This window comes from Vigna angularis, chromosome 7 (genome assembly GCF_016808095.1).
Source record: "Vigna angularis cultivar LongXiaoDou No.4 chromosome 7, ASM1680809v1, whole genome shotgun sequence".
Taxonomy (NCBI): domain Eukaryota; kingdom Viridiplantae; phylum Streptophyta; class Magnoliopsida; order Fabales; family Fabaceae; genus Vigna; species Vigna angularis.
In genome coordinates, this window is record NC_068976.1 from 25,245,324 (window position 1) to 25,297,579 (window position 52,256).

Genomic DNA, 52,256 nt, shown 5'->3' on the forward strand with positions numbered 1-52,256 from the left:
TTCTCCATAATATAACTTGCAAATTGAATCTAACCATGTACTTAGAGAAAGTCAGATTTTACATCTAACCATGTAAAACTCTAACCTAAAACTCAGAAAGTTGAGAAGGTCAGAGCACTGTTAAAAAACCATAGCATTGCACCTCCAAATTTCCCACACTACACTGAAAGTTGTCTCATATTGGGCCTGTTTTAGAAGGCTGCCCACTTCCTTTAGCTTTTTATTTATCTCTGGTTTACTTTCTCCGCACAACACTTTTTTCTTTTTGTTTTTGCTTCTTCTCTGGAATATTCAAGACTGACGAGAGGGGTTTTTCCCTGCACCAATATACTGTTCATATTTCTTCTTGCACGAGTAAGTTTATGAATCTTTCCTTCTTTGCTTCTTCTTCTTCAATTATTTGCATCTTCTTCATCATGGATCACATTGCTTTTACCTTGATTGTGCATCTTTTTAGTAACTGCATATACCATTCTAACATGGTATCAGAGCTTTTCCTTTGAAGGGCTCTGCTGCCTGTTTCTCTACTCTCTTCTTTTTTTTCTCCTTCTTTTGCTTTTGTTCTCTCTGCCATGGCAGACGATAACAGTTACCTCTAAATTCATCCTAGTGAAAATCCTGCAACTGCCTTTGTCTCGCTCGTTTTTGACTATCCCAACTATCATTCTTGGAGTCGCTCAATGCTGACGGCTCTCAGCGCCAAAAGCAAGATTGAGTTCGTTCTGGGTGATCTTCGTTCACCTGAAGCAGACAAGCCTGAACACGCTGTCTGGATTAGAGGGAATAACATGGTTGTGTTGTGGCTTGTCCATTCTGATTCCACGAACATTCCGCAGAGTATCATATGGATGAACAAGGCTTCAGAAATCTACACACTACCCTTCTGAATTCCAGTGAAGTACAGAAGCTCTATCAATTTCATCTCTTGCTCTCTTGTCTCTGTACTCCGTTCTCTGCTCTCTCCCTCTCATCTTTGTCCTCCATCTCTCACTCTCTCCTCCCTCCCTCTTTCGCTGCACTTCTCTATGTGTCTCCCTCACAATCTGTGTTGTCTCTTCTCTCACGGACAAGGACAGCGGTGTTCAGTGTTTGGTGTTCGTCTCAGTCATCTCACGTAGAGACCTCAGCACAATTTAAACTCCCTTACCATCTGTGTGGTCTCTTCTCTCACAGACAAGGGCAGCGGTGTTCGTCTCAGTCATCCCACGTAGACACCTCTGCGCAATTTAAACGCCGATAGAGACCCCTGTCCAATTTAAACGCCGGTAGAGACCCCTGTCCAATTTGAACACTAGAGACTCTGCTGTGTTTTTGTTTTTAATTTATAATTTGTTATTTATCTTTGTTTTTTAGTTAATATTTATTTTGTTATATCCGAAAAAAATTATTATTTTTATATTTATTACTTTTATGTTATTTATTTATTTATTTTTATTTTAAATTGTTATTGTTTTTTATATTTTATGTTTATTTAAATATTATTTCTGACGTAATTATTTTTTTACTTTTAACATTTTTATTTGTTTTGTTAATTTATTTTTAATTTGTAAGATTTTATTATATTTGTATTTATTTAAATATTAGTTATCATCGAAATAAATCTTGTTATTTTTAACTTTTCATTTGATTTGTAATTTATTTATAATTTGTAATACTTTTTAAATTTTTTAATTATTGATATATTAATTATTATTTAATTATTTGTTATATTTTTTGACTTATGTATTTATTTTTAATTTGTTGTGTTTTTTATATTTGTATATTAAACCACATTTTGGATAGCATCATTACTTTATCATCTGTGCACAAAATTTGTTCAACTTCATTTAATAGAAAGGTATTGTGGAAATTTGGATGTCCAGCCAGAACTCTTGGAGGTGCAGGGGATCACTCCTAGTTTGCATATGAACATGAACGACGACGGCAGATACAATTTCGCAATGCAATTCAAAACCACTCCCAAAGAAAATATTATTTTTGTAAGTTGTTTTCTGTTAGCAATTGTTATAATTGTTATAATATATTTTTGTATTGCAATATGTAAGAGAAGTCAGCAATCCATTGCTGTGGTTGCAGTGCAAGAAGAATGATTGTAATATTTTATGCAATGTAGTATTTATATATAATAAATAAATAAAATGGGGGTTACTAATAATATTTAAATTATAATTATGTATTTAAAATATGAAAAATGGATGTGAAGATCTCGTCCTCGTTTTTGTGGTGTGGATGACCGATCAAATCATGTGGAAGAAAAGTGAGTTGATGAAAAAAAAGAGTGTATGCTCCTTGTGAGGGTGTGTATAGTGTGAAAGATGATGGAAATGTGAGAAAACTAGGTAGTGAGTGACTGAGGGAATGTTATGAGGTTGCCTCCCCTTCTTGCTTTATGTGCGGAGTGGAGAAAGAAAATGGAGTTATTTTTCCTGCATCTCACCGATATCTGCACTTTCTATTGGACTCTTTTGCCTTTCATTTATTGAACTCCAACAAATGTCTGCACCAGTGATCATGATTAAATTCTGTTGGTTTAATTCCAACAACCAGCAATAATGGTTGTTTCTTCGACACTCATTGTTTATTCTTGCGGTGTGTTTTTGTGCGTGAGCTTCTAAAGTTGTGGTTGTAGTGCTTCCATTTTGTGGTTCCGTGGTGACCCGGCGTTCTGGTGGTGATCCCAACGTGTTGGCAGTGGTCTCGAACATTGGTGATAGGTGTTGTGGTTCGTGAGAGGAAAAAGATGGTGAAGCCGACATTCGAGATAAGCACCTGAGGTTGAGGAACAACGTTCCAAATGCAGTTAAGTTAAGGACTCGTCCGTCTTCTAACGCCAGTTAAAAATCAAACTTCGAATTACGGCAGAACTTTAATCAATGTTCGAATGTCGGCGAGCTCTTAATTGCATTTCAAAGACAGATTAAGAGTTCATCGTATTTAGAAAGCTGGTTAAAGTTCTACCATAATTCGAGATGCGGTCACCCTTTTTATTTCTTTTTTAGATTTTACTTTTATATTTTTTTATTTTGTTTGTTTAATTATTATGAGTTTTTTTTAATTTATAATATTTATATTATATAGTTATTTTTAGTATTTATTTAATAGTTGATTTATTATATGTTAATATTTATTATTTGTTAATATATTTCTATTTTTATTTGTTATTTAGTTTTGAATATTTTTTTTGTTATTTATGCGTGTTTAGTTGTATTTAATTTTTAATAATTTTTTGGTTTTTTTATTTAGTATTCAGTTTGCAATATTTTTTGTAATTTTGTTTTATTAGTTAATGTTTTTTTGTTGTAATCTTTTTAACTTTTTATTTCATATATAATATGTTTATATTTTGTAATTATTATTTAAATTTTAAAATGTTATGTTATTTGTTATTTATAATTTAACTTGTAATATGAAATAATTTTTTTATCATTTAATGTTTTTTAGACTAAGTTAATTTTTTTATTTATGATATAATCTATTTAAGTTTTGTTGTTTTTTATTTAATTTTGAATTTATGTCTCAATGTTTTTAATTTTTTATTTAATTTATAATATTTGTATGTTTTTTATTTATTATATAATGTTTAATATGATATGTTGCTTTTATTTATTAGTTAATTTTGAATATGTTTTAATGCTTTTAATTTTCTATTTAATTTATAATGTATTTATGTTTTTTAATATGTGATGTTGCTTTTTTTAATGTATTATTTAATTTACAATTTAGGTTGTTGTTGTTATTCGATGGAGGAATATGCAGTCGTAAGAATGTTTATTGTAGGTTGTAATTAATATTATAAAATGGATAAATATTTATTTGTCGATTCTTAAATAAATTTGGGTTTTGTGTTTAAATTTTCTTTTTTTCTAAATGAAGTGGTTGAAGGCGACTATAGAGATAAGTTTTTCACTAATGAAATTTTCTCTTCACGCGACGATTTAATTGAATGAGTTCGAAAGATTGGATTTGACCTTGGATTTATTATCGTGATTATAAGATCTAACGTGAAGCTGGAAGAAAGACGTTTGTTTTATTAGGTTGTGAAAGAAGTAAGAAGTATAAGAAGTACAAACTAGATGTTCAACCTAATGTATCCGACACAAAAAAATGTGAGTGTCCATTTAGGTTGGGGGATAAACCGAAAGGACAGAATTAAGTTTAGGTTGAGGGATAATTAGTGTGGATATTCGTTTTACCTTCAACGGATGTTGGCATCCGCTGACGGATGCTCACATCCGTTTAAGGGTAATATTTTTTAAACTTTTGTTTTTATTAGTTTATCGTTATTACTTTTATATTATTTTTGAAGATATTTTAATAACGTAATTTACATGTTTTGATGTATTATTTTTGAATATATTTTTGATGTATTTTAATAATGTATTTTTGAAGATTTTTATTGTTATTAGTTTATATTTATATTTTTTTATTTAGCACATTATATATAATTAGTTTATAAATTTAATGTTTTTGTATAAAATATTAGTTTATTTTTATTTATGATGATATTTTAATAGTGTAGATATATTTTTTATATATGATTTTTGTATTTTTTAATTGTTTAACAATTTTATAATTATATAAAAAGTTACTTATTAGTTTAATTATATGAAATATATAATTTAATTATATTAACATTTTTATATTTGTTTGATTAGTTATTAATTATGTTAATGAGACTCATTATAATTTTATAGGTGATTATTGTTTAAAATGGATGAATATCTTCATATGGATTCTTAAATTAATTCTAGTTTCATATCCGATTTCTCTTCATTTGTCATCGAAGTTGTAAAGGGAGATTTGACAAATAAATTTACCACAAATGAAATATTTCGTTCAAGGAAGCACTTAATTGAATGGGTAAGAGGGATGACTTATGATTTAGGATTTGTTTTGGTAATAGTAAGATTTGACATAGCTACTAATGTACGGGTGATACGTTGTCGTTGAAGCTATCAAATTAATACTACTTTTCAAGGCAACTTCAGTATTGCCAAGTAGATAAAGCTGAAGTAACTCTGAGTCGTCTCCCTACGAACACGGAATTGCTTTCGAATATCTGACTCTTATGAATGTTATGCAATGCTTATGAATAAAAGTAATGGTTGAAGAATGTTTAAAGAATAAATAAGAAACTTAAAAAAGGCTAATTCCACTGCTTTTCCAAGATAGATTCATCATCGGTTATTCACGGATGATTGTTCAATTGATTATTGTTTAAGTTTCAAATTAATTAAAGTACATTCTTAATTAATTTGAGGGCGATCATGCATTTAACCAAAGTAAATTTTCAATCAAATGGAAAACCTTTCTAGATTATTCACAATAAATTCAACCAAAGTACATTCTCAATTAAATTCTATTGTGTTTAATCATGTCTATTCTTAAATCCCCTAACCAAGTTAAAAGTTAATCAATCAAAGTAAATTCTCAATTAATTATAGTTGAAATTATTACTACCAACCAAAGTACATTCTCAATTGATAGTAAAAACCATTTAATCATATGAAACTTCCTAAATTAAATCAAAGTAGATTCTTAATTAAACCTAGAAACCCTAAAACTCATATAATCAATATGCATGTAGATTCAAACACATTATGATGCAAAAATCTTTACTTTTAACAAGATAGAGAGATGAAAGACATAGAGAGAACAACTTAAATCAATAATCAAAATAAACAATTGCATTAACTGAACGTAACCTCGGAATCCATCATGGAATTACAACAAAATAGCCCTAGATGATTAGCTCTCCATGAATCGAGTTGAATACAAGATGAAAGAAAAGTGAGAGGAGTATGAGAGAATGAATGAATTGAAGTCAAGTCCCCTAAGTCTCTTTATATAGGCTTGATTGGGCTTGGACTCTAAATATTCAGTTGATAGAATCTTTTATCTTATACACTAGTGCACTCAAGGGATATGACCTCGGTTATTTTCGGTTATAGACACCGGTTCCGTAACCGAGGCATATACAAACGAGGTAAAAAGTCCACCTCTTTTTGCCTCGGTTGCGAGCCGAGTCGAAAAACGATAGGATTTTGCCTCGGTTTCTGCTGAACCGAGTCAATATCTCGGATTCTACTGCCTCGCTTGGGACCTGAACCGAGGCAGTATAGTGGTTTTCGATTTTCTAGAAAATGTTCCAGCTTGTTGAAAGCAGAAAGCACAGAAAATGTTCCTCACGGTCTACTGCCATCCAAAATTGCATAAGACCCAACTAAGCTCAATCTGCCCCCAACCCAAGAGTCTACTGCCATCCAGTCTGAACTTGTTCGTCGTCTGGCTACTGGCTACCTCGAAGGTGGACTTCCTCACGGTCAAACCCAACACAGATGCAACGAAGCTCTAAGCTCTCAAAGAAACCCAAACGTAGCGAACAGACCCAAATCTCACCTTCTCAGACCGAAACATTCTCCGCCACAGAGACACCAGCGAACAGAGTCGCTCCCGTCCCCGTCCCCGCGCTGTTCGTCTCCCTTACAGAGCCGCAGAGTCGTTGTTCGCTTCCTCCTCCACCACCTCAATCGTTGCTGCCTCTGCCGCTTCTCCTCCTTCTCCGCCGTCATCAAACCCTAATTCGCATCACCACCATCAACATCAGAACAACCCCAATCGCACTCACCTTTTTCACCAAAAAACTCCATTGACACACCATCACGACACTCCGTTCATCACCACCTAGCACCGCCGCCACCATTGATGCACCACCACCGGTTGCTCTTCACTCAAGAGGTGACGCACTCGCAGGAGATTTTGGAGCAGTAGTCTTCAGAGCGAGAGCGAGAGAGCGACGAAGCGAGAGTGAGCCAGCGAGAAAGCGACGGAGCGAGAGCGAGGGGAGGGAGGGAGAGCGAGGAGAGGGAGCGAGAGCGAGGGGAGGGAGGTGAGAGCGAGAGCGAGGAGAGGGAGCGAGAGCGAGGGGAGGCGAGAGCGAGGGAGCTAGGTTTTCCTTCAACATTTGGGGAAAAATTTTGGGGAAGTAAGAGAGACTTATATGCCTTGGTCCTTCTTGTGCCTGAGGCAGTAAAGGCTTATATGCCTCGGTCCTTCCTACCAACCGATGCAATATACCCCTTCCACCTCGGGTTTCTCTTAACCGCATCAGAAACCGGCTAATTAGGCACCGGTTGCCTTCACAACCGAAGTGGTAGCTCTTTTTGGCACCAGTCTAGTCTGAACCGAGGCCTATAAGGTCTCGTTAATAACGAAACTGCCACCGTGTTTGGATAGACAGCGGTTTGGTGTAAAGAGAGGTCTATTGTGCGAGTTTAAAAGCACATTTTGTACTAGTGATATCTTCCAAATAACTAAAAGATTTAAATAATTATAAAATTATTTGGAAGATATTTTCTGTTGATATTCCTAAATTAAATTAATTCAACAACTGAATTTTATTTTTTATCTTTTCTGACTTTCCAAAATTGCACAAATACCCTGAAATTTCCTCTATCTGCACTTTAGCCCCTTCTGAATTTCTAAAATTGCAAGAAAGCCCCTCAGTTGACCACCCTTGACCAGATTCAAATAGCATTGACCACTTTTGACCAGAGAAAGAACGCACCAATGAGTGCTCGCCACGTGTCCGGTCCCTTTCCACCCAAAATTAGGGTTCTGCAGATTGGTTTTCTGTTTGCAGGTTTGGGGTTGGAGATGACGGCCTATGCTCCGACGAGATTGGCACGCGAGGAAGATGTTGGTGGTCGTGGAAGATTCTTGCGACGAGGGTGGTTTGTATCTACGACATGGTGGCGCGATGATAGCTACCATGGGAGATGTGTGTTGACGGTCTGATGAGTGGAGGCTTCTCTCGATGGCTGGGGCGATGAAGAAGAGGGAGTCGCAGTCAGGAAAGGGATCGCAGTACTGGAAGAGCGAGATAGTGTGACTGTGTTTCGCGAGTGGAGAAGATGAACGGTGGTGATGGTTGATGGTGGTTGTCCGGCGAGAAAGGAGGACGATTTGGTGGTGGCGGCATGGAGGAAGTAGCACGGCTAGGTCTCGCGATTGACGAAGGAGGACTCGCGTCGATGGTGGGGTTTCGCGACGGTGGCTCGAAGGTTGACGGCGACCTGGGTTTGGTGGCAGCGCGGCGGAAAGGATGGTTGCGCGATGAAGAGGTGGTGTGACGGCGGCTGTACCTGTCCTAGGGTTTGGATTTGGGAATTAGGGTTTTGGGAAGATGATGACATGGCAGAGGGAGGTGATGTGGCAGTATGTGGTTGGATAAATCTTTGTGGGGAGGATTTGGACACGTGGCATGATCTGGTGGAGTTTGGCTTAGGAGGGGTATGGGTAGGGAAATTTAGTAGGTGTATAGAGTTACTGTTTGGCTTAGTATTGAGTCTGGTTAAGAGAAGAGGGGTGTATGTAGGGATTTTAGGAGGTGCAAAGGTAAAGTCTGTCTGCTTGGCCCATTTGTATATTATTTTCCAAACAAAATCTGATTTTGGGCCTTGAATTGCCATTTGGACCAATAAAACTTATATTCTCAGCTGCACAAATAAACGTAAGAATTTCCAAGAATAATTTATGCAACTAAAAATCACTTTTTAGGTCCCTTTTTATTCCCAAACCCAATATATCCAATCTTAACAAATCCTCTTTAAGTCACTCATTCAAGCACACGAATTCATCAAAAATTTGAATTTTAAAGCATAAATGTGGGCATAAATATGCACTCATCAACGGGGAAGAAAAACGTTCGTCATACTTGGATGTGAAAGAAGGGGAAATATCGGAAATACAAAGCCAAAGCGGTGACTAGTGTATATGACACTCGTAAATGTGAGTGTTTATTTAGATTAAAGTGTAAACCATGTTCAGATGGGGACGAATGAGTGTTGAAGGTGATATGTGGACATCACAACCATGAGTTGGCTGAAACTTTAGTTGGTCACCCTTATGCTGACAAGTTAAATATGATTGAGCAGTCATTACTAGTTGATATAACAAAGAGTAAAGTTACACCTGCAAATATTTTAACCCTAAAAGAAAATAATGATCGAAATGTCAACACAATTAAACAAATCTACAACCCAAGGCAAGCGTATAAACGATCATTGAGAGGGTCTAAAACTAAATTACAACAACTTATGATGTTGTTGGACCAGGATAAGTACATTCATTGGAGCAGGTGTGCTGATGATTCAGAGGTTGTTACTGACTTGTTTTGGACACATCCTGATGCAGTGAAATTGTTAAACTCATTTAATGTTCTATTTTTAATGGATTCCACATATAAAACAAACAAATATAGACTTTGTTACTTGAGATTGTGGGCATGACTTTTATAGGGTTAACCTTCTCAACCGCATTTGCTTTCTTGTCTACTGAAACACAAAGTAATTTCACATGGGCTTTAGAAAAGCTAAAAGGTTTATTTTTAACATCTGAGGGTGATGAATAAAGCTGTCAAAACGGGTCACCCGGCCCGACCCGACCCAACCCACCACGGGTTGGTCACTTAGTGAGTCAATCGAACCCGATTCATTTATTAGCGAGCCAGAAAAATTTGAACCCGACCCGACCCACCACGGGTTGGTGGGTAAACAGATTGACTTACTGGCTCACTTAATTACAACTTTTTTTAAATAAAAAAAAATTACAAATTTTCTATAATTTAAATCTAAACAAATTTCACTCCCAACATGGGTGTTTAATTAATTTTGAAAATTAGGAATTTAAATAACTTTTTCAAGCAAAAACAAAATAATAAATATTTTTTTATAAAATTAAAATTAAATTTTAATAAAATAAAATTAGGTAGGTGGGTTGGTGGGCCAACCTGGCCCACCACAGGTTCAACCCTCATGAGCCGGGTTTAAATGAGCCGGGTTGAAATCTCACCCGCACAAAAAAAATATAATTTTTTCAAACCTAACCCGGCTCAAACCTATGGTGGACCGGGTTGGCCCGCGAGTTGTGACCCATTTTGACAACTCTAGTGAGGAACATCCACATGCTCCTCTCCTCATCATCATCGTCAGTGGCCTCAAGTGCCTCCACCTGACCATGAGTCTCATAGGCCTCATATGTCTGCTCCTCAAAGGCTCGCTCCTCTGCTATAAGGTCATCCTCAATAAGAGCTACACGCCTTCTGCGAGCAGAAGCGGTAGGTCTTCTCCGAGCTTCGCCCTACGTCAAAATCTCTCCTCGAGAACTCTCACCTCGAGAACTAAAAGTTGCACCGCGTGTTCTTGTCATTTTTGACAAAAATTTAATTGTTTCTTTTTAGAAATGAAATAAATTATTATTTTAAATATCATTAATAAACTATAAAAAAATACAATTCAAAATAATTAAACTAATAATAATTAATTTATTAACTACAAAAAGAATTAAATAAAATGAACAATTACACTAATTAATTAAAAATAAATAAATACATTTTCATTTAATTATTAATTACAAATACAAATTCACTATAAATAAATTAAATACAAATACAAATTTACTAACATTAACTAGAATTAAATTAATAATATTTATTTCAACAAATAAAAATAATTTAAATATATAAAAAAATTACGTAACTAATTAAAACTTAATCCATTCATTCAAAAACTAGAAAAAATTATAAAATATTAAATTAATAATCTAAAACGTCAAAAAATTCTAAAAATATATGAAATAACTCTATATATTATAATTATATTACTGTTTAAAAAAATATATCAAATATATCAAATATATATATTCAAATTATAAATTCTAAAAAAATTAAAATACTAAAGGAAAAATAAATTCAAAACTCCAAAGACCAAAACAGATGTAGATATCCGTTTGGCCTTTAACAGATATTCCACATCCGTCGAAGGAAGTCGGATATTTGTTAAAGGCCAAACGAATATCTCACATCCGTTTTGGTCTTCGCAGACTCTGTTTAAGCGACAAACAATCCAACCACCAACAACAACAATGCATAAGCAACGATAAAACAACACAGATTCAAAACACACAAACAATAATACACTCTAAATTAAACTACCTAACATACAAACAAAGCTACAAAAGAATGGTGAAGAAAACCAACCTGGAGACGAAAACAAGCCGCAAATTAAAATAGGAAGAAGTAAAATAAAAAGAAGTAGGGTTTCTAATAAATTAAAATATCCTAAATGTTAAAAGTAAAAATGTTTTAATCTAAGACTAGAATTGGAATTAAAAGAATTTGGGGAGGTGTAGGAAGTAGGATGTGGTGATGGAGGGAACAAACACTCTTCATTTCTTCATGCCACGGTTCCTTATTTTATCTTTAGGCTTTCACTACCTCCACCTCACACGTTTTCTATTTGTATTCCCACCTCTTTTATTTATTTTATTTGGGCTTTATCTTTCTGCACCCCACTTTTCTCTTATACACTCCACTTTATTTTAATTGTATTTTGGGTTTTCTCTTTTACTTTTGTAACATTTGTTTTAATTTTCATAACCTTAACCCTCTTATTGTTAGGCACCCGTGTTTTGCATATCTACACCAATATATATATTTTAAAATAAATTAATAATAATAATAATAAATAAAAATAATAAAAAACGTACAAAATAAAATCTGGAATTTTTTTTTTTCTCATGCTTTTTCCGGGCATCTGTATGGTTGTCGCATTGTATTATATGAAATCTTTCAAGAAAGAAAGAAGTGAATTTACATGCCTCTGCATTGTCTTATGTCCAATACTTGTTTTTGAAAAATATTTTTTTTTCACATTTCTTTTTGAGTGTAGATATGAAAAAATAATGGTATAATTACTTGTATGATAATTAGTGTCCTATATGATATCATAGTTTATAATATAAAATACCAAAATATATAATTTTCAAAATTAAAAATATCAACAATCAAAATAGTTTCCAAGAATTACGTAATTTTCTATTTTTCATTATGAATAAAAAAAAGTAAGCTAATTTTTCGCGGGTCTAAAATTAAAAAAAATATTTTGTAGAATGTTTTTTTCTAACATTTTCTGGAAAATAAACATTTTGAAAAATCACATACTTCCATATTTAATTAAAAAATGTTGTAAAAGCTAATATTTTTTTACATGTAATCAATTTTCGTACTTAAAACCACAATTTTTATTTGTATGGTTTTTCTATAATTTTTCAAAATTAACTATTGTACCGACTTCCAAATTTTTATTGTCTTTTTGGTTGTCTTGTCACAAGTTTAATTGTAAAAGAAAATATAAAGACAATTGAAATATTTTTAAATTTGATTTTTTATTAATTTTAATATTTTCAAAAAATAATTTTTTATTTCGTTAACTATGTTTCATTTATGTTTGCAAAATTATTTAATGCTTGAAAAGATAAAAAAATCAATGTCTAAAATTAAATTATTATTAATTTAATTAATAGTATATAAAAATGATCTAATTAAAATTTAGAAGACAAAAAGTAAAAAACATTTAAAAATATTTTTAAGTTTTATTACTTTTTTATAATTTTTTAAAAATAGTTTAGTCACATTAACCCAAATAGAGTTTCAATTTTAACTCGTAGAGTTGTGTCAACTAAGTTGAATAATTTCATATCAAGTCAAATCATGTTATATTAAATCCAGTCTAGGTGGAACTGTTTGAACTTGTTCAGAGTTTATTTTAGTTATGATTCAAATCTATTTGTTTTTCCAAAAATCTTATTTCCAAAAATTTATTTCTAAAGATTTTTAGAATAAATAATCCAGAAATCACCGTTATAAAGGGTAAAAGGACCACTTCAACAACTATGCTTGTTAATGTTACAGTGGAAACCTCTTACACCAACTAAACCTAACATTTCAAGTAACAACTTGGAAATGAAACACTAAAAAAACCCAAACCTTAGCTTCACCAAAAATTACCAAATTGGCTATAGTTGTTGCTGTTAAAAATCTTATCAACCACAAAAAAACAGTTTTAAAGTTTTTTATTTTCCTCTTCTAGGGTGTTCTAGTTAAATGCAATGGCAAAAAATAGACAAAGTTGAGTTTTGTCACCAGCCAAACCACAAAAACAAATTTTTTAATTAATGCTTAGGGGACCATTTCATACAGTGAATATTCATTTCATAAATTGCCCAACGCTGCTATTTCAAACAAATAAATAGTTTGCCCAAATTCACATGAAGAATAGTGTGCAGTTAATGTTGACATTTTTTAAACAGATATCATCCATTAAAACGAAATATAAAATACAATTTAATAGTATCACAGTTACATCACATTTCGTTTCAAGAAAATTATTTTATTTATTTTTAATTTGTTAATGAGAAAAAAAAATCCCTTTTAGTTATATTTTCTGTTTTATCTTTTTTTTTATATATAAAAATTGTTTTCTTTAAAAAAGTACATATTGAAGACAAAATATTGGCAATTGCATTGCATGAAGAAGATAACATCGTAACGAAGATTATTAGCATTGTTGTATAGCCATGGAAAAACAATGGATTTGGAGAACATCACGTGTTGCTATGGTGATTGGGTTTGAAATTCACCACTTGAAAGGAAAAGACTTATTCTTTATTCTGATTTAAAATTCAAACTACTATAGCATAGCTACAAAAAGTAGGAGAAAAACCTTCCTTACATAGTGCCAATTGGTAAGTAAAGCTAATTATTGCTTCAAGAGCATGGATTCAAGCCCAACTACTACTCCCCAAACTCATTCTTTAAATGCACAAGCAATGCTACCAGGAATATGGTGTGACCTACAAAACTAGTATTTTGAATTTAATTATAGTATTCAAACTAAAACTACATCTAATACCTTATATTTTCTACATTTTTAACATTAAAAAGATAATTGTTAAGAAATATACTTTATACTTAATTTTAAAAAATAGAATTTGTAAAATAAGATGTATATTTATTTTTATATTTTAAACTGATTTTATTTTTAATTAATTATGTAGAACTTCGAACATGAAATATGATTTTCATTAACTAAATCATTATTTTAATACTGTGTTCGAGAGCAAGCGTTAGAACCATTAGGTCAAGAAAAAAAACCAAAGGTACTGATGGAATATTACATTTTGGAAAATTAATGTAACAATCTACCACATTACGTACCAAACTTCAAACCTAACAGTAACTCTTCTTTCCCAAACGGATATAATAACGTTGGCCTTTGTTTTTTGTTTTTTTTTTTTCACTTTGTTTATGTCTGTTCCATCCATCAAACAATGTGCTAGCCGTTATTGGTAGCTTACAGACAAAAAAGTCGTTTACCTTTTGTTCTTGGGATGATTATGCATGGATGTAGAATGAGAGAGAAACATATTTGAATGTTTAAACTATATAAACCACAATATATTGAAAAACTTGCCATATTCTACTGCACCACCTAAAAAATATAGACTATAATATTTCAATACTAAACATTCCTTAACATGTGATAGAAGAGTTACTGTTCAATACGATAAAAAAAAGTTCTAATAATCTGATAATCTGAATACGTAAAACCATTACTCGTTGTACTTTCAACTTTTACCTAAAGAAGAGAGTAAACTTAATAACTCAAATAGGTAATATGTGTATTTATATCACTCTAACCATCATGAAAATTTTGAACATTAACATAGATAATTCATTATCACAAATTTGACTCGTAAGAAAATATTATAGTATATCTACTTTAATCTTACAAAACTAATTCATACAATATAGATTTACTTTTATAATTATAAATTAACCTTATTCATCTTATTTTTTTTGTTAATATGAATATTCAATTATTGAAAAATGGTCATTTTTTTATGAATATTACTTCTCTTTTGGCAATAAATTGAATGAATATATAATAAGAAATCATAAGCATTTGTTGAGAAAAATAGAAAGTTTATATGTAATAGTTACATTGCTTTAAACCATTCAGTTTTGAGTGCAGTTAAAAATGTATTCCATTTCAATTTAAATTTAAACAAAGAACTATCAATTCACAATTCTATTTATATTCAAATATATATACCTAATTCAACTGTTTCATTCATTACAAAGGAAACTCCTACCCTTCCTTTCAATTAATGATATGCCCTTTTATGGAAATATTGTACTGAATTTTACTAATACTAGGGCAGAGACAATAACTTAGTGTCTCTCTATTTTTAAAATAAAAAAGAAGAAAAATAAAATAGTTGAAGATTATATAAATGTAAATCAAATATAAGGATAGGAGGAACGAAAGAAAATAACAATATAAGAATAATAAAACGATAACTATATAATTTAAAAGAGAATAATAAAAATTTAAAAGTGTGTCAAAGATATACGGTTTCCACACATAAAAAACTCGAGCATACAAAATCTTGTCAATCTAGATATTGTATATTTGTATGCAACAAATCAAGATATTCAATTTTGTTTATTGAAGTATTCTTGCGTATTTGCGTGTGTATTTAGATATTAATTTGCTTTATTTAAAATTGTAATTGAAGTGCATTGCAGTTGTTTATAAGATCAGATAAAATTCAAAAATATGAATTAAAAATATATAGCAAAAGAGTTTATAAATTATAAGAGTTATTCACAATTAGTTTTTAATAATAAAAGTAAAAAAAAAATTATAAAATAAAAGTTATAAGTATCTGTTTAAAAGAATTTGATATGAAAACAGAGAAAATAAAAATGAAATATAGCCATTTATACAAAATCTAGCCATTTTTGAAGCAATCGACAAGCTAACTAAAACAAGTGATGTGATACAAAAGATATTTTTATAGTTATTCCTGAAGATTTATGTTCGATAAATGATACGAATATGAAACAAGTACACGAGTAGGAAACTAATTAGATAATAAATTAAGTAATTTGAAAATAATATACACATATTTTATTTGTAATAGATAAGGAAAAGAATAGAAAACTATATCAACGTAAAGAATTTAAAATATTGAAAGTTTGTAAGAATATTTTACATTTTCATTGTCATAAAAATAAATGTTGATAAAATATAAAGATTTTGAGGTAATTTATAAATCATATTTAATAAAAATTTTAAAAGTACAATATAGAGAGAGTAATTATTAAAATTCTAAAAGGTAAACAAAAAATTTCTATGGAGAAGCATATAGTATTATTCACTATTATTAAACAGAAATTAGAAAGTGTAATATATAGTGGGAGTAAAACAAAAGGTCAAACAAGTTTAAATTATTTAGTATTATTTTGAACGTAAGCACAAATTTGAGTTATTCAGAGAGCGAAAGCCAGAGAGACGTTGGTATGTCATGTGATGTGGCACTTCACACTTCAAATTTGGAAAACACAGAGAGAGAAAGAGAGAGAGCAAGAAACCATAACAACTGTTCAGTAACACAAACCTTTTCCCCAAAAGCTAACGTTGTTCTTCATTTCATCGTCTTTTCCACGGTGCTGTGTCCACAGCAACCTCAACGGTCCCTTCAGACACGATAATCTATAAAACCCACCTCCCAACTTCCTTTGTTTTTCAAACTTCTTCACTGTTACGGCAGAAACTGTTACTGTCGCTGTGTTGGGACATGCTGGAGGAGAGTGAGCCATCACTGGAGTGATTTTCATTCAAAAAGCAAGGCTTTTCTGCTGGGGGAAAGTTGTTCAAGATGGAGGCTTTATGCAACAGGGATGAAAATTTTCAGAAGAAAAAAAGACGGGCTTCCTTCTTCTGCCACTGATTCGACTCAAGAGCTCAAAGGATGTGCTTCTCCCCCTCTTGGTTGGCCTATTCGGAAGGCTACATTCTCCAAATGCCGCAAATCAGATGAGAAAGAAAATGAACCTGTTACTCACTTGGAAGACACGAAATTTACCAGCATCAGTTCAAAAATGCCAGGTAAGTCGGGACTAGAATATTTTCTGTACTGAAAGACTGGAAAAAGTTGAAAAATTCACTCTCAATTTTTGAATTTTGATGATTCTGTGAAGGCTGGGAAAAGATTGAAAGATTATCATTTCAACTTTGGTGGGTTTTGTTGTTAGTATTTATTTGGCCTTTTTCTAACTATGGGAAATAATTTTGGATCAGGAATCGATGCAATGAAAGAAAAGTTTGCAAAATTACTGCTTGGGGAAGATATGTCAGGATCTGGGAAAGGAGTCTGCAGTGCTTTGGCTATCTCAAATGCCATTACAAATCTGTGTGGTATGCTTTGTCTACAACGCAGGCTGGATTGACAAAATTTTCAATTTTTCCTTTAATGGTTTGAATTTAAATGTTGTTAAGATAATGTTTTTAATTCAAATTTAATGCAACTTGTAGCCACTGTATTTGGGCAATTATGGAGACTAGAACCTGTTCCGTGTGAAAAGAAAGAAATGTGGCGGAGGGAGATGGAATGGCTTGTAAGTGTTAGTGATCACATTGTTGAGTTAATACCTTCTTGGCAGACATTTCCGGATGGAAGTAAGCTAGAGGTATAATTGGATTGAATTCTCATATACGACTTCAATTTTCTTTTCAATGAAGAGCTCTCTACTTTGTAAGTAATTAATACTAAAACAAGTTTTTCGATTGTGATGTTTATATATTGTGCAGGTAATGACTTGCAGACCAAGGTCAGATCTTTTTATGAATCTTCCAGCTCTGCGCAAACTCGACAACATGCTTCTTGTGAGTGTTGAATCTTATTCTTTCATGGCGTGCTAGTAGAGTAGTTGCTGGTAGAGAAACTGCTCTGACATTCTCATGTAAACTTATCTTTATCACAGGAAATTTTAGATGGTTGCAAAGATATGGAATTTTGGTATGTTGACCAAGGAATTGTAGCCCAAGATGCAGAGGGTTCAGCTTCATTTTGCAAAAGAATTCAGAGACAAGAGGATAAGTGGTGGCTCCCTGTACCTCGTGTGCCTCCTGCTGGCCTCAGTGAGAACTCGAGAAAGCAGTTGAATCACACAAGAGAATGTGCAAGCCAAATTCTAAAAGCTGCCATGGCTATCAACAATGGTGCTTTAGCTGAAATGGAAGTTCCTGAGTCATACTTGGAAACTCTTCCCAAGGTATGAGTATCTTCCACATAAATAGAAGTTGATGTAGTATATGATGAAGACAAATGATGAAAAAGTAAGTTTTTTTAGTGTCAACCAAATAGAAATCATCTTGGATATTAAAATCAAAGTAGTTATCACACATCTATGATTAGATGAGAACCTAAATAACTTTTAGACAATCACTCTGTCACGATATTCTAAATGAAATTCCACTGCAAGTAAACGATCATAGAACGTGTAATCAGCTTTGTTTGATCATGAGCTTAAAGGAGCAACATGTATCATTCATCTAAAATATAGTATACTATATGCATTGCTAATATCTTGTTCAAGTTCTCTGCTGACTTATATGACCTTGCGGTGAAACTTAAATTGGTTTTCACAAAGGGTTTTTCTAACATAGTTGATTCATTGTTAAACTTTCAGAATGGAAGAACTTGCTTGGGGGATTTTGTTTACCATTACATTACATCAGAGAAATTCTCTCCAGAGTGTCTGCTGGATTGCCTAGACCTCTCCTCGGAGCATGTGGCACTAGAGATTGCAAACCGTGTTGAAGCCTCAATATATGTGTGGCGTAGAAGAGCTCACTCTAAACCCCCACCTAATCCTAACCGTTCAACTACAAAGTCATCGTGGGAAATTGTGAAGGACTTCATGGCTGATGGAGACAAGAGAGAACTACTAGCAGAAAGAGCTGAAAATGTTCTAGTTTCATTGAAGCAGAAGTATCCTGGTCTAACTCAAACTACCTTGGATACCAGCAAGATCCAGTGCAACAAGGTTCCATGCTTCTATTTCCTTATTTCATCTAGTTTTTGCAATCTTTTCTCTCAAACCCTTTCACATTAACACATCTTATTTCGTTTAAAACATTCAGGATGTTGGAAAATCCATACTTGAGAGCTATTCAAGAGTTTTGGAGAGCATGGCATTTAACATTGTAGCTCGCATAGACGATTTGCTATATGTGGATGACTTGACTAAACATTCAGATAGGTTTCCATTGGTTCCAATGACAGTGTCTGTCTCAGGCACTCCTCACAAAGCAGTTGGCACACCAAGCTTTTCACCTGCTCCATCACTCATTAGTCCTGCAAGGGGAGAGAGATCTCCTTTCCTCAACAACAACATTAACAATAACAACAACAACAACAACATCAAACCTCAACGTCGTGGCTTTGGGGTGAGAAGAGTATTGTCGAATTATCTTGGTGCAGAATCAAAAGAAACAAAGAATTTTAGCAGTTCAACTGTTGTGGTGAATGGTTCTAACCCAAGCTGCAATAAAAGAGAACAGGCAGAACATCACAAGAAGCCACATGCCATGAATGGCAAGACAAAATGACTGGTGGGGCTTTACAGTAAAACAACCATATCCTTGTATCATTTATTGGTAGCATCTGTTGTTTGTTGAGTTCTAAAGATGTTGTGTTGTTAGTTGAGAATAGAAGTGTGAAGTTGTTGGGATTATTATTTGCAGTCTTCAGCTGAAATCTGACAAGGGTAAGTTCAGGACCAATTGTATCGATTAGAAGATTGTATTTAGTGTAGATCATTTATCTAATGTATTTAGAGGACATGGTTTTTTTTCCATCTGAGATCATGCCTGAATTTTTCATCCCAATTTGTTTTTATCAGTCCAATTTTTATTAATTTGGTGTTCAATATTTCGTAAAATATTCATTTTTAGAAACTTAACAGTTTTCTTTCAAGCAAATTATTGTCTTTTATACTGATTTTTCGAAGGTATTCTATAATTTGAATAACGGACGTAATTTATACATGCTATATAATTTTTTTTTTGACGCACTGTATTGCCATTTTTACCTCTTGCTGTTTTTGTTTTTTCTGCATATACTCATCTTATAAATATATGTCGAAATGGAGAAAACAATTTCAATTTGATGATGAACATACTATTTCTTTTAAAACAGAAGAATTTTAAACTTTAATAAAAATATGATTTATTCTAGAATTGTTCAAGCAACATTGTATTCGTTGAATTGTTCGGTGAAGAGTGTGTACGACATTATTATTACTATCCAAATATAGATTAAAATACGGAACTTATAAAGGAATGTCGTTGTAGTACCGTTGTTTGTATTTCTGACACGTGGACGACCCAGATTCGACTTCTGGCAAAGTGTCCTTATCTTGGTTTAAAATGCTTTTACTGAAAGAACTTAAGTACACCCACATTACTTTAAAAAACATATAACCAATTCAAACTTTTTTTTAATTTAATTTAATTTTTAAAATTTAGACTTTAGTTTGTTGAAAAATTTATTTTAGATATCAAAGACCAATTTTTTTAAAACATATAAGTATTATTATTATTATTATCATCAATAATAGTAGTATGTATTAAATTTATTACAGTACACTAAAATATTTAAATTATTATAATTATTTAAATGTTAAGTATGTTAATTTATATACAGAGTAGAACTTAAACTTATAATTGTATTGAAATATAAATTTATGTCTTATTTAAAGGTTTGCTACAAAAATACTATTTTTAAAAATAAGTTATCATGAATGTGAAATTAAACCTTACACGTTATTTTTATGAAGTCTAATATATTTGAACAGATAATTGGGACAAAAAGAGAAAGGAATACTAAATTTGTAGGATATATGTTCCTCTCCTGTTTTTAAGTTATTCCCACAACATTAATTAGGACAGACCATAACACTCGTAGTTGATCTTCACCCTATACTAATATCAACACAATTATTCTCGTGAATCAAATTAAAATCCCCAAAACGGGTATTTATTTATCAACCTTATGGATATGTTAAAACTGAACATGAAAATAAGGTTTTGATGAGAGTATGTTTCAGGGTATTCATTAGAAGATATTATATAAATATGATATAAACTCAATTTACACAAGATAAATGACCAAATTTAATTTAAAATCTTAAGATAATGGAATTATGAATTTCTTTTATATAGTATTTAACTCTATTATTAGATTCATATTTGTATTATTTTCAACTATCTCTCCTCAAAAGTGAATTATTTTCTTACGAATACATTTTTCTTAAGTGTACAATAATTTTTTTTAATTCTGTTTTGTGGTTGTGGTGTAATTATTGTTGTTACAACAGTCTAAACTATTTGTTAAGATGAACCGTCAATTTTGATACTACTTATAGGTATACTTTTTAAAGTTAAATCATATAAATATTCAATCTATATCAAATTTTAATCCAAAACCTTAAAATAATGAGTTTATGAATCTTTATTTTTATATAATATTTAACTTTGTTATTTTTATCTATTTACACTTATACTATTTCCAATAAATTTATATATTAAAGAAAGTTTTTTATGGGCCAAAGCAAGACCCCAAGACTTGATACAGTGCACAAACTTATTTTCCAAATATTGAGTTTGTGAAAATTTCTCACGAGCACAAATGACACATGCTAATAGTATACTTATATGTTAGTGATATTATGCTCACTACAAATTATACCATTATCTTTAGAGAATTCAAGAAGTTTATAATGAATGAATTTGAAAGGTCTTATATGGATTTGTTGTATTGTTTTTGGGCATAAGAATGATTTAATTATAATATAGGATTTTTCCAACTCGAAAGAAATATGTAGGAGAAATTTTGAACAACTTTGAAATGAATGATTCCAATCCTTATAAACTCTAGTTGAATGTAGCACAAAGGTATACAAATATGATGACAAAAAGAAGGTTGATAACATATATTTTAAACTAATCGTTGACAACCTAATATATCTTACTCCAAAAGAGAATACTTTTAAGAATTTTTTGAAGCAGCCAATATGTGTAGATGGACGTTTTCTTGTGTTATTTGAAGCTTTTGGATTCGAATTTGTTACAATGGATCGGAAACCCTGATGGAAAAAAGTATTGAGGGACACAATTGAGGGTTTATCTAAAAGCTTTTTAGAGATCCTTGGTAAACATATTATTCATCAGACCATGGAATAACTTTTCGATCAGTATATACTACAATCGGTGTTCTAACTTGAAAAGTGCCATCATCCCAAACCAGAGAAGCAGAGAGTATATCTGCATTAATACTCCCTTCAATTATGACTGAGAATGACTTCTTCTGCCCAATTGATGTGAAGGATAGAACATTTGGTTTGACCTGAATATCCAGCAAAGATGGTGATACCACTTTGGCTTTATAACGAGACCTTTCTGATCCCACATTTGTAACCGTTCTATGATAAACACGACTGAAAGATGAGACATTTACGTACAGAGCAAATGATGGGAGATTGAGGTCATACACAGCTTCTTCCTTTGCATGTTTACTACATCTACTATGATCTTTAGTGAGTATCCGAAGCATTTTATCTGTATAACCCTCCCCACACAAGAACTTCACATAATCTGCTTCATTAATATCGTACACTAAACCAGGATTTGCTGCTTTAACAGGATTAACTTGCCCTGCCCCATACGCGAATTCAGCTTCAGGATTAAGAGTAGGACTCATTGGTGTAGCTGTTAATTGAGGGTGTAACAGATAGAGTCATACATACTCTGTCGTTTAATTTGAAGCATAACAAGATCAAATGGTAAAGAAATACTTCTTTTTTTCAAACAGATATACGTTTTTTGTAACAAAATTATATTGAAAAATATCCTAAAGATGCAGAACAAACTTTACCTGTGGTCATTAATGCAGACTTGATCATAGCAGGGGACCAATTGGGGTGAAATGATTTGACATATGCAGCAGCTGCAGCTGCATGAGGGCAAGCCATTGAAGTGCCAGAGTCTATGTTGTATTGCACTGCTCTTTTGTCACCTCTAAATGTTGAAATTGGATACACTGGAGACCATGCAGCTAGAATGTTAACTCCCGGTGCAGCAAGATCAGGCTACAATATCATGAAATAATATGTATCACCATTTTCAGGTTGAAGACGACAATTTCACATAGATTTTATATTTACCTTGAGAGTGTTTGGGGTAATTGGATTTGGACCTCTTGATGAAAACGAAACTATGAAAGGGGTTTGTGAATCATTGTCTTCGTCACTCCTGAATATTGTAGCAGTTGAATTTCTGAAAATTGGGAAGCATATACCGAATAAGCTGAACTCAATAATGTTTTTAAGAGAAAATGCTCAATAACTCTATATATAAATGAAAATAACTTACGTTAAAGATGGGAAAAGAACTTTATTCCTTTAAACAAGTTATTCCATTTTTTTTAATGAGATTGGAAAAGACCTCAAGTTATATAAGGATTGAAGCTAGTGATATCAGAAGAAGAAAAAAAAAACAATTATAAATAAGAACACATGAAACTATACCTCGATGAAATCATGTAAGAATGTACGAGGTTAAATTTCCTTAGACTAATGAAAGCTGCGGGTAGTGCATATGTTGTCGGCGCATCTTTTGCATCAGTAGCTCCAACAAGCATCCCAGCGGCCCCAGACAAAACCCCAACATCGCTAGGAGACCCAATTCTGTCACACAGAACGATCTTTCCCTTTACTAAATGTTTATCCACAGAGTTGTCGTAGCAAAACCTGACCAGTAAAATTCAAAATTCAAATCCATATTGTTTTTTCTAAAGAAAATAAATAGACGATGAAAAATCACGTATAGATTAATATTCTGATACCTGGATATGGAACTATTATATCCGTCCGCAGTGTTGGGTACATCTCCAGCGTATATCAGTGGAAACATTTTCTTTTTTAGATCAAAAGTGTTAATTGTAACCCCCTGTACACAAAACAGAGCCATTCATAAACATTGAACACTATAATTTCATATAGAAAAACAGTAACAAGAAGGATGGAGTATTGTTAAAATAAGGATACCTCAAGAACTACGCCGTTGCCCAATTGCACTTTGGTGAGGAACTTTCTGTCAATAGTGGTAGCAGCCACAGAGAGTATCCAGGGTGGGTAAGTGGTCATAGAGGAAAATCGAGGACCCAAATTATTGGCTGAATTTGACGTTAATATGCCTCTCTTCATTGCATGGAAACTTCCTATATCATACGCACTTTGGAAATAGGGAAAGATTACTATGTTGTTGTACCCGGTCGAAATCGAGATTATATCAACTCCATCAGCAATTGCTTCATCAAATGCTGCAAGGGTTTCAGCCTCAGGACAACCTATTTTGAGCCAACATGCTTTGTATATGGCAATGCGTGCTGATGGAACTCCTCCACGGGCTGTCCCTGAGGCAAAACCTAGTAGACTCGCAGACTTAACCAAATTTCCAGCAATTGTGGATGCAGTGTGTGACCCGTGGCCTTGTGCATCTCTAGGAGATATGATATCGTCTTTGTCATAGACACCTTCAATATTGATATACTTCGCTCCAATTATTTTGCTGCATACAAGTGCCAACAAGAATGAATCCGTTTTTCTTTTTCAATTTGCTGATACAGTAAAAAATGCATTTATTTATAAGACTAGTGAAATCATTAGCAAGACTTACTTGTTACAGGTAAAGTTGTGGCATGATCCCTTCCATTTAGTTGGTGGAGGACCAAATCCTTCGTCACTGAAGCTCTTAGACTCTGGCCAAACTCCCGAGTCTATTACTCCGACAATTATATCACTCTCTAAATTTGTTCTTAGGATTTGCTGTGAAAAGCCTATGAAGTCCCATGATCTAGTTGTGTGCGGATGATTCTTCTTGTTTGGGAAAACAGAGACAACACTGTCCATTTCTGTTACAGTAAGTTAGTATTATAGCACATTGTTTTTGTTTTTTCTTCCTAAAACATAGAGGTAACATTCGCGATTAAAAGGGATATTATAGTACCTGCCATTCTTCCCGCTTCCTCTTGCGTTAACTTGATAACAAATCCATTAAAGCTTTTCTTGTAACTATGAAGTATAGCTTTTGGTTCAAAGTCTCTGGATAAATGTACCTTCAGATAGTTAATTTTTTCTTTTTGTTTTGAACGAGGAACAAAGAACTATGATCTTAATATTTAGCTACTAAAATTGGCTTCATGTTGCAGTTAGTTTATTCAGTGATAAAGACAAAATTTGAGAAGCATTTCCAAAACTTATGTGTATAGTCTAAAGTTACCAATCAAGATCCTTAGGTAATGCTGGAACTACCCCAAAGACGACTTTCACTGAAAATGAGTTTATCATGAAACCAGGATTAAACTATGAACATAAATTATAAAATGTTCAACCTGCCAAGAACTTTTTGTGCCATGGTCATATGAAGGGAAGGTAAGGATGTTGAGTCCATGCCTTTAGGGTGGTCACCCAAGTAGACAATGTAAGTCTGGATTCAGAAAAAGAAAATGTGAAATTAGAGAGAGGAACTTTTGAGCGCCATAGTCGTTTTGGTAGCCATATATAGTAATTGAAAAGCTAAAAAGCACAAGTGAAAAAGTATATAACGAAAGAATGCGTGTATATATTTGCCTTCCTATCTTTGTTGGAATATGTCTGCTTAATTATCAGACTGAAGATGAGTGTTAAAAGAAGGCTAAGCCTTAGAGAAATCATGTTCTCACAGAAGATCAAGGTGAGAAGCTTAGAATTTTTTGAGGAGTTGATGAATGTGTTCATGGCGGTTCGAGCAAAGATTATTTATGGTGGAGGATAGTGAACTTTGCCTGTGGCTTTCAAAATCGTTGCACAGGAGCAATCAACAATGGCTATAAACTCTCGTGTGCAGAAGTGACTCATGAGTCTTCTTTATTGTATACAACTGTTCAACTTTTTCATTTTATACTTATTCTTCCTAATTAATCTACTATACAGTACTGTGCAATAGGAAGAATTACTAATTCTGCGTGATTCTAAGTTATATCTTTCTTTGTATAGAATAAGTATAAGTATTAAATGCATTACAGGCTTATAACTCAGTTTTTAAAGAATTATTGGGTGATTTAGATTGTGTTATTAGTTTTTCATGTTTGTGTTGATTTTTGTTCAAATAATCATTCATGTTTTCCATCAAGTGCAAGAGTCACTCGTGCTGTATTGCTTGTAGGTCAAGGGTCTAGTTCATATACAGTATCAAAGAATGCAACCAATAAGAAAGAAAACCCCACTTTTCGTGACATATATGTATAACAATGATTAAGTACCCAAGCTTTTATTTATTTTAGTAGACACTATCTGCAGTTGATTATACAAAAGTGTCATTTTATTTATTTTAGATGTAGTGAAAGAATTAATAAAAAAACTGTTTTATTTTCTGCATTTTCATAAATTCTTCCACTATTCAAAATATTCATTAAATTTCAATTAGTACTTACTGTCAAACTATATTTTATAATGACAATAATAGAAAAAATTAAATAATATGACAACTTTATAACACAATAATATTTCGTGAGTTCTTAGCATTTAAAATACAAACAAACATTCATAGCAAACATATGATAATCATTATGTTTGGAGATAGACAGAAGGGACCATTAATCAACTATATTTAATATAAAATAGACAAAATGTTTTAGATTTTTACTTTTTAAGAAATAATAAGAAAAAAAAATTGTCTTGTTAAACATTTTTACTTTTACTCATATTCACTGGTAAAAAGAAAAATGCATTTTATAATGCTTATTTAAAAATAATTTTGTAAAAAGAAAAATGCATTTTATAATGCTTATTCAAAAATAATTTTGTAAAAGAAAAACAGTGGTAGTTTTATAAGTGTGTCGGAAAGTTGTTTATGTCAATTATATTTGTGTGTAAAATCACATTTTATATCAATTATAAAAATCCTACCTATTTATATTTTTTATTGCATTAAAATAACCTAATTTTAAAACATATAATTTGAAAAAAAGAAATATTAGAAAGGGTTAAATATGTTTTTATTCTTTAACTTTCAGTGAAAATTGGAATTAGTCCCTCTTCAAAACTTTGGACTAATTTAGTCCCAAAACTTTAAAAATGTATGAATTTAGTCCTTTTAACCAAATTTTGTTAACTTTATTTGATGTTTCAAACGCATTTCTCAATTAACATTGAAGCAAAAATGTGTCAAACGTTATATACAACTCAAATACTATCATGAAACGCACCTGAAACATCAAATAAACCTAACAAAATTTAGTTAAAAGGACTAAATTCACACATTTCAAAAGTTTGGGGACTAAATTAGGCCAAAGTTTTGAAGAGGGACTAATTCCAATTTTCACTAAAAGTTAAGGGACCAAAAACATATTTAACCCTATTAGAAATGTTAAAATATTATAATACAAAAAAATATGACTTAAATATTATTTTTATTTATTTTCATCTTTTGTTCAAAGTGAAACTTATTTTTTGGATCTTTAATGTGATTTCTATTTTGATAACTTTTGTTTAATTTTGTTGTAAGGGTCTAAAAATATATGGCAGTGAGCCTTATGTTGAAGTAGCCATGTCCATAATACTAAGGACACTATGACCTTAGGAGGGACTTTTCAGATCTGAGTTCATTATCTCAGCTTCCCATTCTCTCTCTAAAAAGCTTGTTCCTCCATTTCTCTATGCCTTCTCTCTCTACCTTTCCCTCACCTTTAGTGGTTGCATGTTGGTTTAGGTGGTGCTGAAGTGACCGTGGCGTAGAGACCTTCGCAACCATCTGAATAGATTTTCATTCTTCAGCGGGTAAGTAGCTCTTCACCGTTCTCCGCTGTTTGGGACCTAGGGCAAGTTGTATGTGCCTAGTGTACCCTTCTTTATGTTTTCCTCCATTCATTCTAGCTCTAAGAGCTGTTCTTGGTCACCGCATTGCGGATTGTAGGGTGCTGTTGTTGAGGCTTCGACAAGTGTACCGAATCGTTCAAGTAATAAACCGGTAAGACCGGGTATCGTTTTCCCAAGAGACTCGTAATACTAGAGAATTGTGCGATTAACAACTCATATAGACTTAAGAACAAAACATCAATTTACAGAACAAGTGCAGAAATGTAAATTGATACATAATTACAAGGTTGGACTTTGGTATTGAAGGCACTTGGAAATGGAAAAGACTAGAAATGGTATGAAATGACATTGCTAAGACTAGTTTTCACCAATGCACTCTTGTGTATAACCACTTTCATCTCCTCTCTATCAATTTACTAAAGTCAATCCACTAAAACACTCTAGCCTCAATCCCTTAAGTGAAAGAGCCTAGGTTTTCCCTATTAAACTCCAATTCCTTGGACAATCTAACAAGCAAACCCGCATTAAAGAGCTAGGATCTTAAGACAACATGTGAATCATCTTCCATCCCTAGAATCAATGACCACAAGGACTCTTGTTTCAGTTCTAGGTTCCATCTTACGTCCCCATAATCCATGAAACCCCAAATTCAAGTCATGAACATTCCTATTACATGCAAGCTTTAAGATTGGAAACAAGAATACTAGCAATTGATAGAAAAGGCATATATATAATCAAATCAATCATCCATTACACAAGAATCCATAGGCTACAGCAATCCCTAACAAAACGAATCTGGTTCTCCACTTCCATGGAGAACCCTAAAGCTTACAAAGTGGAAGATGGAAGAAGAAGGAGACCCAAAGGTAGAGAAGTAGAGGAACCCAGCAGCTCCTCACGCCCTCCATGAGCTCCAGTAGAAGAATCGGACCTCCAAAGAACCAAAGACCCCAAGCCCTTCGCGTTCCAGGGTTAAATAAAGCGTTTCTGCCACATCAGCAAAAAGTCGCGCCCGGCGGCCCGACAGACCGGCGCCTGGCGCGCCATGGGTCAGATACCTCACGCCCGGCGCCGCCCAGGTCAGAAGGCGCCCGGCGTGAGTCTCTGCAGCAGCATTGTGTTTTCTTCTATTTTGTGCAGATCTGCTTGCTTCTGTGGTTAGTTCAGCTTTATACTTTTCGTGGAGGTTCTTCCAATCATTGTATTACTACAAAATAAAGGGATTATAGATGAAATCTCATCAATATAGCCTAAAACACATTTATTCATGAAACTAAGATAAAAGAGAGGATTTAGCGAGTTACAAGCTAGAAAGGAGTTGATTTTGCTCTTAAATTCATGCTTAGATAATGGTAAGAATTAGCATTATCAAACTCCCCCAAACTTACAACTTTGCTTGTCCTCAAGCAAAAGTACTTCACCTAGCAAATAATTCAATCACAATGTTCTAGCAACTTTAAGCACACTTTCAATCAATTAAACAAAATCAATCATGCTTGCTCAACTTATAAATCACATTCAAGAGACAATATAGTCTTAACAAGCTAAACTTCAATCATGGTGCTCACAAATTAAAAGTCACAAGATAGATGCAAATGATAGATCAATAAACATGGCAAGTTGTTTTCAATGAGTGCATGGAACCAATCCTCACCAAGGAAAGTGTTTCACTCAAGCACAATGGTGTATAAGGATGTGTGTCTAACTCTCAACTATCACAATGTTACACAAATCAACTTTGCCTTTCGTTTCAACAATTTCAAACACATTTACAAGCAAGTTACATCACAAGGACTTTGATTGGCTTGTATTGTGGCTGGGCTAAGAAGAAAAATTGGTTTTTCTGGACAACAAAGCACCTTGAGATAAGAGAACAAACAATTTCATTCATGATATAGCATAATATCTCTTTTTTCTCCAAATTTGAATAAACCACTCTCAACTTATTTCCCAACTCTCTTTTTTTCATTGAATTCATTTTTCTTTCTCTTCTTCTTCTTTTTCTTTCTTTTTACTCAACTTATTGTTTTTCTCAATGCTCCCCTTTTGACAAGAACTCCCCCAAACTTAAACCATTCTCCTCATTCTAACATATATGTTCATCTCAACTCAAGGTAAGGAGGTTAAGGATTTTTCAATAGGCTTAAGGTTTCGGGAATGAGAAAGTTTTCTTTTTAAGGTTCAAAGGTTATACATTGGCTTTTAGGCTCAAAATGTAGAAGAGGTGGAAGAACAAGATGGCCTTGATCATTTGTAACAAGCAAGCAAATAGTTCAAATAGAGAAACTTAGGCAAAATCAACTGTGCGTCCAAAGTAATAGCATTCAACAATAAACTCTGAGGCACAACATCTCACAGGTTTACTCAAGGTTCCAAAATTTGATAAACATCATGCCAAGAATATTGATCACAATTAAAACCAAGCATCTATCTAAACAGATACAAGCAACCACAATCTCTGTTCAACAAGCTCAACTACATAATCTCAATCAGATTTTCAAAACAATTCTCATAGATAAAGAGCAAGCACAAGAGATTTGCATTCAATTCAAGCATAGAAAATGATTCACTCAAATCACCAGACCAATTGCACAAGAACTATCCACTAGGCAAGTCAAAAAGAAATCAAAAACACAAAAGCTGAAAACAGATAAAACAAGAAATTAAAACTGAAAAACCGATTAAAATGGACTCCTTGCAGCTCCAGCAGTGTAGGACACTAGCTTCACTTTCATCTGCAACATCTTCCTCCAACAGTAGCGTATACTCCGCAACTGCTCCACCTCCCCCATCAGTAGGGGCCTGGCCCCCAGGCCATGGTACACGAGCAGCAAATCTTCAAGTCATAGGGTGCTCAGCTCACACTTGGCTCAAAGGTTGGCCAGTGGTGGTTTTGACTCTTTAATTCCTAAGGAAGATCTTATCATGTAACAAGAAAGCTCAAAGCAAAATTAGTATCCCATAGTCAACAACTGGAGAGAAGAATCCATAAAACAAACTAAAAGAAAAATGCAAAAGAAAGTAGCAAAACAATCAAAAACAAAAAACAAGCAAAAAATTTTGTGCTTAAACCAGTGCTGCTGGGGCCGGGCGCCTACCGAGCAGGAGGCGCCGGGCATGAACCGAGCCAGGTGCTACTTGAGCCGGGCGCCTGCTGAGCAGAGGTCTGCTTGAGCCGGGCGCCGACTGAGCAGGTGCTGCTTGCGCCGGGCGCCTATTGATCAGGAGGCGCCGGGCCTGAATTATGCAGAAAACTGCAGAATTCTGCAGTTTTCGAAATTAAGCTTCCCAACTTGTGATTTTTGGTAAATGACCCTTATTCACACTCAAATCAATCCAGAATATCATGTTTTCATCATTGAAACTTGTATAAACTATAAGGAATGAAATTGAATGCATGAATGGGTGAATTGAATGCACATTTCCAAAGCTTTTTACTCTACAACTCAAAATTGCACTTATGCATCCAAATCATATTTAAGCACTTAAGATCACACCAAAACATCATAGAGCACACTCTAACATGTCATAACAGATTTAAGCACTTGAAAACACACCAAACAAACCACAAAAACACATTACAACTCAAAAATCACAACAATTCAAAACTACACAAACATGCAAAACATAAGCTACTAATGCACACAACATAAAAACCACACAAACACAAGTAAAAAGGATAAGAAAATTGGGTTGCCTCCCAAAAGCGCTTGTTTAACGTCATTAGCTTGACGGATTACTCAATGAAGTGCAAATGTTGATGTTGGTGTGCTCCTTCCACCAACTCTTCTTGAACAACTTTCTAGCCACCAAATCAACTCTCAAAGCTTGAATTCTTCTTTTTAGCCCTTCCACTACCTTGACATCTTCAAACACTCAATCCTCTTGATCATATTTTGCTTGCTAGGCTTGAGTTCTTTGTCTCTCATCCAAGGGTGGTGGTGACTAGTCTTTCTCTTTTCCTTCTCCCTTTCTTCTTCATCTTTCACTTAGCACTTGGAGCATCTTCAATGAAGGGAGAATTTTGGGCAGCTTGTAGTGCTCAAGCTAGTTGTCTCCTTGTGTCCTAAACTTCCTTCAATCTCAGGGTCTTCATGATGCTTTTGAGGCTGCAGTCCTCCTTGTATGAACATCCCCTGCATACACTTAGACACAACTAGGCTAAAGCCACAAATTAGCCCAAGTAAAATTGAAAATCTATTTACAACAAAAGAGTTAGTTCTATATACAAAATCAAGTCTACATAAGTTAGAAACCTCACAAAAGTCTAGTATTGACACGAGTCCCCGGCAACGGCGCCAAAAACTTGTTGAGGCTTCGGCAAGTGTACCGAATCGTTCAAGTAATAAACCGGTAAGACCGGGTATCGTTTTCCCAAGAGACTCGTAATACTAGAGAATTGTGCGATTAACAACTCATATAGACTTAAGAACAAAACATCAATTTACAGAACAAGTGCAGAAATGTAAATTGATACATAATTACAAGGTTGGACTTTGGTATTGAAGGCACTTGGAAATGGAAAAGACTAGAAATGGTATGAAATGACATTGCTAAGACTAGTTTTCACCAATGCACTCTTGTGTATAACCACTTTCATCTCCTCTCTATCAATTTACTAAAGTCAATCCACTAAAACACTCTAGCCCCAATCCCTTAGGTGAAAGAGCCTAGGTTTTCCCTATTAAACTCCAATTCCTTGGACAATCTAACAAGCAAACCCGCATTAAAGAGCTAGGATCTTAAGACAACATGTGAATCATCTTCCATCCCTAGAATCAATGACCACAAGGACTCTTGTTTCAGTTCTAGGTTCCATCTTACGTCCCCATAATCCATGAAACCCCAAATTCAAGTCATGAACATTCCTATTACATGCAAGCTTTAAGATTGGAAACAAGAATACTAGCAATTGATAGAAAAGGCATATATATAATCAAATCAATCATCCATTACACAAGAATCCATAGGCTACAGCAATCCCTAACAAAACGAATCTGGTTCTCCACTTCCATGGAGAACCCTAAAGCTTACAAAGTGGAAGATGGAAGAAGAAGGAGACCCAAAGGTAGAGAAGTAGAGGAACCCAACAGCTCCTCACGCCCTCCATGAGCTCCAGTAGAAGAATCGGACCTCCAAAGAACCAAAGACCCCAAGCCCTTCGCGTTCCAGGGTTAAATAAAGCGTTTCTGCCACATCAGCAAAAAGTCGCGCCCGGCGGCCCGACAGACCGGCGCCTGGCGCGCCATGGGTCAGATACCTCACGCCCGGCGCCGCCCAGGTCAGAAGGCGCCCGGCGTGAGTCTCTGCAGCAGCATTGTGTTTTCTTCTATTTTGTGCAGATCTGCTTGCTTCTGTGGTTAGTTCAGCTTTATACTTTTCGTGGAGGTTCTTCCAATCATTGTATTACTACAAAATAAAGGGATTATAGATGAAATCTCATCAATATAGCCTAAAACACATTTATTCATGAAACTAAGATAAAAGAGAGGATTTAGCGAGTTACAAGCTAGAAAGGAGTTGATTTTGCTCTTAAATTCATGCTTAGATAATGGTAAGAATTAGCATTATCAGCTGTCTAGATTATTCGCGTGTGGGGTACTGGAGTTGCGGTCTTAGAGCTGAGCAAAGAAGTTTCAAGGTAAGGGGAGTTAGGTTTTCTTAAATTTTATTATTATGAAATGTGCAAATGTGCTGATCTCTGTGCAATTATGTTGTTTGGGTTGAAATTGTGTTTCTGAGATTTGTTATATGAACGGTATGCTGGAAATTCGTGACTGTGGATTTGGTTGGGCTGAGGTGATATTTGAGATTGATATGTTTGATGTATGCACTGTTTTGAGTAAACTCGTAGTGTTTTGGGGTCACTTGAGAGGAAGTGAGGTAGTGGTTTTGGGAAGTAGGGGTTCTGGGCACAATTAGGTTGTGGGGACATCTTAGACAAGTCATTTGTGATCTATTAGGATCATAAAACTGGACTAGAACATGTTAGAAGTGGTAAAAATCGAAATTGGGTCCTTAAGTTGTGGAAATTGATGTTCAAAAGACAAAAATTGATCTTAATCACTTTAGAATGGTAGTAGGAATGTTCAGAACCATTTAGATGAGTTTAGTCAAGTATAAAACAAGAATTAAGGGTGTTAGAAGTTAGTAAAAATGGTTAGGAATAGTTAGGTTAGGTGTTATTCATAATTCTGCAGAAATTCTGCAGAATTATGCAGTTTCGCAACTGATAATCGTTCGATCTTAGCGTTCGGTCGTAATAGCGTTCGGTCTTAGCGTTCGGTCCGAGGTGGAGTTCGGCCTTAGTGCTCTGTCTTGTTGAGCGTTCGGTCTTAGCGTTCGGTCTAAGGTGGAGTTCGACCTTAGTGCTCTGTCTTGTTGAGCGTTCGGTCTTAGCATTCGGTTTGAGGTGGAGTTCGGCCTTAATGATCTGCCTTGTTGAGCGTTCGGTCTTAGCGTTCGGTCTTAAGTGGAGTTCGACCTTAGTGCTTTGTCTTGTTGAGAGTTCGGTCTTAGTGGATGGTCTCAGGTAGCGTTTGGTCTCTTAAAGAGAGTTTGGTCTCTTAAGTAGCGTACGGTCTTAGTGGGTGGTCTTGGTAGCGTTCGGTCTTAGTGGATGGTCTCTTAAGTAACGTTTGATCTTAGGTAGCGTTTGATCTCTTAAAGAGAGTTTGGTCTCTTAAGTAGCGTACGGTCTTAGTGGGTAGTCTTGGTAGCGTTCGGTCTTAGTGGATGGTCTCTTAAGTAGCGTTCGGTCTCTCTTAGTGAGTGGTCTTGAATAGTGTTCGGCCTATATTGCTATTTATCCCAGTATGTCATGTTACTTAATTGTTCTAGTTGCTTTAAGGGTTTATGTATGCGTTAACATGTTGGTGTTAAAGTGGAAAATATTAGTATTTGACGTAACTCCATGATCCTCAAGGGGATACATGGTGGTGCCCTTTCAGTGTGTTTAGAGTGATTTGCATGGTAGCTCAGTCTTGGGGGTTTTCCTGACGCTCCAATGGTCCTTCATTCTCAAGTAGAGAGGATTGAACCATGTGGTGAGGAGTAGCAGGAGGCCCTAGTCTTGGGTGCTTCCAGTATGGCCCAAGGTGAGTGATAACGGATTAACCTCGTAAGTGTGGTAGGGTGAAACCCATTGGCAATGGCTTTGCAAAGCAATAGAAGCCACCACGAGTGCATAACCCGCCATAACTCGGCAATCATTCTAAGTCCGGACAAGTCAAGTTTAAGTGCAACAAGTCATGTTTGTATAGTATAGTATATATTCGCCTTTACTTGCATGTTGCCTATGACTGTTATAACATGATTTTTATATCTAGCTCACCCTTGCTTGTGTGTTTGCGTTTGCTTGGGTATGCTTTCTTTTGCAATGATCATCCACTTGGATGTGAGCAGAGATGGATGAGGTGCCTCTGGAGCAGGCTTTGGAGGAAGGCGATGCTGCGGCTTAGTCTCCTTAGGACTCTCTTAGTATTTCTTGTATTTTGAATTACTATTTAGTTGTTAAGGATTTTCCCGGTGATCCCTATCCTTTTGAAACACTCTACTTGCGTTTAAGTTTTAAATTATGCCTCATTCTAGGATGACTGTAAGCTTAACTACTTTGTTTACAGTCTACTCTAACTGTTCTCTTTTATTTAAATGTGTACTTACTATATTATATGCTTCTATATAATCTAGGATGTTACATTTGTCATTTTAGGTAACACCATCTAAATGGTTAATCAAAGATGAACAATGTGTGCCATGTAACATCCCAAAAAAATCACCCTAAAAATTAAAATTTATATTCAAAACTTAAATGTTGAAATAATACATAACATCGCGAACATAAACTAAAATCTAAACATCAGTTTTAAGCTCAGACGCAACTGCAAAGATAACCTTGAATCCTTCTAAATCGATCTTCCATCTCTTCCTCCATTTGCACAGGATCACGTGACAATCCTTCAACTGCTCCCGTATAACATCACACATTATACGATCATCGCATTCACATGCACAAACAAGCAAAGTAAGGGTGAGCTAACCTGAAACACATCATTTATAAAACGTGCATAGTTATTTCAATACAAATATCATATAATAATTAAATCAGACATCCTCAAGCCAACGTACCACAATTCCTGTTGGACACTCATTCCATAGTACCTAATAATCAACCCAGTACACAATAAACTCTCATCCGGACGATACGTTGATGAACAAATCAACGGAAAGTGCCCCACTTGTAATTTCATTCTTAGTCCCCTCAATATGTCCACAATCAACCACAAATCAAGACATCCTACTACAGTACCCTCAACCTCAATACATACCCAGATATCATATCATTACTGAATCAAACGATAAAACAACGAACTTATATTACATCGGATACTGTTTACACGAACATTAAGATTGATCACTTAAGCTCGAAACTAAACATCAACCGCTATTATATCGATTACCATTAGGTCGAATACCAAAAGATCAAACGCTGATTAAGATTAAGTACTTAGACTTCACGTTAAAACAGTGTACTCTGCTAGAACAATTACTATTATTTCAAACACTATTCGAACGATTGCTCAAAGATCAAATCTCGCACACCACAGATTAAGTACCATTCAGACGAACACTTTATTGATCACTTTACTGGATTTAATTCTATCTGAGGGTAACCTCATCGAGATTGGATGTTCCCTACGTACAACCACTGACTATTAATGATCCCTACCTGAGACAATCATCATCTGACCCGAGCATTACCTATGAATGATCACTTCCTGAATCATGCATCATCACAACTAATCACTATTTATTAATCAATCGTTACCTCAACGACTATCAAGGCTGGTCACTCCCTATAAATGATTACAACCTCAGAGCAACATCACCAATAAAGATCATTCCCTATGAACCCTCGCTACAAGACAGAACACTATAATAAAGAACGCTTGAGTCTGGGTTAAACGCCTAGAGTACTCTACTGAACACCTCAGTACTGACCGAACGTAATCAAACTAAACCTCAGGTTACCAAATTAAGATCGGACGCTAGCTACCTCAGATCCACTAACATCAAGATCAACTGTTACCTAATAACACTCGCTACCTGGAAATAAATAACACCAAGACCGAACGTCACTAGTAAGAACGCTCGTTACTACCTATAGATCCAACAAGTTTACTTCCCGTCTCTCTCTCGAAGTATTCCAAATCCAACTTTATCTGCACTACCATCTCTCCTGTATCCGTACGACCATCACGGTTAGAAACCACAGCCACCACATGCAAGAATGAATAACCAGAATTATCACATTATAAACCCACTACATATACTATAATAATTCCCATGATAAATCGACTCACATGACACTGCATACTAGTCTTTCATAAACTGATGTCGTTTACTTGTAATTCGTCGTCATAACCTGCTCTCAATAACAGGCGACCCGAGCCGTCATCCATCGCGACTTCAGACCTATCTCCCCGACTCCTCAAGGACTAACGAGTAAAAACATCGATACTACGCGTAACGATGCACTATACTCAACACGAGCCGAAGTCAGTGGGCGAGACATTCACCTCCTCGTGCAGAAGAAGGTGACACTCGAATCTCCGTCTCACGCATGAGACTAGCAAAAATGCTAAAAAGACCGACGAAGTTACAAGTAAATAACATAGTGTATGTACCACCTCCAACCGAATAAACGTGCTCAATCACGAAGTCATACATATTCTCAATAATATGTATAACTAGAATAAACGTGCTCAATCACGAAGTCATACATATTCTCAATAATATGTATAACTAGAATATACGTGCTCAATCACGAAGTCATACATATTCTCAATAATATGTATAACTAAACCAATATTGGATCAAGGAAAATAACCAACAATTCTCAATAATTGCTTCAAAATACTCCCACGGATTCATGCATTATTACCGAACGCTATTTCCAACTCTGATGCTGTCTGAACGAACGTCCTGAAATCAATCCTCATCAAAACCGAACGCTGCCGAGCTCCAAGGACGAACGCTCATAAAACCAAGGACGAACGCTCTCAAAATCAAGGACGAACGCTCCCAGAAAACAAGGACGAACGCTCCCAGAAAACAAGGACGAACGCTCACTGAAACCAAGGACGAACGTCCAAGATCCACACCGAACACTTAAAACCGAACGTTCCCTTATATCCAAAAACCGAACGTTCACTCATACTCAAAAACCGAACGCTCGTTATACCCCAAAAGCCGAACGCTCATAATTATCACAAGGCCGAACGCTCAATTACTGAGCCGAACGCTAGGATCCATCATTTAGGCCGAACGCTAGGATCCATCATTTAGGCCGAACGCTAGGATCCATCATTTAGGCCGAACGCTAAATCATTGGACGCTTTGGACGAGCGCATAAGATCAAACATCCTCAAAGACCGAACGCTCTACATAACCTACGGACGTTCGTCTTGAGACCAAGGCCGAACGTTCAAGATTACTCCACGAAGATACTAAGTTACCTCTTGAAGACTTCCATGTAAGTTTTGGGATCAATCTCCTCCCAGACGTGCAGATCAAGATCTTCCAGGAACTTCAGCAGCTCTTCACTTCCTTTTCCAGCTCTTGATGCAAGAACGCCATCATCACCAGATGCCCAACTCAGGTCCTCCTCTAAGCCCCTTCCAAGGTTGGAACAGCTTCCCATGGGTGCTCTTTGGACGGGTGAAAATGGGAGAAAGGGTTCCCTCCCTTTGGTTGCTCTCCCTCTCTCTCTCCCTCTCCTGCCAAAAAATGAATCCCACACCTTGCAAAGCTTCCCGTAAAATGCACCCCCAATAATTGCATCTTGATAGTCAAAGAGGTGGGTGACCACCATGTCCCCACCATGTCCAAAAAATACGGGTCTTACATTCTCCCCAACAACAAAAATTTTCGTCCTCGAAAATTAAGCTTATCGGAACTAGTCGAGGTAAGTTTCTCTCATCTCATCCTCTAACCTCCAGGTAGGGTTGCCTGTGATACCATTCCAGATGACCTTAAATCGTTTAACAGTTCGTCCACGATCCCTACTGGTTGCACTTCAAATGACAAATCTTTTCTGGCTTGCATACTCTCAACCTTAAACACTTACCTAAAATGATCTTCATGCTTTCGTGAAGGAGGAAACCAGAAACTTCTTCAGGAAAACATCTAAGAAGTCATTCACGACCGCAAAGTTTACACTCCGAGTTCTCCTGCACCGCAAGATCTGCAGCTTGAGTCGCTTCCATGGGTGATAACACTAAGAAGCAACTATCATTTTCTAGGAGGTCTTGCCTTAAAACACTGATCGACAAAAACATACCTTTGTCTTCATCGTTTGAAACCTTTCATCTTAGCCTATGATCAAACCTTTCTTCTGTGTGAACTACTAATCTTGAAACATCCAACTAAACTTGACTCTGAATCATCCACTTGCTGATACAACTTGATCATCTCCTTCAAATTTTCCCACTTAACTTAAGATCCTAACAATACTTCATTCTCTTTCAAATACCTCATGTCCTGCCTTATCTGACTACCTCTCGAAATTTTCTCCTTCTACTTCCTTTCTTGATACTTATTTCCCCTAGTCTGCTATAGAATTTCCTATTCCTTTCTTAACCTAAATTTTAGGTCATCCACCATTTTCTTATTCAGATTCCAACCATCACTAATACATAGGTTCATGTTACCAAACTCTCACAGCGTCACCCCGTTTCTCGCCAACACGTCCTTTTCTTCTGACTGTTAACGTTACTGATATTCTAAACCCAACTCATTTCTCCAACCTTGTTACAACCATATTTATCCAAAGCTTCTCTTAATCTAGCCTCTGAACTTCTTGCGAACGTACAACATATGACCTTATGACTTGATTTCTGGAAATTTTCATCACTCATAACCTTACTCCTAAACTCCAATATCTTCACTCGCCCTCCGAAGCTTAACTTTTAGTCTTCTAACTCCTATCTTCGCGGCAAGATCTTGTCTCAAAGGCTTAAACCAATTCTAATAAAGGTATACAACTCAAGTTGTCCTTGAATATGCATTCCTCTACTACTATCGAGCACAAAAGACTACCACAAAAGCAAGAACAAGACACGAATTACTACAGGAAACACCACTAAAACTCTAACCTTTTCTTAACTCTAACCTTCAGAATCAAGAAAGGAAAATCGTCTATGGTAAAAGTCATGAGTGTGCACCCTCATTACTCTTATCAAGACGTTTTCTGTTCTCAAAACATCTAGTTAGATACACATCTTACTATATAGACACGGAGGAAGTGGTAAATCAAACCATTTACACTAAATTCTTCACAGCGAAGACACAGTAAACCCACAACACAGAGGTCATCCTAAGGATGAACTGCTCTGATACCATTACTGTAACATCCCAAAAAAATCACCCTAAAAATTAAAATTTATATTCAAAACTTAAATGTTGAAATAATACATAACATCGCGAACATAAACTAAAATCTAAACATCAGTTTTAAGCTCAGACGCAACTGCAAAGATAACCTTGAATCCTTCTAAATCGATCTTCCATCTCTTCCTCCATTTGCACAGGATCACGTGACAATCCTTCAACTGCTCCCGTATAACATCACACATTATACGATCATCGCATTCACATGCACAAACAAGCAAAGTAAGGGTGAGCTAACCTGAAACACATCATTTATAAAACGTGCATAGTTATTTCAATACAAATATCATATAATAATTAAATCAGACATCCTCAAGCCAACGTACCACAATTCCTGTTGGACACTCATTCCATAGTACCTAATAATCAACCCAGTACACAATAAACTCTCATCCGGACGATACGTTGATGAACAAATCAACGGAAAGTGCCCCACTTGTAATTTCATTCTTAGTCCCCTCAATATGTCCACAATCAACCACAAATCAAGACATCCTACTACAGTACCCTCAACCTCAATACATACCCAGATATCATATCATTACTGAATCAAACGATAAAACAACGAACTTATATTACATCGGATACTGTTTACACGAACATTAAGATTGATCACTTAAGCTCGAAACTAAACATCAACCGCTATTATATCGATTACCATTAGGTCGAATACCAAAAGATCAAACGCTGATTAAGATTAAGTACTTAGACTTCACGTTAAAACAGTGTACTCTGCTAGAACAATTACTATTATTTCAAACACTATTCGAACGATTGCTCAAAGATCAAATCTCGCACACCACAGATTAAGTACCATTCAGACGAACACTTTATTGATCACTTTACTGGATTTAATTCTATCTGAGGGTAACCTCATCGAGATTGGATGTTCCCTACGTACAACCACTGACTATTAATGATCCCTACCTGAGACAATCATCATCTGACCCGAGCATTACCTATGAATGATCACTTCCTGAATCATGCATCATCACAACTAATCACTATTTATTAATCAATCGTTACCTCAACGACTATCAAGGCTGGTCACTCCCTATAAATGATTACAACCTCAGAGCAACATCACCAATAAAGATCATTCCCTATGAACCCTCGCTACAAGACAGAACACTATAATAAAGAACGCTTGAGTCTGGGTTAAACGCCTAGAGTACTCTACTGAACACCTCAGTACTGACCGAACGTAATCAAACTAAACCTCAGGTTACCAAATTAAGATCGGACGCTAGCTACCTCAGATCCACTAACATCAAGATCAACTGTTACCTAATAACACTCGCTACCTGGAAATAAATAACACCAAGACCGAACGTCACTAGTAAGAACGCTCGTTACTACCTATAGATCCAACAAGTTTACTTCCCGTCTCTCTCTCGAAGTATTCCAAATCCAACTTTATCTGCACTACCATCTCTCCTGTATCCGTACGACCATCACGGTTAGAAACCACAGCCACCACATGCAAGAATGAATAACCAGAATTATCACATTATAAACCCACTACATATACTATAATAATTCCCATGATAAATCGACTCACATGACACTGCATACTAGTCTTTCATAAACTGATGTCGTTTACTTGTAATTCGTCGTCATAACCTGCTCTCAATAACAGGCGACCCGAGCCGTCATCCATCGCGACTTCAGACCTATCTCCCCGACTCCTCAAGGACTAACGAGTAAAAACATCGATACTACGCGTAACGATGCACTATACTCAACACGAGCCGAAGTCAGTGGGCGAGACATTCACCTCCTCGTGCAGAAGAAGGTGACACTCGAATCTCCGTCTCACGCATGAGACTAGCAAAAATGCTAAAAAGACCGACGAAGTTACAAGTAAATAACATAGTGTATGTACCACCTCCAACCGAATAAACGTGCTCAATCACGAAGTCATACATATTCTCAATAATATGTATAACTAGAATAAACGTGCTCAATCACGAAGTCATACATATTCTCAATAATATGTATAACTAGAATATACGTGCTCAATCACGAAGTCATACATATTCTCAATAATATGTATAACTAAACCAATATTGGATCAAGGAAAATAACCAACAATTCTCAATAATTGCTTCAAAATACTCCCACGGATTCATGCATTATTACCGAACGCTATTTCCAACTCTGATGCTGTCTGAACGAACGTCCTGAAATCAATCCTCATCAAAACCGAACGCTGCCGAGCTCCAAGGACGAACGCTCATAAAACCAAGGACGAACGCTCTCAAAATCAAGGACGAACGCTCCCAGAAAACAAGGACGAACGCTCCCAGAAAACAAGGACGAACGCTCACTGAAACCAAGGACGAACGTCCAAGATCCACACCGAACACTTAAAACCGAACGTTCCCTTATATCCAAAAACCGAACGTTCACTCATACTCAAAAACCGAACGCTCGTTATACCCCAAAAGCCGAACGCTCATAATTATCACAAGGCCGAACGCTCAATTACTGAGCCGAACGCTAGGATCCATCATTTAGGCCGAACGCTAGGATCCATCATTTAGGCCGAACGCTAGGATCCATCATTTAGGCCGAACGCTAAATCATTGGACGCTTTGGACGAGCGCATAAGATCAAACATCCTCAAAGACCGAACGCTCTACATAACCTACGGACGTTCGTCTTGAGACCAAGGCCGAACGTTCAAGATTACTCCACGAAGATACTAAGTTACCTCTTGAAGACTTCCATGTAAGTTTTGGGATCAATCTCCTCCCAGACGTGCAGATCAAGATCTTCCAGGAACTTCAGCAGCTCTTCACTTCCTTTTCCAGCTCTTGATGCAAGAACGCCATCATCACCAGATGCCCAACTCAGGTCCTCCTCTAAGCCCCTTCCAAGGTTGGAACAGCTTCCCATGGGTGCTCTTTGGACGGGTGAAAATGGGAGAAAGGGTTCCCTCCCTTTGGTTGCTCTCCCTCTCTCTCTCCCTCTCCTGCCAAAAAATGAATCCCACACCTTGCAAAGCTTCCCGTAAAATGCACCCCCAATAATTGCATCTTGATAGTCAAAGAGGTGGGTGACCACCATGTCCCCACCATGTCCAAAAAATACGGGTCTTACATTCTCCCCAACAACAAAAATTTTCGTCCTCGAAAATTAAGCTTATCGGAACTAGTCGAGGTAAGTTTCTCTCATCTCATCCTCTAACCTCCAGGTAGGGTTGCCTGTGATACCATTCCAGATGACCTTAAATCGTTTAACAGTTCGTCCACGATCCCTACTGGTTGCACTTCAAATGACAAATCTTTTCTGGCTTGCATACTCTCAACCTTAAACACTTACCTAAAATGATCTTCATGCTTTCGTGAAGGAGGAAACCAGAAACTTCTTCAGGAAAACATCTAAGAAGTCATTCACGACCGCAAAGTTTACACTCCGAGTTCTCCTGCACCGCAAGATCTGCAGCTTGAGTCGCTTCCATGGGTGATAACACTAAGAAGCAACTATCATTTTCTAGGAGGTCTTGCCTTAAAACACTGATCGACAAAAACATACCTTTGTCTTCATCGTTTGAAACCTTTCATCTTAGCCTATGATCAAACCTTTCTTCTGTGTGAACTACTAATCTTGAAACATCCAACTAAACTTGACTCTGAATCATCCACTTGCTGATACAACTTGATCATCTCCTTCAAATTTTCCCACTTAACTTAAGATCCTAACAATACTTCATTCTCTTTCAAATACCTCATGTCCTGCCTTATCTGACTACCTCTCGAAATTTTCTCCTTCTACTTCCTTTCTTGATACTTATTTCCCCTAGTCTGCTATAGAATTTCCTATTCCTTTCTTAACCTAAATTTTAGGTCATCCACCATTTTCTTATTCAGATTCCAACCATCACTAATACATAGGTTCATGTTACCAAACTCTCACAGCGTCACCCCGTTTCTCGCCAACACGTCCTTTTCTTCTGACTGTTAACGTTACTGATATTCTAAACCCAACTCATTTCTCCAACCTTGTTACAACCATATTTATCCAAAGCTTCTCTTAATCTAGCCTCTGAACTTCTTGCGAACGTACAACATATGACCTTATGACTTGATTTCTGGAAATTTTCATCACTCATAACCTTACTCCTAAACTCCAATATCTTCACTCGCCCTCCGAAGCTTAACTTTTAGTCTTCTAACTCCTATCTTCGCGGCAAGATCTTGTCTCAAAGGCTTAAACCAATTCTAATAAAGGTATACAACTCAAGTTGTCCTTGAATATGCATTCCTCTACTACTATCGAGCACAAAAGACTACCACAAAAGCAAGAACAAGACACGAATTACTACAGGAAACACCACTAAAACTCTAACCTTTTCTTAACTCTAACCTTCAGAATCAAGAAAGGAAAATCGTCTATGGTAAAAGTCATGAGTGTGCACCCTCATTACTCTTATCAAGACGTTTTCTGTTCTCAAAACATCTAGTTAGATACACATCTTACTATATAGACACGGAGGAAGTGGTAAATCAAACCATTTACACTAAATTCTTCACAGCGAAGACACGGTAAACCCACAACACAGAGGTCATCCTAAGGATGAACTGCTCTGATACCATTACTGTAACATCCCAAAAAAATCACCCTAAAAATTAAAATTTATATTCAAAACTTAAATGTTGAAATAATACATAACATCGCGAACATAAACTAAAATCTAAACATCAGTTTTAAGCTCAGACGCAACTGCAAAGATAACCTTGAATCCTTCTAAATCGATCTTCCATCTCTTCCTCCATTTGCACAGGATCACGTGACAATCCTTCAACTGCTCCCGTATAACATCACACATTATACGATCATCGCATTCACATGCACAAACAAGCAAAGTAAGGGTGAGCTAACCTGAAACACATCATTTATAAAACGTGCATAGTTATTTCAATACAAATATCATATAATAATTAAATCAGACATCCTCAAGCCAACGTACCACAATTCCTGTTGGACACTCATTCCATAGTACCTAATAATCAACCCAGTACACAATAAACTCTCATCCGGACGATACGTTGATGAACAAATCAACGGAAAGTGCCCCACTTGTAATTTCATTCTTAGTCCCCTCAATATGTCCACAATCAACCACAAATCAAGACATCCTACTACAGTACCCTCAACCTCAATACATACCCAGATATCATATCATTACTGAATCAAACGATAAAACAACGAACTTATATTACATCGGATACTGTTTACACGAACATTAAGATTGATCACTTAAGCTCGAAACTAAACATCAACCGCTATTATATCGATTACCATTAGGTCGAATACCAAAAGATCAAACGCTGATTAAGATTAAGTACTTAGACTTCACGTTAAAACAGTGTACTCTGCTAGAACAATTACTATTATTTCAAACACTATTCGAACGATTGCTCAAAGATCAAATCTCGCACACCACAGATTAAGTACCATTCAGACGAACACTTTATTGATCACTTTACTGGATTTAATTCTATCTGAGGGTAACCTCATCGAGATTGGATGTTCCCTACGTACAACCACTGACTATTAATGATCCCTACCTGAGACAATCATCATCTGACCCGAGCATTACCTATGAATGATCACTTCCTGAATCATGCATCATCACAACTAATCACTATTTATTAATCAATCGTTACCTCAACGACTATCAAGGCTGGTCACTCCCTATAAATGATTACAACCTCAGAGCAACATCACCAATAAAGATCATTCCCTATGAACCCTCGCTACAAGACAGAACACTATAATAAAGAACGCTTGAGTCTGGGTTAAACGCCTAGAGTACTCTACTGAACACCTCAGTACTGACCGAACGTAATCAAACTAAACCTCAGGTTACCAAATTAAGATCGGACGCTAGCTACCTCAGATCCACTAACATCAAGATCAACTGTTACCTAATAACACTCGCTACCTGGAAATAAATAACACCAAGACCGAACGTCACTAGTAAGAACGCTCGTTACTACCTATAGATCCAACAAGTTTACTTCCCGTCTCTCTCTCGAAGTATTCCAAATCCAACTTTATCTGCACTACCATCTCTCCTGTATCCGTACGACCATCACGGTTAGAAACCACAGCCACCACATGCAAGAATGAATAACCAGAATTATCACATTATAAACCCACTACATATACTATAATAATTCCCATGATAAATCGACTCACATGACACTGCATACTAGTCTTTCATAAACTGATGTCGTTTACTTGTAATTCGTCGTCATAACCTGCTCTCAATAACAGGCGACCCGAGCCGTCATCCATCGCGACTTCAGACCTATCTCCCCGACTCCTCAAGGACTAACGAGTAAAAACATCGATAATACGCGTAACGATGCACTATACTCAACACGAGCCGAAGTCAGTGGGCGAGACATTCACCTCCTCGTGCAGAAGAAGGTGACACTCGAATCTCCGTCTCACGCATGAGACTAGCAAAAATGCTAAAAAGACCGACGAAGTTACAAGTAAATAACATAGTGTATGTACCACCTCCAACCGAATAAACGTGCTCAATCACGAAGTCATACATATTCTCAATAATATGTATAACTAGAATAAACGTGCTCAATCACGAAGTCATACATATTCTCAATAATATGTATAACTAGAATATACGTGCTCAATCACGAAGTCATACATATTCTCAATAATATGTATAACTAAACCAATATTGGATCAAGGAAAATAACCAACAATTCTCAATAATTGCTTCAAAATACTCCCACGGATTCATGCATTATTACCGAACGCTATTTCCAACTCTGATGCTGTCTGAACGAACGTCCTGAAATCAATCCTCATCAAAACCGAACGCTGCCGAGCTCCAAGGACGAACGCTCATAAAACCAAGGACGAACGCTCTCAAAATCAAGGACGAACGCTCCCAGAAAACAAGGACGAACGCTCCCAGAAAACAAGGACGAACGCTCACTGAAACCAAGGACGAACGTCCAAGATCCACACCGAACACTTAAAACCGAACGTTCCCTTATATCCAAAAACCGAACGTTCACTCATACTCAAAAACCGAACGCTCGTTATACCCCAAAAGCCGAACGCTCATAATTATCACAAGGCCGAACGCTCAATTACTGAGCCGAACGCTAGGATCCATCATTTAGGCCGAACGCTAAATCATTGGACGCTTTGGACGAGCGCATAAGATCAAACATCCTCAAAGACCGAACGCTCTACATAACCTACGGACGTTCGTCTTGAGACCAAGGCCGAACGTTCAAGATTACTCCACGAAGATACTAAGTTACCTCTTGAAGACTTCCATGTAAGTTTTGGGATCAATCTCCTCCCAGACGTGCAGATCAAGATCTTCCAGGAACTTCAGCAGCTCTTCACTTCCTTTTCCAGCTCTTGATGCAAGAACGCCATCATCACCAGATGCCCAACTCAGGTCCTCCTCTAAGCCCCTTCCAAGGTTGGAACAGCTTCCCATGGGTGCTCTTTGGACGGGTGAAAATGGGAGAAAGGGTTCCCTCCCTTTGGTTGCTCTCCCTCTCTCTCTCCCTCTCCTGCCAAAAAATGAATCCCACACCTTGCAAAGCTTCCCGTAAAATGCACCCCCAATAATTGCATCTTGATAGTCAAAGAGGTGGGTGACCACCATGTCCCCACCATGTCCAAAAAATACGGGTCTTACATGCCACGTGTCAATTTATAATTTTTTTTAATTATTAAAATTTTGATTAATATTTTAAAATATTTTTCTTAATTTTTAAAAAGTCCAGGTGTCAACTCAACATTATGCCATTTGAAAATGCTAGTGCTACATGTCAAGTCAATGTCAATGCGACATGTCAAATGAGTATCAGTGCAACGTGTCAAATGAGTATCAGTGCAATGTGTCAGTGTCTTGCATTCAATTTCGTCTTAATTTTTGTTAATTTTGTTCATTTTAGTTTTAAATTTTGTTAATTTTTTTCAATTTAGTCTTAATTTTATCCCTCTCTAAATTGAGACCAAATTTAATTTTTATTAAGATTCACATTTTTATTAAATATTTATTATTGGAATAAAATTATTAGATTTGTGTTTTACTTTTTCTACATGTAATGAAGAATTTTTCTTTCAATTTTAAAAATAATATAGAATTTTCCTTCTAATTTTAAAAATAATGAAGAATTTTTCTTATAGTTTTAAAATTAATGAAGAACTTTCCTTCTAATTTTAAAAAATGAAGAAATTTTCTTCTAACTTTAAAAATAATGATGAATTTTTGTTCTATTTTTTATAAAAAATAAAGAATTTTCCTTCTAATTTTAAAAATAATGAACTTTTGTTTTAATTTTAAAAATAATGAAGAATTTTTCATTTATCCTAAAAGGTAACAACATTGCTACTATGTTCATGGTGATAATAGTTTTAATTCGAAAGAAAAGCTTTAGTCTTAATTTGAAGAATCAGAAGAACATAATTTAGAAGTTCTAAAACTCTTAGGTGAAAGTGGTAACTCAAAGTAAAGACTAGTAGACGGATGTTAGGAGGTGTAATACACAAATAAAACTTTTTATTTTTGGAAAATAAGATATAAATTAGTTGCTTTGAAATTGAAGTGTGTTGTGTGACTAAGAAATACCTATAATTTTTTATATATGTTGGATGAATTGTATGAATATGGATATTTCTAAATAGAAATGTTCATATTGTATAGTGTAATGTATACATTCGTGTAGAAATTTCGACATGAAGTCATCCTGATTCTACTAAATTCTCGTACTCATATAGAGAAGGAGATTTAGGTGATGAGAGTCGAAGGACATCAACACCATATGTATACATTTTTAAAACTACAATATTATAGGTTTATTTGTGTCTAATGTTAAATGATGAATCGAATAATTAATATTTGATTACAACTTGATTGATATGAATTGAAATTTTCTATCATGACTTTTTATGACTTAATGAGAATGGATGGTATGAAAATTCTTGGGATGAAGGTATGCATGAGAATGAATAGAATTTAGGCTTGAATGCCAAAAACATATGTGATCATGTGATATAAATATATTAGAATTGTGACAATTTTATTAATATGGTTATTCTTAAGGAGAAATGTCATATTCAATAAGGTATGGTTGCATTATGTTTGAATCCAGAGAGTGAAGTCATCTTGATTTTACTAAACTCTTATACTCATGTAAAGAATGAGGTTTAAGTAGTGAGAGTCGAAGAGTTTCCTAGTCCACAGAATTGGTATTAAATAATATCGTGGCTTAAAGGACGAAAAATAATTAATCCTGTCATGGTGGTTTGTGATAAAAGAATGATGAACTTTGTATAAGGGAAATGTTGGTGTTGATGTTAAATTTAATCCAAAGAAAATTCATGACAGGTGCATGATTGACACGAATATTCAACTCAATGCATGAATATTCCTAAAATTGACTCTAGATCATGTTAAAGTTTTAACCAATGATTAATACTGTATAGTTGATACAATGTGGTATATTAATGGATGAAACTCAATTATCCTAATTAGTTATAAAAATTATTTAAATCTATATAAAAATTTTGATATAAATAAACTTACCCTTCATTTCTTTTGTGGTGTTTTGGTGTTTATATGTAATGATCCTATATCTGTTCAAATTATATACATGAGTAGAGAGGATCAATGATGTCTTTGTAAAAGATCTTATAGATGATAGTGAAGAGGAAATGGAAAACTTCAAATATGAGTATGGAGATTACCATATATGTATATCAAAGACTCTCTTATTAATGTAATATTTATATTTCTTTTTTAAAATAAGATATACACTTTTCGGAGGATTGAACATACATCATATTTATATTAATCAAACAAGGATCAAATTAAAAACAAAAAATTAATACTTTTGGTTCGTTACAAATTTAATTATGATTCATTTGGGTTTAGTCTCTCTTTCAAAGTTTGCTTCATTTTCATCTCTCTCCTTAATGAAACTGTAATATTTAGTCCTCCAAAAGTAACGACATTAAATTTTGTCTGAAGTGGCTAACAGTGTGCCACATTTCATGCCAGATATTGAAAATATGTAAATCAAAGTTTTCTACTTTTGTTCAAATCAGCAAACTACGAGAGTTTCTCCTCGTCCCTTCCACCTATTTTCCTCGACCCCAACACAACACACTTCTAACTTTGGGTCACACATTCACAGCCACCATGGGTCGCCGACTGCGACACCTGAAACCGCCGGGAGCCTCGTTGGTGATGACGCACCCCTTCACTTTGCTTTGCACGGAGCACTCCTACATCGGCGTCTGCAACATCTTTTCCTCCGCTAGTCACGTGAACGCCACCGCACCTCCCCGACGCTTTTGTCGTCGGGGAGGCCACTAGAGTCCCCTTTCCTTTTCTTCCAAGCGTTAAGGTTTCTTCCTTCCTTTTTCAATCTCCACTCCAACCAGGTTTGTTGCAGGTGGCGTATGGAGTCGTCAGGGTGTCGCCAACGTCAGTGTCTCCTTCTGCAATCCGCATTGACCGCCACAGCTTCAACCCCAAAATCACATCACCACCATGGCTCGATCTCCGTTGAGTTCTCTCCGCCACCATCATGTTGCCGCCATTGACGCCCCTAATTGCCACCCATGGCCATCACCGAGCTTGCAAATGGAGTAGGTGTTGACGCCACAATTTCCTTTCTTCTCTTAAATCTGTTTTTAGTGAAAAGGGATTTTGAATTAGATTAGGGAAATTTTATTTAATTTTTTTTGGTGTAGGTCGAAGAGGCATTGATGTTGGGATGTTGAGGGAAGACGAAGATGATTATGGTGAAATGGTTCCTTCCCTATTTTTTCTGTTTTTCAAGTAATGAACATGATGATGGAGGGGAAAGATGAGAGTTATGATGGAGCAAGACTATTTTATGCCATGAATGGTGAAGGAGAATGTCAGTTGGGAGAATGGTGGTTCTGGTCAGGATAAAGGGGAGAGTGTCCCCCGGGATGAATCATGTGTGCCCCCCTTTTCCCCTTTCATCAGCCATATACGTGTTCCATATCAAAGAAGCCAAGTCAAAGGGTCAACCTCTATTATGAGTTTCCATTCAAAAGTAGAAAACTGTGCAAATTTTCAATATCTAACGTGGTATGAAACGTGGCATTAGTCACCTAAGACAAAATTTAACGTCGTTATTTTTGGAGGACTAAATATTAGAATTTCATCAAGGAGATGGATGAAAATAAAACAAACTTTGAAAGAGGGACTAAACCTAAAAACGCTTGATAGTTGAGGGACCAAAAACATATTTAACCCTATTTTTTTAATATATTTTGGTAACTTGTATTTATAAAAGACTATTATAATTAATATTTATTTAATTATTAACAATTAAATATATTTTTAAAATAGAAATTATTTTTTTAATTTTATAATTAAAGATTTTAAGCTTATATTTATATATAGGAGTGACAAAACATGGTCTGATGGACCAACCTGTCAACCTGAAATATATTTTTTTTTTAATTCTTCATACTTTTAAAAATATGACAAATATTTTTACATAATATACTGAAAGGATAATTTACTATGCTTTTATATATTGTTTGAATCCTCCTTTAGACGTGTTCATAGTATTAGACTATATTTTGAAGATGATTGTTTTCCAAAAACATGTACGAGGAAATAAAGTGTCACTTTTATAACAACCAAATAGGTTTGGAGTCAATGATATATGTATCCATTTTTTTATTCTACATTTACGTAACACTAATAAAAGTATGTTTTTATTTTAAAAATAAATAATTTAAAAAGAAAGAAATAAAAATAAAAATATTAATTTTGTTTATTAAGTATTAAATAATTACAGGAAAGTTATACAACTCTCCTTATTAATGACAAAAAATGCTCTGCATCAAAAGAATAATCACTAAAATGATTAATGAAAATGAAAAGTTATAACAAAAATTCTCTTATGGTAAAATTAAAAGTCATACAATAGTGAAATGAAAAGTCACAATTGGCTAAAAAAGGTGATGTCCCTCTACGTTTAACCAAAATTTTCATTCGCAATCACTTTCTTAATGGGAAAACTATTTGGAATTCCACCCACTATTCATCTTCCATTATTGTTTGGCTTCCTTCTAAGATGTGAACTCTAGTGGAAGAGACTTATCAACAACAGAACAATTAAGACATGACATCCATTATGTA

General features: G+C 35.2%; 5 protein-coding genes and 1 long non-coding RNA gene across 6 annotated transcripts in view; 2 read left to right on the forward strand and 4 right to left on the reverse strand.

Moving 5' to 3' along the window:
• Positions 1-3,092, forward strand: part of LOC108337585 (uncharacterized) — a 3,155-nt gene extending 63 nt beyond the window's left edge. The window contains exons 1-3 of the long non-coding RNA XR_001832929.2: positions 1-354; positions 1,863-1,979; positions 2,630-3,092. The exon at positions 1-354 is cut by the window's left edge and continues 63 nt beyond it. This is a non-coding gene — a long non-coding RNA (uncharacterized LOC108337585). The remainder of the gene's footprint in view (positions 355-1,862; positions 1,980-2,629) is intronic.
• Positions 3,093-16,169: 13,077 nt separating this feature from the next.
• LOC108337097 (rop guanine nucleotide exchange factor 5-like) lies at positions 16,170-19,547 on the forward strand. Its single transcript, XM_017573544.2, is given in 8 exon segments — positions 16,170-16,622; positions 16,624-16,796; positions 16,989-17,105; positions 17,223-17,377; positions 17,499-17,573; positions 17,672-17,962; positions 18,380-18,736; positions 18,834-19,547. Coding segments are annotated over 8 exon segments (1,692 nt in total). The 5' UTR covers positions 16,170-16,566; the 3' UTR covers positions 19,302-19,547.
• A 2,222-nt stretch (positions 19,548-21,769) lies between these two features.
• Positions 21,770-25,576, reverse strand: LOC108337444 (cucumisin). Its single transcript, XM_052879847.1, has 10 exons — positions 25,382-25,576; positions 25,144-25,238; positions 24,759-24,853; positions 24,429-24,663; positions 23,798-24,320; positions 23,596-23,699; positions 23,279-23,500; positions 22,916-23,027; positions 22,627-22,840; positions 21,770-22,460 (listed from the first exon to the last, which is right to left on the reverse strand). Exons 1-10 carry the CDS (start codon positions 25,526-25,528, stop codon positions 21,913-21,915), a joined length of 2,295 nt encoding a protein of 764 aa, XP_052735807.1. The 5' UTR covers positions 25,529-25,576; the 3' UTR covers positions 21,770-21,912.
• A 9,889-nt stretch (positions 25,577-35,465) lies between these two features.
• Positions 35,466-38,492, reverse strand: LOC128197667 (uncharacterized). The gene is made up of 2 exons (XM_052879848.1): positions 38,125-38,492; positions 35,466-35,569 (listed from the first exon to the last, which is right to left on the reverse strand). The coding sequence occupies exons 1-2, from the start codon at positions 38,478-38,480 to the stop codon at positions 35,566-35,568; spliced, it is 360 nt and encodes a 119-aa protein (XP_052735808.1). The 5' UTR covers positions 38,481-38,492; the 3' UTR covers positions 35,466-35,565.
• Positions 38,493-40,114: 1,622 nt separating this feature from the next.
• On the reverse strand, positions 40,115-43,141 carry LOC128197668 (uncharacterized). The gene is made up of 2 exons (XM_052879849.1): positions 42,774-43,141; positions 40,115-40,218 (listed from the first exon to the last, which is right to left on the reverse strand). Exons 1-2 carry the CDS (start codon positions 43,127-43,129, stop codon positions 40,215-40,217), a joined length of 360 nt encoding a protein of 119 aa, XP_052735809.1. The 5' UTR covers positions 43,130-43,141; the 3' UTR covers positions 40,115-40,214.
• Positions 43,142-44,763: 1,622 nt separating this feature from the next.
• Positions 44,764-47,735, reverse strand: LOC128197669 (uncharacterized). The gene is made up of 2 exons (XM_052879850.1): positions 47,371-47,735; positions 44,764-44,867 (listed from the first exon to the last, which is right to left on the reverse strand). Exons 1-2 carry the CDS (start codon positions 47,724-47,726, stop codon positions 44,864-44,866), a joined length of 360 nt encoding a protein of 119 aa, XP_052735810.1. The 5' UTR covers positions 47,727-47,735; the 3' UTR covers positions 44,764-44,863.
• Between the last annotated feature and the right edge of the window lie 4,521 nt (positions 47,736-52,256).

Coding starts and splice junctions, on each gene's coding strand:
- LOC128197667 (XM_052879848.1), bottom strand. CDS start 38,480: ATGGTGGTCACCCACCTCTTTGACTATCAAGATGCAATTATTGGGGGT.
- LOC108337444 (XM_052879847.1), bottom strand. CDS start 25,528: ATGAACACATTCATCAACTCCTCAAAAAATTCTAAGCTTCTCACCTTG. Junction 24,664..24,758: donor GGAAGCGGGAAGAATGGCAG/GTACTATAATAT, acceptor TTACTGTAACAG/AAATGGACAGTGTTGTCTCT. Junction 22,461..22,626: donor GTCTGCATTAATGACCACAG/GTAAAGTTTGTT, acceptor CTCAATTAACAG/CTACACCAATGAGTCCTACT.
- LOC128197668 (XM_052879849.1), bottom strand. CDS start 43,129: ATGGTGGTCACCCACCTCTTTGACTATCAAGATGCAATTATTGGGGGT.
- LOC128197669 (XM_052879850.1), bottom strand. CDS start 47,726: ATGGTGGTCACCCACCTCTTTGACTATCAAGATGCAATTATTGGGGGT.